Here is a 72,089-nt window from a genome sequence, read left to right as displayed (position 1 = left end):
ATTTGACCAGCCAGTCTCTATCTTCCTGTAATCAAAGGCTCTGCTCCTCGCAATTTACCACCCCACCAATTTTCATATCATCCGCAAAATTACTGATCAACCCTCCTACATTCATGTCAAAATCATTTATATAAACAACAAACAGCAAGGGCCCCAACAATGACCCCAGCGGGACCCCACAGGGCACAGGTTTCCAGTCAGAAAAACACTCCTCGACTATCACCCTCTGCTTTCTGCCACTCAGCTAGTTCTGGATCCAATTTGCCAAATGTCCTTGGGTCCCTTGGGCTCTTACCTTCACTATCCCATGTGGGACCTTGTCAAAAGCCTTGCTGGAGTCCAAGTAGACTACGTCAAATGCATTTCCCTCATGTACACACTTGGTCACCTCTTCGAAAAATTCAATCAAATTGGTCATGACGTCCCCTTAACAAAACCATGCTGTCTGTTCATGATTGATCCCTGCCTCTTCAAGTGCAGATTAATTTTGTCTCACAGAATTGCTTCAAGTAGTTTCTCCACCACTGAGGTTAGACTGACTGGCCTGTAGTTTCCTGGTTTATCCCTTCTTGAATAATGGTACCAGAGTGGCTACCTTCCAGTCCTCTGGCACCTCTCCTAACTGTCATCGAGAAGGGAAAAAGGGCAGAAGGTACCAGGTTTTCTAAACAAAGTCTTCCTTGGGCCAGACCCCAACCCCAGAAAAACAATTTAATTATAATGGTGCATCAAAGAAGGTTATGCGAAATCTGGAGTGGGATTCTCCGTCCCGCTGCACCAGCATTCAATGGGGTTTCCCATTGCGGGCAGCCCCATGCCGTCGGGAAATCCCCGTGCGTGGGTGCGCTGCCGGCGCAACGGAGAATCCCAACAGCGGAGAATCCAGCCCCTGAAATTGAAAAGAAAACAATTGATGCAGACATGCCGGCTGCAGCAGGGTAAGATTGAGGAGTGAATGTTTGAGTAAGAATGTGCGTTTATTCCCCGTTTTTTTGAACAACATTGTAATGCAACATTGGTTGCATTTAATTTTGCCTTGTAGAGAGGTATTGCGAAACTATACTTTATGTCAAAAACATTTCTGTTTACTCGCTGAAAACCGGGTGCAGTCAACATGGTCAGTGTTGGAATGACTGTTATTTCTCGGCCGGAGATCTCCAGTCGTTGAAATTTGCTTTTCCCGCTGGCAGCGCACCCCTGGTGTGGGGCGGTTTCAATGGGAAATCTCATTGGCAAGCCATGGGAAGATAGAATTCCGCCACCAGCAAATGGTGTGCCACCAAGAAACAGGCGGCCGAGAGACCAGAAAATCCCACCCCGCATTTTATTGATGATGTGGACTGAGGAACAAGTAACTTAGTATCAAAGTTTGCAAATATTACCAAACCACAGGGTATGCAACATAAGACAAGAGGATGTTAAAGAACTTGCAGTAGAGTGGGAAGTGAACGTTAGCACTGATAAATGTGATACGGTGCACTACTTGTGGGATAAATAGAAACATTGCCTACATTTTGGAAATTAAGAAACTGAAGCAATGGGATCTGTGGATACAGGTGAACAAAGCTGATATACCATCAATTCACTGCGAGACTATGAGAACGAGTGAACATGAGGCTTTATTACCCAGGAACTTGCCTGCCAGTGTCTGCTGTACAAATGAGTGCCGCCCACAGGTGGCAGGTCTATATATCGCCCCGGGGGGTGGGGGGGAGGAGCCAGAGGCGGGTTACCGTGTTGTGGTGAACGAAGCTCTCCGTCCTCCCAGAGTCGAAAAGACAGGGGGTCTCGTGCCCGTTGACTCGGACGGTCATCATAGAACTTTTCAGGTGCTTTGGCCGCGACTGGGCGAGGGTGACTGCGCCAAGCTGCAGGTAGCCTGCGTGGTCGGCGGTATCGGGGTCACGAAATGGCGTCCCCCACGAGTCGCTCGTGTCGGGCTGAGTCGAAGATGACAACCAAGGTGGCCGCCCTCATCGGTTGCACGTGTCGGTCGGTGTTGAAGCTGGCAGCCAAGATGGCCGCCCCCTCGAGTTGCACGAGGCTGATCACTTGTCTGAAGGGGGCATTCCCGGCAGGCACGCAGCCACATTGCGGGGTCTGTGGGCCTGTGAGTCCGTGGGTCGGGCCTGGTAAGCTTTTGACTTCTGGGCTTTAAGTCGCCCAGACAGACTCTAGCGAAGTGTCCCTTTTTGCCACAGTCGCTGCATGTCGCGATGTGGGCTGGGCCACGCTGCTGGGGGTGTTGACCCTGGCCGCAGAAGTAGCATGGCGGTTCCCCGGTCTGGACCGGCAGCCACGCGGCACAGGCCTGTGCCGTAGTCGGGTCTGGTGGAGGACGCATCGGTGGTGCCCACGAGGGGTTCGCTGGGTCTGCGGGGGAACACGCTGAGGCACTAACGAGGTTTTACCGTGTCCTGCAGGTCAGTGGCCCCATTTTCCAGCTGGCGCTGCCTGACGCAGTTAGACCGGACCCCAGCCATGTAGGTGTCCCGGATCTGCAGGATCTGTGCTCCTCGGCCTTCACATCCTGATAGTTGCAGGCCCTGGTGAGTAGGGTACTCATCCAGCGATTCCCCGGCGCGTTGGCGGCAAGTAGTGAGGAGGTGCCGCGCGAACACCTCATTTACGGGCTTCACGAAATGCGCCTTCAGAGTCGCGACTACTGCCTCATACGTGGCAGCTTTCTCTATCAGTACGGAGATTCGATGGCTCACCCGTGCGTGGAGGAGGCGCAGCTTGAGAGTTTCAGAGGGAGGCATTGCGGAGGAGTCAAGGTAGGCCTCAAAACAGCGAGGCCAGTGGGAGAAGATCGTCTCAGCTTTTGTTGCTCGTGCGTCGAGTTCGAGTTTATCTGGCTTTAGAGCGGCTTCCATAGTGATGTCGCTGGATAATAAATTGATACACCATCAATTCACTGCGCGACTATGAGAACGAGTGAACATAAGGCTTTATTATCCAGGAACTTGCCTGCCAGTGTCTGCTGTACAAATGAGTGCCGCCCACAGGTGGCAGGTCTATATATTGCCCTGGGGGGTGGAGCCAGAGGCGGAGCCCACCGGGGTTCCAGTACAATACCTGGAAGTAGATTGTATTACCATTTCCTGGACATAGGTCACAGTACTATACAGACAGCTCATAGTCAGGTGAATACATTCACCACAAAAGCTTTAAATGCAAAATTGCAGGCCAGCAAAGCTAATAAAGATACTAACAAAGCACTGACAATATTTTTAGGGGTACAGAATACTAAAGAAATAATGTTCTATTAAACGTGTACAAGGACTTGATCAGACCTCACGATAAGTAGTGTGCAAAGTTCTGGGCCGGGATTCTCTAAAAACGCGGCTAAGTGTTGACACCGGCGTAAACACATGGGTGTTTCACGCTGGCGTCAAGGGGCCTCTTGGCCCACCAATTCTGTAGCCCACAGGGGGCCAGCACGGTGCTAGAGTGCTCCGCACTGCTCCAGCTGCCGTACACGGTCCTGCACTGCTCATCAAGGGTCCGCACATGCGCGCGGTGGCCAGCCGCAGGTCCGCACATGTGCGTGGCGGCCGCTTCCACGGCGGTGCCGCGGAACATGGCGGAGCCACAAAGCAGGCTGGTGGGGAAGATGGTAGGCCCCCCCAGATCGCTCGCACCCACCGATCGTTGGCCCCCAATCGGGGGCCTGGCCGTCGTGGAGGCTGATTCCCCCCACCAGGACGGCCATCGCAGCCGCGACGCCATGCCCCCGCCGGGTGGAACCATACGTGAACCATGCCGGTGGGAACTCGGCCGGTCGACCGCGGAGAATCGCCGCGGGGGCCTCTTTCAATGGCCCCTGACCAGCGCCACGTCGACCGCGCGTGCTCAACTGACGACGATTCTCCGGTGACCGGAGAATCGCATCCCGGCGACGGACCCGATCGCGGGTCTGAGGCCCCATTCTCTGTCCCCACGCCGAGCGCCATTTCGACGCTGAGGCTCGGAGAACCCTGGCCCTTGTCTCCATACTATAAAATGGACTTTGGAAAACATGCAAAGATGATGTGCAAAGTCGACACTGGAGCTGAGAGTTTAGAGCTATTGGGTAAGATTGGGCAGATTGCAGCATATTCCTTTAGAAAATAGAGGAATTCACATTCTCCCCATGTCTGCATGGGTCTCAGCCCCACAACCCAAAGATGTGCAGGGTAGGTGAATTGGTCATGCTAAATTGCCCCTCAATTGGGAAAAAAAAAGAATTAGGCACTTTAAATTTAGATTAAAAAGAAGAAAAGAAAAGGGAACAATTAATGGTGGCCTGAGAGAAGCCTTCAAAATTCTGAATAAATTTAATCGGTGTAGATGCAGAGCGAATGCTTCCATTTGTAGGAGAATCCAAAAACAGAGACTAACAATACAAGATGATAACTAATAAATCCAAAATAAAAATGTATCTGAAAAGTGCTAGAATGTGGAACTCACTGCCGCAGGAAGACAAATAGCTTAGATGCTTTCACAAGGAAACTAGACGAGAACATGAGAGAAAGTGGAACCTCAAATATTCTGAAACGCTGAGAAAAACTAGATAGAATGGGAGGGAGGAGAGTCATGTGAAGTACAAACACCAGCGCTGACTAGATGAGAACATGGCTTGTTTCTGTGTTGTGTGTTCTATATAATTTATCAAGTTACATCAAGTGTACAAACACAGGAACACGTCGTTTGGTCCAGCTGGTCTTTGCGGACGTTTATGCTTGACACAAGTTCCCTCCCACCCTATTTCATCTAACCCCATCATAATATCCTTCTATTCCATTCTCTTCCACGTACTTACCTAGCTTTCCCTTAATTCCATACAAGCTCTTTAGCACAACTATTCCATGAGGTAACATATTCAATATTTTTACCACAGTTTGGGTAAAATAAAGTTTCTTCTGAATTCATTATTGACTTGATGTGGAGATGCCGGCGTTGGACTGGGGTGAGCACAGTACGAAGTCTTACAACACCAGGTTAAAGTCCAACAGGTTTGTTTCGATGTCACTAGCTTTCGGAGCGCTGCTCCTTCCTCAGGTGAATGAAGAGGTCTGTTCCAGAAACACATATATAGACAAATTCAAAGATGCCAAACAATGCTAGGAATGCGAGCATTAGCAGGTGATTAAATCTTTACAGATCCAGAGATGGGGTAACCCCAGGTTAAAGAGGTGTGAATTGTCTCAAGCCAGGACAGTTGGTAGGATTTCGCAGGCCAGATGGTGGGGGATGAATGTAATGTGACATGAATCCCAGGTCCCGGTTGAGGCCGCACTCATGTGTGCGGAACTTGGCTATAAGTTTCTGCTCGGCGATTCTGCGTTGTCCTATTGGTATCAGAATGGTGATCCAATCCTACCAACTGTCCTGGCTTGAGACAATTCACACCTCTTTAACCTGGGGTTACCCCATCTCTGGATCTGTAAAGATTTAATCACCTGCTAATGCTCGCATTCCTAGCATTGTTTGGCATCTTTGAATTTGTCTATATATGTGTTTCTGGAACAGACCTCTTCACTCACCTGAGGAAGGAGCAGCGCTCCGAAAGCTAGCGACATCGAAACAAAATTATTGACTTGGTTAGCGACTACCCTGATATTTGTGGCCTTTGACTTTGGACTCCTCACAAAAGAGTTTCCTTACATCTACATTATCAAATCCATTCAGTACCTTGAAAAATTCTATCAGGACATTCATCAAGCTTTTTTCCACGGAAAAGAGCTCCAACCTGGTCTACCTTTGCCAATAAGGATATTGTCTCAGTTATGGTAGCATCCTGTGAATCTTTTGTGTACCTGCTCCAATGCCTTTCTATGTCCTTCATATGGAGACCAGAATTGTGCACCAAGTGTGGTCTAACCAAGATTTGATAGAAGCTTAACATATCTATATTTCAGTTCCATCCCCTCTAGACACCAAGCTTTTAGTTGTTTTTTTTGTGGCCTTTATTAACCTGCATGATCGCTGTCAGTGATTTGTGTATCCCTACTCCTTGATAGGTTTGCTCCTCTACACCATTCTGAATCTAATTAGTCAAGTAGTATGTGGCCTCCTTATTCCTCCGACTAAAATGAACCACCTCACATTTATCGACATTGAAATTCTATGTAATTACTTATGAGAAGATCATAGCGCAGTGAGAATAGTAATTACGGCGATCGACAGCTGAGTGAACTGCGAATCTTTTATTGCTTGTTGACCAATAGGGCAAGAGAACTGTCATTCCACAAATGCAATCAAAAGAGATCAGAGAAGAAAAACAAAGCTAAAAGGCAGGCAATTAAATAGCTATTAGCAAATGATCCACGGATCCTGCAACAACTACTAGTGTGTTTTCTGTACTGTGGTTGCTTCCATGAAGTGGCTGCCAATTTAAAAATACTGACATTGATATCAATCATCCCTCAGTGAATATATAAAGGACAGATCCTTATGGTATGAAACAGGACCGGCCATGAACCCCAATACTAGATTGAAAACTGTAGTTATGCAAATCAGTTCCCAATTCAAGAGTTTTAACCTGATGTCACAGAGAGGCCTCAATTCTAGTGGAAACGGAAAAGGGGCTGTAATTACACTGCATTCTATTTTTTAAACACAAACATCAGGGATACACCCTTGCCACCCAATTGGCTCCTAATAAAATCACCGCTGATTCATCCAAACTGCAGATGGAAAAGTGATGAGAGCAAGATTTCTGACTGTGTTCAGGGGTTTTAAGCCACAAAATTTACAGATAGAGCCCAAAACACTTGTTCCATGTCGATTCTACCAACTACAAATTAATGTCCAATTCCACCACGTTTTTTTCAACTGCACACTGAGGTGAGAATTTGTTTCAGCTCCTTTTCAGACCAGAAACAAGTTCCCAAAGCAGCATAATTGTGGGAACCCCACCGGCTGAAGGGGCGAACCAACCTCTTGTCACCATCACCCAGTTGGCAATAGCAAGGTGGTCAGCATTTCACTGACAGCTGATAACCAGGGAGCCATGAAAAAACCCCACTTCTTTCCCTTCAGGATGCTGATCAACCTGCGAGGCGGGATTCTCCGATTGCCATTTTTACACCAAAATCGGGGGCAGTGATGTTTTTCAGATGCTCCGCCCCCTCAAAAACAGCATCATTGGTGAGTACACCGCACGTCGTTGGGGCGCATCAGAACGTCACCTGAGGCCCTCTCCAGATGCTCCGCCCCCGATAGGCCGACTTCCCGATAGCGTGGGCTGCGTGTGCTTACAGTTTTCGGGGATCTCAATATGTTATTCTCTAAGTCTGAATAATGATTGTAGATTTCCAGTTAACACAAATAGTTTATTCAGTGGGTTTGTTCTGTTTCCAGAGCTTAACTAGATATAATACAGTCAAGAGGTATGACCAGTGAAGCTAAGGTAAACTGCCTATGCTGAGCTGTCTCTGTCTGCTGCTGCTCACTAGTCCTGTGCTTCTGAAAGAGGTGGATCCTCCCTTGGGCTGGACCCTTTATACCCATCTCTGATGCTGCCCTCTAATGATGCTGTGGCTGTTACATCTGTGCTGTGGTCCCTGGTGTATGTGCAGATGTGTGTACAGATGTACAGATCACTACATCCCCCCCCCCCTTTTATTTGACACGTTTTCTAGACTGGCCTCAAGAAAACTGGACATAACAAGTGGTGAGAATATGAAAATCTGCTCGCTGTGAAAATGATAAAAGTAATACAGAAACAATTAACTGTGTTATGAGCCCATCGTGAGAAATATCCATAGTCGTCTTGTGCGTGTGTTAAAGTGCCGTTACAAATCTAGCCGGTCGGGTTCCTTATGGCTTCTGCTGGAGTGTCTTTACGGTGTTAGTAGGGATGATGGTTTGATGTCATCAAGAGTACTGTCTGGCGTTGTGTGGCGAGGAATGTCCTGTGGACAAATGGACTGGGTCAAGTCCAGTGTGGGAAATACTGGCATCATAGATCGAATCTCTAATAGATCCCGGCGGTTACGGCAAAAAGTACTCCTGCTGATGATTTGCCAATGTAGGACAGCAGTGGCTCCTGCCTGATCACCGTGGCTAGCTCAGACAATCCGCCTTCTGGGTCACTGATTCTGACGATGTCACCTATTGTCAGTGGCTAGAGTGGGATCGCATGTTGATCGTAGTATAGTTTTTGTTTGGAGCATAGTGCCCGCATTTGTCGAGAACCAGTGCGTTGCCGGGGTCTCGGAATTACATTGCCGGTAGGGTTGTCCTGATGTCTCTGCCGAAGAGCATTTGCGCTGGTGACAGTCCTGAGCTCAATGGGGTTGCTCGGTACGATAACAGAGCTAGGTTGATGTCGGAACATGACTCGGATTCCTTGCTGATGAGTCGTTTAATGATGTGGACACCTTTTTCCCCTGTTCCATTTGATTGTGGGTAGCGATTCTGTGGGTAGTGATTCTGTGTTGCACCGTTGTCTGACCGCAACTTTTTCCTGTGTTTGTGGTACTGATTTGATATGTCATCATTCGTGAAAGCTGTTTTGCTTGTTTGTTCTGGAGCGGATGCGAATTTGTGAGATTCTATATCATGGCATGGCATGTTTGTAGTCTTGTCATTGTATCGCAGTGTGCTGTGGCATTGTCCTTCATGTGCAGAGTTGTACCGTGTTGTACAGGTTGTTGTCGCTCTTGTTGTTGTTTCTGTCGTTTCTGTCTTGGTTGTTTTCGTTGGCGTTCTTGTTGTTGTTTTTGTCGTTTCTGTCTTGGTTGTTTTCGTTGGCGTTCTTGTTGTTGTTGTTCTTGTTGTTCTTTTTGTCGCACTTGTTGATTCTGTTTTTGTTGTTTTCGCTTTTATTCTTGTCCTTTTACTTGTCGTGCTTGTTGTTTCTGGGATGCTTCTTGGTGCTTTTGACTTTCTTGTTGCGCTGCATGTTGCTTTTGTTGTTGCTGTTGTTGTTCTTGTTTCTGCTGTGCTTCTTGCGGTTTTTGTTGTTCTTGTTGCACTCAATGAGTGTGCCATGTGGATGATTTGAGTCATTGTCACAGTTATTGGTGTCAGTGCCCTTTGTGGTATCTGCTACATTGAGCGTTTCTTCTGGAGAATTGTGAGAATGATCTGATGTTGCATTGAAGTTGGTGACATCAGTCGATTCCTCTTCTTTGCTTCCTTGGTACTCCTCTTCTAGAGTCATTTCTGATTCACTTGAATCATCATTGATTTCTAGGTGCTCCTCTTTTGGAGTCATTTCAGGTTCACTTGAATCATCATTGATCTCTTTGTGCTCCTTTTCTGGAGTCAAAATCTTCACGATTTCATGTTGTTGTGGGTCATGGTTCTCCTTTTCTGGAGTCAAGTTCTTCAGGATTTCTATTGACGGGGTCTTTCTGGAGTCAGGAGTAGTTGTCCTCTGATTATTGAGTGCTTCTGTGCAGACGAGCTGAGATATGTCAGTCTCGCTGTGATCCTGCACATCCTGTATGGGAATTGTGATTTCTTCGTCACTTATCTCACATACAGTGGTTAGACATTCAGTGTCTTCTTGTTGGTTAAATGAGCTGGGTAGACTTTACTAGTCTTCTTCTGGTGGCTCAAATAAGCTTGACAGATCTTCGTGGTCTTGTTCATGCATGGCGTTCGCTATGGAGTGTTTGCTTGCTTCCATTTTTGAGTCTGTCACCAAGCTGTCTGTGGAGGCTTGCGTCACTCTCTTTGTGGAGACTTGCGTCACTCTCTTTGTGAAGTTTTTCATTGATCACTCTGTGGAGTCCGTCAACGCTCTCTCTGTGGAGTCTGTCATCGCTCTCTCTGTGGAGTCTGTCATCGTTCTCTTTCTGGAGTCGTGCAGTGTTCTCGCTGTAGAGTCGATCTGTGCTCTCTCAACGGAGTTGTTCTATGCTCTCTGCGTGGCGTCGTCTTCATTTGGGTATTGCTGTCATCCAATGTATCGATGATCTGCCATGGCACCACGGTATTGGATTCATCTACCATGAGAAGAGTCGTGTTGAGCTTTTCAACCATGTTGCTGATGCTGTGATCAGAATCTCTGAATAACTCAGCCATGTCTGAGCAGTATTGTGTGTATTGTTCGATAGACAAATTATCGCTTTTTGTTTCGGAGTTGTGATCGTTCTCTTCATGTTCAATGAACAAATCATCTTCTTGTGTGGAGGCTGGGACCCTTCGTGGTGCGTGGACCATTCTCTGTTTCTTGGCGCCAGGCCACAGCATAATCCTGCACTCATGAGTCAGGATGTCATATATGCTGGGTTGAAGATTCCCCAATCCGAAGAACTCATCGTCGGGGTCTTCACGGTACAACACCTCTAGTTGCGGTTCGGATTTGGTACTGGGGTAGCCAACTCCCAAGATGAAATCTTCGTCTGAGTCATAGTCTACAAGAAGCATATCATCTTCTAGGGCAGTGCTAACTGCTTGTCCCAGGGTGTTGTGAAAGTTATTTTCAACTGCTGGTGTAAGTGCGGGCATTGTTCTGTCTTTTGAGGCAAGAAAATTGGGTTTTGCAGCTTTAAATTTCTTTTTGTTCATTTTCGTGCATTTCCCTTTTAAGTGGACGTGGTTGTGGTCCTCTGATGTCATGCCGCTCGTGACATCATGCGTAGGACTCGATTGCCCATGAGCACTCCGGGTTTCCTGTACTGTGCGCTCTTTTCGCAACTGCTCATGTGCGGCTCCTTTCTCAAGATGGCTGCCGCTCAGAACCACCGTCTTCCTCCGATTCAACTCTGCCTCCGCCTCGTGGTGAGTGTTCACGCCATTTTTACCAATTTTGTTTTCTAAATGATGATTCTGTGTTTGTAGAGGCTCAAAGCATTGATTTTGTTTTTGTTCATAAGCAAGGCATTTTTGTATAGCGATTTCTAGAGTTAGATGCTTATTTTGTGAAAGTTCTTCCCTCAAATTTTTATCAGATCGTCCAGAAATTAATTGATGCATTATTACAGTGTCTCTGAAATCAGCATAATCGCAGCCTTGTGGTATTAACTTGAGATTTGTAATAAAATCAGAAATGGGCCCTCCGTTTCTCTGACAAGAGTTAAATCTTTCCAGCCTCTAACCAGACTGACTGTTACAGCGTTCATCAAATTTTCTGAGTATAACTTGTATTTTGGGTGTTGTCCTCACCTTCTAAGTAATTAAAGCAATTATAGATTTCTCTAGCTTCATGCCCTCCTGTTGAGAGTAGTAGGGCTATTTTTGTTGCATCAGAGGCAGTGCTTAAATCATTAGCTGTGATAAATATTTGGAACAGCTGTTCAAACATTTTCCAGTTATAACTTAAATTACCGGTTGTTTCCAGCTGCCATGGAGTTCCAACAAGTTCGATCGAATCAGTTAGCCGTTGAGGATCCATTTGCTGCGAAGTCTTCCATAGTCGAATATCCGGTTTAAGCTTTTCTTCTCTTGCTGGTGTCTAGCTAGCTTTCTGAAATCACTTCTGGTACCATATGTTATTCTCTAAGTCTGAATAAAGATTGTAGACTTCCAGTTAACACAAATACTTTATTCAGTGGGTTTGTTCAGTTTCCAGAGCTTAACTAGATCTAATACAGTCAAGTGGTATAACCAGTGAAGCTAAGGTAAACTGCCTATGCTGAGCTGTCTCTGTCTGCTGCTGCTCACTAACCTTGTGCTTCTGAAAGAGGCGGATCCTCCCTTGGGCTGGACCCTTGATACCCGTCTCTGATGCTGCCCTATAGTGATGCTGTGGCTGTTCCATCTGTGCTGTGGTCCCTGGTGTATGTGCAGATGTATGTACAGATGTACAGATCACTACACTCAAGCGACAGCTGCTGATTATGTCCAGCGCCACCACAGTCGGGGGGGGGGGGCTTCCGTTCCGCTGGCTGGGGGCTTCGGCAGGGGCTGGGGGGTTACAGGGGGGCACTACCTGGCAGGCCGGGTCCGCGCGCGGCCAGTGCCATGCTGCACGACGCGACCGCCGCAGGTCGCCGCCGTGAACATGCGTTGCCATGGACCCGGCAATTCTCCATCCGTATCTGCAGGTGAAGCCGGGGGTTTAATGTGGCGCGGCTGCTCGCGGGGGGGCGGCGATGACATTTTAGTCGTAAGACTAGCCACATGTTCCAGACATAGCCTCAAAATCAGAGATTTACTAAGTATTGACACTGGGACTGAATCGGTGGACTTCATGACAGCAAAATTGACGTCATTCCCGGACCAAATCATCAATTCGTCAATGGACTAGCACCGGCGCCACATGGTACACAATTGATTCCAATGAAAAACTGTCGGATTTGCCAGGGTTGGAATTTAAACTTGAGAGGCTGCCAAGCTGCAGCCACATATAAACACTCCACTCACCACACATCCCCCCCACAGACCAAAGCGTCTCTGATCACTGACGGTGAACTCGAGATTCTGTTGGACGCTGTGATAAAGAGACGGACTACACTGTACCTCGGGGTGGTAAGGAGGTTGTCACCCGCCGCCATTCACTGGGCCTGGATGCAGGTAGCAGAGATCATGAGTGCCATGAACACCGCCAGGACCGGCCAGCAGTGCAGGAAAACCTGCACAACCTCCTCAGGTTGGCCAAGGTGAATAGGCAGCACTGTGGCCCTGGCAGCAACCCCCTTCCAACACACCCATAACACAACCCCTCCCCAACCCACCCGGAGGTTAACTGAACCTCCACCATGCACAACCTGCCAGTATCCATGCTGGCCACCATGACCGGATGCCCTGGCCACCAGCTACCCACTCCCATGCAGGATGCATCCGACTGCCTAACACTGCATGTTTTCTGTCTCTCTCCCCCCCCCCCCACCCCACCAGGAGGAGGCCCATAACCTCCGAGCGAGGGAAATGACTGGAGGAGAACCGTGGACCTGCGGCTCCTCACCACAGCAGGGCAGCTTGCACTGGACCTGGCCGATGGACCCAGAGAAAGGGCCGTGACCGAGGCAGAGGTCAGCATCTGGTGAGCAAATGAGACCCTGCTGAGTTGCCGTTTCCTGTGGAATGTGTGTCGCCACCCTCACCACCACACCACCCCCACACCCCCACTCCACCACCCCCACACCCCCGCACCACCACCCCCACACCCCCTCCATCACCACCGCCCCCACGCCCCTCCTCTGCTACCTCCAATCCCACCCCTCCTCCACCAACACCACCCCTTCCACTACTACCGATCCCACACACCCCCTCCACAACCACCAACCCCACCCCTCCCTTCCACCACCAAACCCCCCCCCCCACAACGACCAACCCCACACCCCCCTTCCACCACCAACCCCACACCCCCACTCCACCACCCCCACACCACGCCCCTCCTCTGCTACCTCCAATCCCACCCCTCCTCCACCACCACCACCACCCCTTCCACTACTACCGGTCCCACACCCACCCCTCCACAACCACCAACCCCACACACCCCTCCACAACCACCAACCCCACACCCCCCCTCCACAACCACCAACCCCACACCCCCTCTCCTCCACCATCTGCCACTTCAACCTGTGGTCCAATCATGTGTCATGCCTTGTGCTTTGCAGCATCTCCTGTTGATGAGATGGGCCATTCTGGTGCCCCTGCCATCGACCCCAACCGTAAGTGGACATCAATGAGAAAGAGGGTGGCACGGTGGCACAGTGTTTAGCACTGCTGCCTCACAGTTCCAGGGACCTGGGTTTGATTCTGACCTCGGATGTTTACATGTTTTCCCCGTGTCTGTGTTGGTGTTCTCTGGGTGCTCCCTTTTCCTCCCATAGTCCAAAGATGGCCAAGCTAAATCGCCCCTCAGTGTCTAAAGGTTAGGTGGGGTCACAGGGAAAGGGCGGGGGTTTGGACCGAGAGAGAGTGCTCTGTCGGTGCAGACTCAATGGGCCAAATGGCCTCCTTCAGCACAGTAGGGATTCTATTACACGGGCAGTGACGTGAGCCCTTGACCTGCAGCCCGAGACACCTTGGAGCACCACTCCGGGGATGACACCATCTTCCCAACATACGCTCCACCATCCCAGAGACACTCACCTCAATAGGGTAGGTTAGTGGAGAGGCTCCTACGGCACTATCTGGAGTGCACCACAAATATGCTGCGGTACAGCAGGTGGAGGTAGGAACCCCCGAGCGGGAGGAAAGTTGGAGAGCAGCCTGACCCCAGGGACTAGCTGCGGTCCCATCGATAGTGAAGATGCAGTCACTGAGGCACGGACTGCATGAGAGATGTCAGCAACCATCAGCGCCTGCAGGTGCAGGTGGAGAAGTCCAGCTGCCGGCAGGAGGTAGCGCCGACTATGCATGCCAATGAGGCCAACGCCGCGCGGGTGGTGTCCGCTGTGGAGGCCTTGGGAGCGAAGGTTTTGGCCACGGGTCAAGATGTCCAAGGCCAGGATGGCGTGGTGGTGCAGTGGTTAGCATTGCTGCCTCACGACGCTGAGAACCTGGGTACGATCCCGGTGCTGGGTCACTGTCTGTGTGGGGTTTGCATAGTCTTTCCGTGTTTGCGTGGGTCTCACCCTCACAACCCAAAAAGATGTGCAGGGTAGGTGGATGGCCACGCTAGATTGCCCCTTAATTGGAAAAAAAGAATTGGGCAGTGGCTGAGCTCCAGGACAGGGCTGCTCAGTCACAGGCAGCGGGCCACAGCTCAGGGCATCGGCGGCATTGCCAGGGCGCTGTCTGACGTGGCACAGACCCAGAGGGAGATGGCGCAGTCACTGAGTAATTTGACACAGACCCAAATGTTGGTGGCACAGTCACAGCGTGATGTGGCACCGTCCCAGATGGAGTTGGTCCACCCCCTGTGCTCCATGGCTCAAGCACGGTAGGACCGTGTGATGGAATGTCTAGCCTGTATGCAGGGATTGCCCAGGTGGAGAGTGGAAAGTGTGGAGCATCAGAGCTCATCGCAGAAGCTGGAGCTCATGGAGAGGAGGAAGGCTGATGTTTTGGCCTTCGCCTCTCTGATTGCACGCCGACGAATTTTGCTGGGGTGGCGGTCGGCATCGCCATCGGGGGTAGCAGCTTGGTAGGGTGACCTGTATGACTTCCTGCGGTTAGAGAAGATAAAGTATAGGTTAAGGGGCTCAGCAGGGGAGTTTGAGAAAAGGTGAGGGATGTTTGTGACCGTGTTTGAGGAGCGGTTCATCGCTGGGGGGTGGGTGATGGGGAGGGGTGGTGAAAAGGAGAAAAATCTGGACAAACTGTATAGCTGATTGTTGGGAAGTATGTTTCCCGCCGTGTTTATTTGCTGTAACCTACTTTGATACAGGTTTGTAATAAATTGCATTTTTTTTAAAAATCAGAGCTCATCGCCGAGCGGGTCATCATCATCTTCCATCCCATGGACCAGACCCGCTGTTACTGCCAACCCATAGTGAGGCAGGTAAGAATCACAGAATGGGTTGAAAGGGAGCGGGTGTGGTACAGGGGGTGGGGGGATTCATGGGAGGGGGTTATCAAGTGGGGTGGAGGTGTGGGGGTGGGACAGGGTGTCCATGCCAAAGGCCAGGCCGCCACCTGTTGTGCGGCCTCCTGTGCCTGCCCAGGTCCCACGTCCTGCCCATCCTCCCCCTCCCCCACATTCTCGTTGTCAGCCGAGGCCTGGTGTTCAACCTCCTCCTCCAGCATGCCGCACCTCAGCTGCACAATGTTGTGGAGGGCACAGCAGGCCACCACGATGTTGGAAACTCATCTAGCGCTATACTGGAGGGTCCCTCCAGATTGTTCCAGGCACCTGAACTGCATCTTCAGGAGTCCGAAGCACTGCTCGCTCATGCCCCTAGTCATGGCATGAGCGTCGTCATAGTGGGCCTCGGCACTGATCTATGGCCTCTGGATAGGTATCATCAGCCACGGCCGCAGCGGATAACCCCGGTCACCTGAGAACCAAACCACCAGCCGGTGCTGCCCCTCAATGAGGTCATGAATCGTTGAGTGTGCCAGAGTGAAGGCATCATGCACATTGCCCGGTTATTGGGCGCAGGCGTGCATGTTGTGTATCTCAATGTCACACACCATCTGCACGTTCATTGAGTGGAATACCTTAAGGCCTGTCATGCGCCGGTTCTTGTTGAGGGATATGCATCCCGTCGATCAACTCCTGGACCTGGAGCATCTGCAGGGGTGGTGAGGTGGAGGGTGGTGTTGTGTTCAGTTGCTTACTTTATCATGAAGATACACACTGTGGTAAACCACTGTGTTCCGATATTAAGGGTTGTACGGTAGAACCTGTACTACAGGTTCACCTGAGCCCCTGCATGCTAGCTCCGCCCAGGAGCCGGGTTATAAATATGCGTGGCCTCCAGCTCGCTGCCATTTCATCAGCTGCTGTAGGAGGCCACACATCCGATACTAATAAAGCCTCCGTTTGAATTCAACTTCGTCTCCAGTCAAATTGATCGTGCCTCAATTTATTAGTATCGTATTCAGAAGATGGACCTCCGGATTAAACCAGATCGCCTGCAGCTGGATCCACACGCAAGCGACACCAGAAAGGACTTCCCGCACTGGCTAGCTTGTTTTGAAGCGTATATCAACGCAGCATCGACCCCTGTTCCAGAGGCTCAGAAGATCCAAATATTGTACTCCAGACTCAGCTCCAAAGTCTTCCCGCTGATCCAGGAAGCGCCCAATTAACTCGACTCAAAGAGAATTACGAGCAGAAGACGAACACGCTCTTCGCCAGATGCGCGCTTGCAATGCGTACCCAACTACCTGGTGGGTCAATCGAGGACTTCTGGAGGGCCCTGATCCCACTAGTGCGGGACTGTGACTGCCAGGATGTTACAGCTAAGGCGCACTCAGATCTCCTTATGCGTGACGCTTTTGTAACTGGAATTGGGTCTGATGTTATCAGGCAGCGGCTCCTAGAAGGGGCCACGCGCGACCTCGCAGAGACTAAAACACGAGCGCTTTCCATGACGGTCGCCCTGCGCAATGTCCAGTCCTATGCCCCCAACTGCGCTGCCCACTCCTCCTATGCTTCGGCCTTCATGGGCTCCACAGGCAGCCGCCCCAGCGGGAGCGCTTCCCACCCAATACGCCTGCGCTACGCACCAGCCAGTGATCTCCGGGGGGCCCCAATGCTATTTTTGCGGCCAGCAAAGACAACACCGCCAACGCTGCCCGGCCCGCGCTGCCCTTTGTAAGGCCTGCGGGAAGAAGGGCCACTACGCAGCGGTGTGCCAGGCCCGCACGCTGGTGGATGCGTTGGTCAGAGGGTGTGGTCGGGACTGGTCGATTGCCATGGATGCGAATCGTGGTTGATCGTCGGATAGTGAGGCGGCCGTTGAGTTGGGGTCCTGAAGTGCCGTTGGTCTCCATGTGCTGTGGGGTGGACAGGATGGCGGCGCCCGGAGGTCCTGGGGATCACAAAATGGCGGCGCCCCTGGAACGCCCAAAATGGCTCAGGTGAACCTGTAGTGCAGGTTCTACCGTACCCCTGCATGTTAGCTCCGCCCAGGATCCGGGTTATAAATGTGCGTGGCCTCCAGCTCGCTGCCATTTCGTCAGCTGCTGTAGGAGGCCACATATCCGATACTAATAAAGCCTCAGTTTGAATTCAACTTCGTCTCCAGTCAAATTGATCGTGCCTCACACACAGAACACGAAAATATGATTGCTACAAGTATTTATTCTTGAAGGTTACCATGAATTTCTATGGACAAACGACCCCATCTCCGTTACTGTAAAACCTTGCAGGGAGATGCCTGTCTTCTTGTCCGTCCTACTGCTAAGTGCCCACCTCCTGTCCGTCACCCGATATATATATATATAAGTCTGTGTCAGTGTCTGGTTCCACCTGCTGGTGGGAGGTCACAACTATATATTCTATAGATATGTCAGGAATAAAAGAATGACTAGGGTAAGAGTAGGGCCAGTCAAGGACAGTAGTGGGAAGTTGTGCTTGGAGTCTGAGTAGATAGGAGAGGTGCTAAATGAATATTTTTCGTCAGTATTCACACAGGAAAATACAATGTTGTCGAGGAGAATACTGAGATTCAGGCTACTAGACTAGAAGGCCTTGAGGTTCATAAGGAGGAGGTGTTAGCAATTCTGGAAAGTGTGAAAATAGATAAGTCACCTGGGCCGGATGGGATTTATCCTAGGATTCTCTGGGAAGCTAGGGAGGAGATTGCTGAGCCTTTGTCCTTGATCTTTAAGTCATCTTTTTCTACAGGAATAGTGCCAGAAGACTGGAGGATCGCAAATGTTGTCCCCTTGTTCAAGAAGGGGAGTAGAGATAACCCCGGTAACTATAGACCAGTGAGCCTTACTTCTGTTGTGGGAAAAATCTTGGAAAGGTTTATAGGAGATAGGCTGTATAATCATCTGGAAAGGAATAATTTGATTAGAGATAGTCAACACGGTTTTGTGAAGGGTAGGTCGCGCCTCACAAACCTTATAGAGTTCTTTGAGAAGGTGACCAAACAGGTGGATGAGGGTAAAGCAGTTGATGTGGTGTATATGGATTTCAGTAAAGCATTTGATAAGGATCCCCATGGTAGGCTACTGCAGAAAATATGGAGGCATGGGATTCAGGGTGATTTAGCAGTTTGGATCAGAAATTGGCTAGCTGGAAGAAGACAAAGGGTGGTGGTTGATGAGAAATGTTCAGACTGGAGTCCAGTTACTAGTGGTGTACCACAAGGATCTGTTTCGGGGCCACTGCTGTTTGTCATTTTTATAAATGACCTGGAGGAGGGCGTAGAAGGATGGGTGAGTAAATTTGCCGATGACACTAAAGTAGGTGGAGTTGTGGACAGTGCGGAAGGATGTTACTAGTTACAGAGGGACATAGATAAGCTGCAACGCTGGGCTGAGAGGTGGAAAATGAAGTTTAATGCAGAAAAGTGTGAGGTGATTCATTTTGGAAGGAATAACAGGAAGACTGAGTACTGGGCTAATGGTAAGATTCTTAGCAGTGTGGATGAGCAGAGAGATCTCGGTGTCCATGTACATAGACCCCTGAAAGTTGCCACCCAGGTTGAGAGGGTTGTTAAGAAGGCGTACGGTGTGTTAGCTTTTATTGGTAGAGGGATTGAGTTTAGGAGCCATGAGGTCATGTTGCAGCTATACAACACTCTGTTGCGACCGCATTTGGAGTATTGCGTGCAATTCTGGTCGCCGCATTATAGGAAGGATGTGGAAGCATTGGAAAGGGTGCAGAGGAGATTTACCAGAATGTTGCCTGGTATGGAGGGAAGATCTTATGAGGAAAGGCTGAGGGACTTGAGGCTGTTTTCGTTAGAGAGAAGAAGGTTAAGAGGTGACTTAATTGAGGCATACAAGATAATCAGAGGATTGGATAGGTGGACAGTGAGAGCCTTTTTCCTCGGGTGGTGATGTCTAGCATGAGGGGACATACCTTTAAATTGAGGGGAGATAGATATAAGACAGATGTCAGAGGTAGGTTCTTTACTCAGAGAGTAGTAAGGGCGTGGAATGCCCTGCCTGCAACAGTCGTGGACTCGCCAACACTAAGGACATTCAAATGGTCATTGGATAGACATATGGACAATAAGGGAATAGTGTAGATGGGCTTTAGAGTGGTTTCACAGGTCGGCGCAACATTGAAGGCCGAAGGGCCTGTACTGCGCTGTAATGTTCTATGTTCTAACTGTCCTACATGCATTAGTCAGTGACTATGTGCAGTGGTACTATTATATACAAATGTATACATTGGTACAAGTATGTACAAATTATACATATACACGCCAATATAGTGCAGGGGTGGTGGGGTGGAGGGTGGGGTGTGGAATGCGAGGATGGTGGGGTGAGGGCACCCATATAGCCAGTGTCACTCTGCACAACCAAGGGCCACGGAGAGCAGTCAGTAGAATGCGCAGCAAAATGGCTGCCACACTGATCCCATAGCCCATCCCCTGGTCACCCCCCCCCCCCCCCCCCCCCCCCCGCCCTTGGCTTGGTAGTGCCCGCCCAATCGCTTTCCCTGATTTCGGCGACAGCTGACGGAGATTCCCGCCTGCTGTGTTTTCCAGCACCTTTGTTTGATTACATACTGGTCACAGTATCCTGGTTTTGCACCAACTCAGCCACATTTCAAAGAATTCTAATGAATTTAGTTTGTCACATGGCTTGTCTTTCTAATGTCAAAGTTATGTTTTATTTATTGCCTTTGGTAGCACACGACGCAGTTGATTTGCTTGAGTCATAACAGGCACCAAGACTTTCCTCCGATGGCTATAAAGTTAACAGGAGTATAATTCTTACCTCTTTTTAAGCAAGTTGAAATTGGAGCTCCATGCCCATTAAGAGACTTCAACCAGACCACCCACGGGTGTGATACCAGTGGCATGAATTGTGGAGGAGCTCATAAAGTTAGTGTCAGCAATTTTATTTGCTTAGAAAACCAGAGAAAACTGCAGACTAAGTGGTAATAGTGATGGGTATCAGAGTTAAACAGTAAGAAACAGGAATGCCGTGCAAGCAAATATCAATGCGAGAACACCAACAATTTCACAATAACCCCGTGTGGAAATACATCATTGCAGCTTACTTCTCAACTTTAATTATGCTATTTTCCCATCCTTTCTCCTGATATCTATTCCTGGGTGTCGTCCCGTATGGAATTAATAGCTCTCTCGTATCTTTTTAAAATAACCATTATTCTTCATATGTGAGCTCAGACATTGAGTCCCCCAGGCAGATACTCAATGGTGAATAATGACATAGTGAGCTGAAATTTGTCCTACCCTACAACCACCCATGTGCACTTCGCACCAGGGGACCACATTCAAGAACAAGCAATGATTACTGACTTGCTCCCTTCTTAATAATTGCAGCACTCCAATTGCTGAGAATCAAGCTCGGCATCTTTTGATCTGTAAGGCCTGTGCTCACACTGGCTGGTGTCTTTATTTGCTCAGCATTTGGGAAGATCACATTTTGTTAAATGTTCCTCATCTGCAAATGTGCTGCATATGTATCAACATTAGGGAGTGTACATTTGATGGTATAATTCTGCAACAAGTCAAGATGGACATTTCTTGTCATTAAACTTGTAAGTATTAGACTGAATATATAGCCGCTGAATGAGAAAATACAATTTTTGCTCATGTTTTTCTGGAGTTTTTGCAAACATGGGACTGAATTTAATCGCCCTGGCAGTAACCTCCAGTCAGAAAGCCAGGGTCAATATTCCCATGGCGCTTTTTAGAAGACGTGGTGTGATCGCGTGGCCACAAAAATGTTAACTTTCTGTTGTTGGGGAGGAGGCCCTAGCTCCAAGATCTGCCAGCCAATCAGATAGCTATCAGTCACAGCAGCGCCAATGTGAGCAGTGACCACTGCTAATATTGCAACAGGCCAGGATCAGACACCGTGGAGGAGGCCCTGAAATTAGCATGGTCTTATGGGGCCAATCAAGCAGGCTGTGGTGATGGACAGGCGCATTGTGGAAGGAGGAGGTCTTCCCACAGGGGCAGCCCTGATGCCGGAACAGTTATCCATGCACCTCAGGATACCCAATTGAGGGGAGGCATGGGGGTGCCCAACCCAAATACAGAAAGAGGCCGCCAGATTTTACTGGGCGATCTCCTCAAGTAACACAGTGTCCGCAAAGGTCCTCAATTGGCCTTCGGGCAGGATAGCCAACATTCTGCCTTTTCTGTTCCTAGGGAGGGAGTCAGGAAGGCAACAAACACTCCACGCCCTGTCTTCTATCCCAATTTCATGGTCTTACCATCCCTCCCATCTCCTGGTCCAATCCCAAGGAAAGAATTCCCGCTTTGGGTCACTGTGTGGAGTTTGCACATTTTCCCCATGTCTGCGTGGTTTTCCTCCGGGTACTCCAGTCTCCATCCACAGTCCAAAGATGTGCAGGTTCGGTGGATTGGCCATGTTAAATTGCCCCTTAGTGTCCAAAGATCTGGAGGCTAGGGGGGGTTACGGGACTATGGTGGGGAAGTGGGCATGGGGGGGGGGTCTTTCAGATGGTCGGTGCAGACTCGATGGGCCAAATGGCCTCCTTCTCCACTGTAGGAATTCTATAGTTCCATGGTAAATTAAATTCTGTCATGGTTCTTCATCAAAAGATAATACAGTACTAATTATATATAGAAACAGTGGTGTAATTATTACAAATATTTCAGTCTTGAAGTCAAGAACAAATTAGGACTTATCATAAATGTATCTGGGCAGCGGGGTGGCACTGTGGTAGCACTGCTGCTTCATGGCGCTGGGGACCCGGGTTCGGTCCCAGCCCCGGATCACTGTGGAATTTGCACATTCTCCACATGTCTGATTGGGTCTCACCGCCACAACCTAAAGATGTGCAGGGAAGGTGGATTGGCCATGCTAAATTGCCCCTTAATTGGAAAAGAAATTTTAAATTATGAATGTAGTTCACACTCATTTATTTTAGAACGCTTAATGTGGATGTTGCTTGAATCATTTGGAGTTTTTTTTCCCTTTTGACTCGAAGGTTCATATAAGTCTGGATTTAAGTGCTGGAGAAACATTCAGGTTAATTGACGTCAGAGAATTTCATTGATATGCATCTGCAGGCCACAGTATACAGCATACAGGTGTCAACGTGCTTAAGCCAAGAAAAAAGTTTCTTCTTTCTGCTGCTCCAATTCATGGCTTATCTTCTCCTGAATGCACATAATCATTCCCTGAATGTTATTCAAGCACCAGCCTTGACAATGAATGAACACAGGTTATTTGACTGTGGAGAATATTACACTTCTAGCAGAGGTCGCTGAAGAGGAAATCAACAGATGAGAACCCTGGTTGATTTTCCTTTTGCTATGGTAGAAATGTTGTGACTGGTTTGAGCCTTGTATCAGAATTTGGACAATGGCAAGGCGCATGTGAAGGGACAAGTTGGCACCAAACTGCTCTGGCCAATATATTCCTCCCGCAAATGTATTCAACGTGCTGCTGCTCTTTTCTGAGTATCCAATGCAGACAAAAGCATAAAAAAATTCTTTCATCTTTTTGACTCCCCTATAAATACCTTCCAAGGTAAATCTGTGTGAGCACACATTACAATTGCAGCAGGTCGAGGAACTTGTACTCTGAAACCTGAAACATAAGTAACTACACTTTTCCATCCATTCAGTATCAAATCTTAGGCGATAAAACCAAAATAGGCATTGCAAATGGAATAGAAAATACAGGAAATCAAATTCCATCAAACACACTTCCCATAGATTTTGCTGAATATTAAATCAATGGTGAGGACCGGGCTGATTTTGCTTTTGTTCAGCCAGAAATAGTTTGTTGAATTTATTGCATGTGTCACCAGCACTACATCACCACATTGCTTCACCTCACATTTTCCCATCAATGGAACGGAACGAATGCCAGGCAGCTGGCCACTGCTGTTGCCGTCTCCGCCGATCACCGTGTTGTGGAGGGCAATAATGCGGGCTCCCCATGTGTACTGGACATATACAGAGTGGGCAGATTAGGAGGTCAGACAGTTTTAAATGCTGATCCGATGCCTGCCATATTAGACCTTGCCCCTCCGAGTAATGGCCTCTCTTAAATACACATAGCCGAACATGAGTTAAGTGGTCATTAATTAACCACTCAAGGGACTCAATTGGCCTCCGGGTGGGAAGAGCGGTTTGGAACATCAACACCCCCAACATAATCTGGGTGAGTTGCAATACTGTTGTAGGGTTGGGAATGCTGTCATGCATGTTAGGAGGCTAGATCTGCGGCTGGGGTGAGGGGTGATCCAAGAACCTGGAGATCAGAGTCAGGAGTGAGATCAGGGGCTGGATTCTCCGCCAGCGGGTTACTCCATTTTGCCGGCAGCCCTGGGGTTTCCCGACAGCGTGGGACTGTCCCACAGTGGAAAACTCCATTGACCAGCCGGCGTAATGGGGATCCCGTTGGGGGGGGTGAAACAGAAATGTGGCGTGGCGGGATGGAGAATTCAACCCCAAACTCTCAGCTCTGGAGACAGCAGTAATTATGTCAAGTAGTTTTTTTATTACTGAGGTAATGTTTAGTGTCGGTCTCCCAAAAACAGTCAACACTGGTGCTGGCTGACTCAGGCCAAACCGAGGTTGTACCAAGAACCAAACACAGGTCTGATGTTTTTTATTTGCATATACAGATTGATCATCGTCCATTTCAGATGTGCAAAGGATGTGTCCTGCATATCCTTTAACAAGATACTGTTTGGCCTGATTCATTGCAAAATTATGAGCAGATCAAGCATCATTTTACTCTCAAAACAGCACCTGTCAGGGCAGCACGGTGGCGCAGTGGTTAGCACTGCTGTCTCATGGCGCCGAGGTCCCAGGTTCGATCCCGGCTCTGGTTCACTGTCCGTGTGGAGTTTGTACATTCTCCCCGTGTTTGTGTGGGTTTCGCCCCCACAGCCCAAAGATCTGTAGGGTAGGTGGATTGGCCACGCTAAATTGCCCCTTAATTGGGAAATAATGAATTGGGTACTCTAAAATTTAAAAAGAAAAAAAAAACAGCACCTATCGTCACTGAACAATGGATGGCATCAACTCCCAATTTCACACACTTGATTCTACAGGTACTGGTAGCTCTCTAATTCAAGCCAAATAGTTGCTTCTTTTCAAAGGCAAGGCCTGGGCCATGAGCATCACTAAGAGCGTTAGAGCTGAATTTGATCCTATTTTCATCCGATATCCTCATTCACACTCTTTGCATCTATAGTGAAGTATTCAGAGCTGGTGGTGTTGGTTTGAATGCTCGCCTTGGGAGCGTTGTACAGGAGTCTCACCCAGGCAGTGAATCCTGCTCCTCACCCAAAGCATTCCAACACCTCGAGGAGATACTTCAATTCGACTCTGTCGAAGGCCTTTTCTGCATCCAGGGACACAATCACGTCTGGTGCCCTCTCCCCGGGGAGGGGGGGGGGGGGGGGGGGGGGGGGGGGGGGGTGGTCATTATTACATTCAGCAGCTGCCTGATGTTCGCAGTGAGTTGGCTTCCCTTGACAAAGCCAGTTTGGTCCGCTGTGACCATCTCTGGTACACAGCCTTCCAGCCTTTTGGCCAGGACCTTTGTGAGTACTTTAGCATCAACATTCAAAAGCAAAATGGGTCTATATGATCTGCATTTCATCAGGTTTTTATCCTTTTTGGGTATAAGTGAGATTGTGGCCTGCACTAGCATAGGTGGCAGAGTGTCCCTTGGGCCAGCGAATCCGCGAACATGTCCCTTAGGTGTGGGGCCAGGGTTGTTTTATAGAAGTCCGCCGGGAACCTGCCGGGTCCCAGTGCCTTTCCCGCCTGCATGGAGCTAATGCTCTCCATGGTTTTCCCCAGATCTATTGGTGCTTTGAGCTCCCCCCTTCTCTCCTCCCCCATGACTGGTAGTTCCAGTCCATCGAGGAACTGTTTCATCCCCGTGTCCCTGTCGGGGGGCTCGGAGGTGTACAGTCCCTGGTATAAAATCTCAAATGCCTTATTGACCTCTTTTGGTTCTGTTACCAGTCTGCCTCTTCTGTTCTTTACCTGGGCTATTTCCCTCATGGCTGCCTGCTTTCTCAGCTGGTGAGCCAGTAGGCGGTCAGCCTTGTCCCCGTGTTCGCAGAAGGACCACAGGCTATTGAACTATATAATTCCTTCAATTCTCAACGGAAGATGATAAAAAGAAATTTAATGCAGTTATTGAAAAATGTAACCTACATTGCAAAGTTCAAAGTAATGAAACTTATGAACGATTTGTCTTTAAAACGAGAGTGCAGAAGGATGGAGAATCCGTAGATTGCTTCATTACTGATTAAAGTCACAAACATGCAATTTCTCAATTTTGTCAGACTCAATGATCAGGGATCAAATCGTTTTTACCATCAAAGATGAGAAACTTAGAGAATGTTTATTAAGGCAAAAAAAATTAAAATTGGAAGATGCAATTGAAATGTGTAGAGCGAATGAAATATCCAGAAATCAGCATTCGGATACACTGATGAAGGAAAAGGGCGCGAAAACATACCTCTGCATAGGATCTGTGGCACAGTTCAGAAACAAGCGCATTTTGGATGGCAACCATATTGCGCATGCGCATAGTCGTTCTGCACATGGACACTTCAACAATCTTCGCGATTTGGATGAAGGCCGTTCTGCGCATGAGCGCAACCAATTTGCACATGACGAAAGCACCATCAGGATGTGTGGAAGTTGTGGACACGCCCACCCACATAAAAATGCCCAGCACATAAAAACTTTGCTCCAAATGTGGCAAACTGAATCACTTTGCTGTCCAATGCAGAACTGCATTGAAAGGGACACACTTTAAAACATCAGATTTAATGAAGAAACAAATTAATGTTCAGAGTGTTAATACAAGTACAGAAACCTCAAAGCTGGATAACCCAAATGTTAATATTTATGTTAATGTTAAGCTTGTTGTCTTGAAGATTCTTTCTTTGTGGGTATTGTTGAGAAGTACCAGACAACTGTAAAGAACACTTCCGATCCACAGATACTGCATCCCATACAATCGATTAACACAGAAGTGGAATGGAACACTCCATTACAAGTCAATGGTTCCAAGGGTATGTTCAAACTGGACACGGGAGAATCTGCAAATTTAATCAATACTCTTGATTTATCACAACTTTGTCAAAGTCCTAAGATTCAAAAAACTGACTACCAGTTAGGTGACTACAATGGTAACACGATTACTTCTCTCGAGTCATGCTATCTCTTAGTGACAAACAACGACACTGCAATATCCTTGCGATTCGAGATTGTTGAAGCTGGACATTCCTTGCTATTAGCTGCACAAGCCTGTCAAGACTTGCACCTTGTTAAACAAATCTACAGCACAGACAAAACTCTTCCACTGTGCAGGAAGACATTGAAAGCATCCTAACTAAGTTTCCTCAGGTATTTGAAGGAATGGGTACTCTTCCTTCCCAATACAAAATTCATCTAAAAATAAATGCTAAACCAGTGGTACACCCTCCAGAAGAGTTCCTGCTCTGTTACGTGACCATCTCAAGCAAGAACTGGAACACATGAAGCACCTTGGAATTATTTCTAGGCTCACAGAACCTACAGTTTGGGTCAGCTCGATGGTGTGCGTTAAAAAACCCAATGGTGACCTCAGGATCTGTATTGATCCGAAGGATCTGAATATGAATATCAGCCGTGACTACTATCTAATACCGAAACGCGAGGCATAATCTCCGCATCTGAGATATTCCATCATGCCATGGAACAGATGATGCCGTGGGGAAACCCCCGGGCTGCCGGCAAAATGGAGCATCATGTTGGTGGAGAATCCAGCCCATGGTGTGCAATAAGATCGCTGCCATCCAGATGATATCCATCCCAGAAGATTAAAAAAACTGTTCTGAGATTCCTTGGTGTAGTGAATTTCTTAGGAAAATTCATCCCCAGCCTTGCTTCACGAACAACTGCCTTGCGTAACCACATTAAGAAGAACACATTCTTCTCATGGACTGCAGAGCACACGACAGAATGGTCAGATCTCAAGTCAGCATTGGCTACCGCAACTGTCCTTTCCTTCTTTGACCCTGGGTTAGAAACAAAGATTTCCACAGATGCGAGTCAAAATGAGATTGGGGCAGTCCTCTGATGATACATTTTGGAGACTTATTGCCTATGCATCCAGATCTATGCCCACCACAGAGCAATGGTACACTCAGATCAAGAAAGGGTGTTTAGGCTTGCTTAAGGGAATTCAGAAATTCCATGACTACGTGCATGGACTTCCAATGTTCACGATTGAAACAGATCACTGACCATTAATTCATATAATAAAGAAAGATTTGAATGATATCTCCAAGACTGCAACGAATAATCATGAAACTAAGAAGGTACGACTTTCAGCTGGTCTACACTCCAGGAAAATATCTTACCATTGCCAAAGTATTATCTCGTGCTACAGAAACAGATGAACAGCAACCTGAGATAGTTCAACTTGTAGAAGCTCAAGCGGAACTTGTAACTGAAACTCTTCCTGTCTCTGATGAAAAAATCAAGCTCATCAGAGCAGAGACTGAAAAAGGTGCAATGTTACAACAAGGTTTTTTTAATAGCTTATTGTCACAAGTAGGCTTCAATGAAGTTACTGTGAAAAGCCCCTAGTCGCCACATTCCGGTGCCTGTTCGGGGAGACCAGTACAGGAATTGAACTCGGGCTGCTGCCTTGTTCTGCATTAAAAGCCAGCTGTTTAGCTCAGTGTGCTAAACCAGCCCCTGCCAATTCAATATCAACAATAGCCTTCAACCTTCAACTGCACAGCCAGAGGCCTCGGCAGTCGGTAGGGGTTATGGATGGCCAGTGGGGCAGACGGGCAGGGACAAGGGTAGCCCCTGGAATAGGTACATATGATCCAGGGATTGGCATGGTGGTGCAGGGGTGGTTACCCCCTCAGCGCACCCCCACCCTCCCATGGTGGCTCACCCCTGTGGAGGGTCCTCCAGCCCCAGTCAAGCACAGGGACAGGAAGCCTACCATCCCCGAGATCTTTGCCTGCGAGCAAAGATGGCTACTCACCTCTTCGGCTCCTCACAGAAGCCATCCGCCAGGTTCACGTTGTGGTGATATGCATCACTGTAAATACACAAGGGGTTAATGTAAATACACTACGACTAAGTAAACACTAGAGGGAGCACCAGAGACGTCATGACATGCAGACATACAGCTAATGAACACAATGAATAGGACACGACCAATGGCCAGTGAAGACACCCAAAGGTGGCATTACCACAAGGGGGCACTTCACAACCCATATAAAAGGACAGGGCACACATGCTCTGTCTCTTTCCACAGGCGATACTTAGAGAGTAGGACAGGGGCAGATCAGAAGCATCACACCCACCACGTGGCTTAGAGCAGACTGGTTAGTTAGACTGAGTTACTATAGCAAGATTAGCAGAAGAGTCGAACTCATAGAGAACTGTGCTAATGGTTCAATAAATTACATTGAACTTACTTCAAAGTCTGGAGTATCTTTTGGTCAAAGCTGCATCGAGTTGCAGCCTGTGTTATCCCAGAGTACAAAAACACAACACACGTTTTTAAAAAGGAGCACTAATCGACGCCAGCTTGCGCATTTGCTGGGGAGGCCACTGAATGACGGGAGGCTGTTAGATAAGAGGCAGCTCTCGTTAATTGTATGGAAATGGGACTTAAGTGGTGATAATTGATTTCTCACCACGCTATGGCGAGAGTCCGAATTCGCGTACGAAAGCAGGCCGGTTGCATTGCTAATTGTTTGGCGCCTGCCGCAGTTCCCGTTTTTGGCCTCTCCCACTATTGACTCATTACTTTTGAGCGCAAGTGAAACAAGGCCGCAAGATCGCGCCCCGTGTGTCGGTGTTCACCAGTGAGAGGCCCGATGTGTGTATAGAAATCAGGGAGCAGGACTGTGATAAAATTAAAGAGATTAACAGAGAGAGGAAGTTCTGAGTGGTCTAGCAGGCTCAAAAGTAAATAAATCTCTCGGGCCGGATTAAATGTATCCCAGGCTGTTGAGTGAGGCAAGGGAGGAAATAGCAGGGACACTGGCAATAATTTTCATTTCCTCTCTGGCTACAGTATAGGTGCAAGAAGACTGGAGGATCGCCAATGTGGTACCATTATTCAAAAGGGAGGAAGGGATAAACCAGTTAATCTAACCTCAGTGGTGGGGAAACTATTGGAAACAATTCTGTGGGACCAAATTAATCTGCATTTGGAGAGGCCCTGGCAAAGGGCCCAGATGTTACTAAGAAGGACTTTGCAGGGTCAGCAGGGCTGGGTTTGTCGTTGTCGTTTCCGGTGACTTGTTCGATGCCGCCTGGTCCGTCCGGTTTCATTCCATTTTTCTGTTTTCATAACGGTTGAATACAATTGAGTGGCTTGCTAGGCCATTTCAGAGGGCATTTAAGAGTTAACCACATTGCTGTGGGTCTGGAGTCACATGTAGGCCACACCAGATAAGGATGGCAAATTTCTTTCCCTAAAGGGCATTAGTGAACCAGATGGGTTTTTATGAAATCAACAAGGTTTCATGGTCGTCATTTGACTTTTAATTCCAGATATTTTATTGAGCTTAAATTCCATCGCGGCAGGTAGAAACCCAGCCTTGTCAACTCTGCAAAGTCCTCCTTACTAACATCTGCCGGCTTGTGCCAAAGTTGGGAGAGCTGTCTCACAGAACAGTTGAGCAACAGCCTGACATAGTCATACTCACAGAATCATAGCTTACAGACAATGTCCCAGACACACTATCACCATTCCTGGGTATGTCCTGTCTCACCGGCAGGACAGACCTATTAGAGGTGGCGGCACAGTGATATACAGTTGTGAGTCCTCAACATCGACTCTGGACCCATGAAGTCTCATGGCTTCAGGTGAAACATTGGCAAGGAAACCTCCTGCTGATTATCACGTACCGTCCATCATCAGCTGATGAATCAGTTCTCCTCCATGTTGAACACCATTTGGAGGAAGCACTGAGGGTGGCAAGTGCGCAGAATATGGTCTGAGTGGGGGTCTTAAATGTCCATCACCAAGAATGGCCCCGGAGTACCACCACAGAACGAGCTGGCCAGGTCCTAAAGACATAGCTGCTAGACTGGGTGAGGAAACTAACAAGAGTGAAAAACATACTTGACCTCATCCTCACTAATCTGCCTGCTGCAGATGCATCTGTCCATGACAGTATTGGTAGGAGTGACCACTGCACAGTCCTTGTGGAGACAAAGTCCTGTCTTCACATTGAGGATACCGTCCATCATGTTGTGTGGCTCTACCACCGTGCTAAATGAGATAGACTTCGAACAGATCGAGCAACTCAAGACTGGGCATCCATAAGGTGCTGTGGGCCATAAGCAGCAGCAGAATTGTATTCAACCCCAATCTGCAACCTCATGACCCAGCATATACCCCACTCTACCATTACCACTGAGCCAGGCGATCAAACCTGGTTCAATGAAGAATGCAGGAGAGCATGCCAGGAGCAAAACCAGGCATACCGAAAAATTAGGTGTGAACCTGGTGAAGCTACAACACAGGGCTATTTGAGTGCAAAACAGACAAGCAGCAAGCATCAGATAGAGCTAAGCGATTCCAGAATGAACGCATCAGATCTAAGCTCTGCAGTCCTGCTACATCCAGCCGTGAATGATGGTGGACAATTAAATAACTCACTAAAGTAAGAGGCTCCACAAATATCCCCATCCTTAATGATGGAGGAGCCCAGCACATAAATGCAAAAGACAAGGCTGAGGCATTCGCAACAATCTTCAGCCATAAATGCCGAGTGGATGATCCATCTTGGTCTCCTCCAGAGGCCCCAGCATCACAGATATCAGTCTTCAGCCAATACGATTCACTCCAGATGATACCAAGAAATGGCTGAAGACACCGGATACTGCAAAGACAATGGGCCCTGACAATATTCCGGCAATAGTTCTGAAGACCTCTGCTCCAGAACTTGCCGCAGCCCGAGCCAAGCTGTTCCTGTACAGCTACAACTATGGCATCTATCCTGCAATGTGGAAAATTGCCCAGGTGTGTCCTGTACACAAGAAACAGGACAAATCCAACTCAGCCAATTCCTTCCATTTCAATCTCCTCTCCATCAACAGCGAAGTGATGGAAGGAGTCATCAAGTGCTATCAAGAGGCACTTACTCAGCAATGACCTGCCCTTGGATGCTCAGTTTGGGTTCTGCCAGGGTCACTCAGCTCCTCACCTCATTACAGCATTGGTTCAAACATGGACAAAAGAGCGGAATACCAGAGGTGAGGTGAGAATGACTGCTCTTCACATCAAGGCAGCATTTGACCGAGTATGGCATCATGGAACCCTAGCTAAACTGGAGTCAATGGGAATCAGGGGGGAAACTCTCCATTGGTTGGAGTCATACCTGGTACAAAGGAAGATGGTTGTGGCGGTTGGAGGTCAATCATCTTAGCTCCAGGGCATCACTGCAGGAGTTTCTCAGAGTAGTCGCCTAGGCCCAGCACCTTCAACTGCTTCATCAATGACCTTCCTTCCATCGTAAGATCAGAAGTGGGGGTGTTGGCAGATGACTGCACAATGTTCAGCACCATTCATGACTTCTCAGATAATGAAGAAGTCCATTTCCAAATGCAGTAAGACCAAGACAATATCCAAGCTTAGGCTGACAAGTGGCAAGTTACATTCGTGCCACACATGTAATCCCACACAGGTTTGCTTGTTCTGCACATTGCATGGCAACATCCCAGCCTGCTGCTGTGTTAAAGCCAGTGGTGATTGGATGAGGCCCTTAAGTTGGTCCAGTTTGCCACTAAAGAGCCTCAATTGTGAATGGAGCGGTAAGATCTTCCACAGGCCTTCCCACAACAGACATAATCAGGGTGGAAGTAGAGCCTGATTCATCGCCTCTCCATGGTGGAGGGCACAAGATTCCGCCCATCATTCATGGCAAAATTCTGGAACTGTCAGATATGAGCAATAACCCATTTTCAGACCATGGGCGAGATTTTCCGACCCCCCGCCGGGTCAGAGAATCAGCGGGGAGCGGCATGAATCCCGTCCCGCCGCCCCAATGCCCGCTGCCGAATTCTCTGGCGCCAGGGTTTTGGCGGGGACGAGAATCGCTCCGTGCCGGTCAGGGGCCGTTGGCGGCGTGCCCCCCCCTTGGCGAATCTCCGGCCCACGATGGGCCGAGCGGCCGCCTGTTTCCAGCCCGTCCCATCGGCATAAATCAAACCAGGTCCGTACCGGTGTGACCTGGCTCCGTTGGCAGCCTGCAGAGTCCTCGGGGGGGGGGGGGGGGGATGCCCCCACGGGGCCCACGGATCCACGGGCGGGCCTGTGCCGTGGGGGCACTCTTTCCCTCTGCGCCGGCTGCTGTCAATCTCCGCCATGGCCGGCGCGGAGAAGAACCCCCCTGCGCATGCGCTGGGATGACGCCAGCACACGCTGACGCTCCTGCACATGCGCCAACTCGTGCCGGCCGGTGGAGGCACTTCAGTGCCGGTTGGCGTGGCGCTACGCCCTTCTGCTCCAGCTGGCATGGCACCAACCCCGCTGGCGCCGGCCTAGCCCCTGAAGGTGCGGAGGTTCACGCCACTCCTCGGCGCCGGTACGGCCCGCTCCGCCGGGTAGGGGAGAATCCCGCCCCATGATCTTACTGATAGCTACTCATTTATCATGAAGTTAACCTGAAGGTTCAGTGTGGCTTATAATGCATGGCCATCTACTGTACCTTGTAACCTGGACCATTGGAATATTGCTTGTGTGATGAATGTAAGAAATTGTTCGATTTTATATTTGTTGCAGTAATGTTATTAGAAACCGGGTTTAAGATGCATAAGCCAGCATGTCCGCTAAAGCTGTGATTGAGGGGTTGTAAATGTGACGTCATTATTGGCTTTAATTATTTCCTTGCTTACAGAGAGTCGGCTAATGGAATGTTTTATTGGGTTTTGCAGGCTCCCTGGGATGTAGATAATTTATAAGGGATTGCATTTTTTCCAGGCTAACTATGTCACAGGACATATTGTGGGATGAGACAGTAGAATGCCTTATGCTTAGGGTAGAGAGTATGTAATTGAGGGAGGAGCCAGGTCTGTCTGTAGTTTTAGTTTGCCATAGGATTTTAAATTGAACAGAAGCGTCTTGAGTTGGCTCCTGAAAGGTTCTCTCCAAGATCTCGGTCCAGAGTAAAGCAAATAAACCTTATTGATAAGTGGTCTTTGAACTAGATTGGTTTGATTAATTGCAATACATATTGTTGCAGGTGGAGGGAGTAAGTTAAAGTTTTATCCTTCTTTTTAAGAACTGTTTTCATTGTTAACTGTAAAGCTCTTGCTTTGTTGCCAATCTGATTGATTCTGAATTTAAATTGAAGTTTGCTTTAACACAAATGATACTTATTGGTCAGTGTTATCACTCGGTGGTGCAGTTACCTTTCCTCACAGTTCTACAAATAACAAATTATTGAGTTCTCATCAAAGGTGAGGAAGGTAGAGATAATTAACAGCATTTAATTGTCAGAGACGCAATCTGAATCATTGTAATTAGCTCAGTTCTATTTATAAATGAAACATTTACGACATGATAAAGAAATAATACAGCTTGAATTGGAATTGGAATTAGAAGCAAAGGAAAGGGGACAAGATAAGGAGAGCGCAGCACGGCTTTCTCCTCATAACCTTTTATCCCATTCGCCCCAAGTGCTATATCTAGCCGGCTTTTGAATATGTTCAATGTTTTAGCATCAACTACTTCCTGTGGTAATGAATTCCACAGGCTCACCACTCTTTGGGTGAAGAAATGTCTCCTCATCTCTGTCCAAAATGGTTTACCCTAAATCCTCTTTCTGGACCCACTCACCATCGGGAACATCTTCCCTGCATCTACGCTGTCTAGTTCTGTTAAAATTTTATAAGTCTCTGTGAGATCCCCCCCTCATTCTTCTGAACTCCAGCGAGAACAATCCTAACCTAATCAATCTCTCCTCATATGACAGTCCCACCATCCCTGGACTCAGTCTGGCAAACCTTCTCTGCACTCCATCGAGAACAAGAACATCCTTCCTCAGAAAAGGAGACCAAAACTGCACACAGTATTCTAGGTGTGGCCTCACCAAGGCCCTGTATAATTACAACACATCCCTGCTCCTGTACTCAAAACCTCTCGCAATGAAGGCCAACATACCATTAGCCTTCTTTACCGCCTGCTGCACCTGCATGCTTACCTTCAGCGACTGGTGCACAAGGACCCAGGTTGGAGAGTCCAGTGGTAGGAGTAATAGAAAAATTGCCTTTTTCAGGAGTACAGTTTATCCTGGGTAATGATACAACTGTATCACAGGAGGGTGCAATGCCTACTGTGGTTGAAAAGCCAGTGGAAAGTCAAACAAGTGAGGTGTTGCATGAAGCATATCCTGGGGTGTAACCAGATTGTGTTGTAACAAGATCACAAAGCCACAGGTTGACACAGGAGAAGGAAAAATCAAGGAGTTCAGGTGGAGAGGCTGAGGTTCCATTGTCAGAAAATATCTTTGGCCAGATTGTTGATAAATAACAAGAGAAGTTGGAGGATGAAGCTGATATCTTTGTTTCAGGAAAGTTAATAGAATTACAACAGAATAATTCAGAGATAAAGCAGTTGTATCAGAAAGCATATAGAGGAATATAATCTGAGTATATACCGGTGTGTTATTACATTAGAAATAGTGCCTTAATGAGAAAGTGGAGACCTTGACATATTCACACAAATGGGAAATGGGCAGAAGTTCATCAAGTTGTATTAATGGTGAGTTATAGAAAGGAGGTCTTGTGGTCACGCATGACCTTCCAGTAGGGGGCAGTTAGCAGTTAGGAAACTCAATCAAAAATACGAAAGCATTTTATTGGCCTGGATTGTATAATGATGTAATTGAATTTTGTCGTACATGTCAGACATGTGAGGGAATAGGAAAACCTCAAATGGCAATCAATCCAGCACCCTTAATACGCATTCTGGCATTTGAGGAGCCTTTTACTATTGTCCTAATTGATTGCGTGGGACTCCTTCCTAAGTGGGAAAAGTGGGAATTAGTTTATTGACTATATTGTTGCGTCTATGAGATTTCCAGAGGACATTCCATGAAGTATAACAGCTAAGTAATTAAGCTAATTAGTTAACTAATTTTTTTATACCAGATACGGACTACCAAAAGAAATCCAATCAGATCAAGGGTCCAATTTATGGACAGCTGAGGAGTAAAGCAATTTAAATCAACCCGCGTATCATCCAGAATCACAGGGAGTGTTAGAAAGGCAACAACAAACTTTAAAAACTATGTTAAGGGCCTATAGTCAGGATTATCCAGTGGATTGGGATAAAGGAATTCCATTTGTACTATTTGCAATTAGGGATGCACCTACTGAATCAACTAAATTCAGTCTGTTCAAATTAATTTTTGGTCATGAGGTAAGAAGACCACTTAAATTGATTAAGGAGAAATTGGTGACTCAGCATTCTGTGACTAATATACATTAACAATTTGAAAGAAGGAACTGAAGGACTGTTGCTAAGTTTGCAGATGATGCAAAGATATGTAGAGAGCCAGGTAGTATTGAGGACTTGGACAGGCTAGGAGAGTGGGCAAAGAAGTGGCAGATGGAATACAATGTGGAAAAGTGTAAGGTTATGCACTTTGAAAGGAGGAATGGAGGCATACACAATTTTCTAAATGGAGAAATGCTTAGGAAATCAGAAGCACAAAGGGACTTGGGAGTCCTTGTTCAAGGTTCCTTAAGGTCAACGTGCGTGCAGGTTCAGCCTGTAGTTAGAAAGACAAATGCCATGTTCACATTCATGTCGAGAGGGCTAGCATACAAGAGCAGGACGTACTTCTGAGGCCGTATAAGGCTCTGGTCAGATGCCATTTGGCATATTGTGAGGAGTTGTGGGCCCCGTATCTAAGGAAGGATGTGCTGGCCTTGGAAAGGGTTCAGAGGAGGGTCACAAGAATGATCCCTGGAATGAAGAGCTTGTCGTCTGAGGAACAGGGGAGGACTCTGGGTCTGTACTCGTTGGAGTTAGAAGGATGAGGGAGAATTTTATTGAAACATTTATGATATTATGAGGCCTGGATAGAGTGGACATGGAGAGGATGTTTCCACTGGTAGGAAAAACTAGGATCGGAGGGCACAATCTCAGACTAAAAGGATGATTAAAACAGAGATGAGGAGGAATTTCTTCAGCCAGAGGGTGGTGAATCTGTGGAACTCTTTGCCGCAGAAAGCTGTGGAGGCCAAATCACTGAGTGTTTTTAAGACAGAGATAGATCGGTTCTTGATTAAAAGGGGATCAGGCGTCATGGGCAGAAGGCAGGAGAATGGGGATGAGAAAAATATCAGCCATGATTGAATGGCAGAGTGGACTCGACGGATTGAGTAGCCTAATTCTGCTTCTATGTCTTATGGTCTCATGGTCTTATGGACTACGTGTGAAACATTCGAGAGAGATTAAATAGGGCTGGTAAGTCGGCTAGAAAACATTTAAAGTAGTCACCGCGTGTGATGAAGAAAGAGGTGGACAAGAAATCAAAAACTCAAAGTTTTGTTTGTGATAAGTGAACCATTAAAAGCAAGATTTTGGGCCGCACAGTGGACAGTGGTTAGCCCTGTTGTCTCATGGCACCGAGGGCCCATCTTCGATCCTGGTCTGGGTCACTGTACGTGTGGAGTTTGCACATCCTCCCCGTGTCCACGTGGGTCTCATCCACACAACTCAAAAGACGTGAAGGGTAGATGAATTGGCCATGCTAAATTGCCCCTTAATTGGAAAAATTAAAATAGTTTTTAGAAAAACAAGATTTGTGGGCCTTATCAAATTGAAAGAAAATTGAGCGTGGTGAATTATTTGCTAAGAATGTCAGATAAAACTCATGTTAATATGCTCAAAAGGAATTTTGATAGGGAAGGAAAGCAGAAGGATGTGTTCGTAGTTGTAACTCAGGGAGAAGATATAAATCCAGATGATTCTGAATTTGACATTCCTCAAATTAGATTGGACAATGAGGAAGTAATAAGAAATTTATATAAATTACTGAATGACCTTCCGGAGGAAAATCAGAGTGACCTTAAAGAGTTATGACAGACATATAAAATTATGCATGGGAACAAACTAGGAAGTGCAAAGATGATTATACATAATGTAGATGTAGGATGTTGTGTTCCAATTAAGCAACATCCATGTAGACTTAATGCATTCATGTCAGCATAGGTTCAAACGGAACTTGAAAGCATGCCTAAGAATCATATAATTGAAGTGAGTTGCAGTGATTGCTGCTCACCTACTGTGAAGGTACCAAAATCAAATGGAATTTAATGATTGTGTGCAACTATAGGAAAGTCAATGCAGTAATAAAGTCAGATTCATATCCTATTTGTCGTTTGGAAGACTATTAAAAAGTTGGGACAAGCAAATTTCATTTCCAAAATTGACTTACTTAAAGGATATGGGCAAGTAACTTTATCAGAAAGGGTAGAGGAAGTTTTGGCTTTTGTAACGCCAAATGGTTGGCACCAGTTTAAAGTTATGTCATTTGGAAAGAAGAATGCACCAGCATTTCTGGATTAAAGGATGGTGCAATGTACATTGATGATCTGGTGGCATTCAGTCAAATGTGGAAGGGGCATTTGGAACATTTGAAGGAATTGTTTGATCAATTACAAGAGACTGGCTTAGTGATCATAGAATTTACAGTGCAGAAGGAGGCCATTCGGCCCATCGAGTCTGCACCAGCTCTTGGAAAGAGCACCCCACCCAAGGTCAACACCTCCACCCCATCCCCATAACCCAGTAACCCCACCCAACACTAAGGGCAATTTTCGACACTAAGGGCAATTTACCATGGCCAATTCACCTAACCTGCACACCTTTGGACTGTGGGAGAAAACCGGAGCACCCGGAGGAAACCCACGCACACACGGGGAGGATGTGCGGACTCCGCACAGACAGTGACCCAAGCCGGAATTGAACCTGGGACCCTGGAGCTGTGAAGCAATTGTGCTATCCACAAGGCTACCGTGCTGCCCACACGTGATTAAGTGATAAACGTAACTGAAAGTGAGTTTGCGAAAGGTCAAGTGACGTTCTTAGGCCATACTGTTGGACATGGTCAGAAGGCCCCATGGAACGTGAAAATGAAAGCTATTGTGGAATTTCCAATACCGTCATTGAGAATAGAATTTTGAAGGTTTCTGGGCGCGAGTGGTTTCTACAGGAAATTCATGCTGAATTTGAGCAGTGTGGTTGCTCCACTGACTGAACTTTTGAAAAACTACAGGAAATTTAATCGGGCATCAGAATGTTGGAAAGTATTTAATAATCTGAAAACTGCGTGGACCGCAGCACCAGTTTTGGCGACACTCAATTATGATAAGCAATTTAAGGTGGCCATTGATGCAAGTGATGTGGGCGTTGGTGATGTACTATTACAACAAGGAGATGAAGGAATACAAAGACCTGCTTGTTAGTTTTCCACAAACTAAATGTTCATCAACCACCAAAAAGGAAACATTGAGGTTGGTATTCGTGTTGCAACGTTTTAACATTTATGTTGCTAGCAGTTCATCAGAGACAATTGTTTATACAGACCATAATCCATTGAGATGTCTGGAGAAGTTCAAAGATTGCAATGCAAGACTGTTTAAATGGAGTTTTTTGCTATAACCATTTAAACTGAAAATTATATATCTAGCAGGAAGAGAAAACATGATTGCAGATGCTGAATCACGACTTTGAGATGTTGGAAGAATAGAACATTCAAAGTTGGGAAAGAAAGACTGAAATTAACTGTACTGATCATTAAATTTGCGTGCATGATGTGACGAGACAGCGTAATAGTAGTGTGTAGTAATGAGTAGTATTTAAAGTTGAAAAAGCTCTGGAAAATGAAGCCGACTTTTCATATTGCTGGTTCTTTTTTTAAAAATGTTTTTATTCAAGGTTTTTCAATAATTTTTACAAAACACTCCAAAAAGGAAAATAATACAAAGAAAACAGGGCAATATGCCAACAAAACAACTTAACCCTCCAAACAATTAGCAACTTAACACCCATCTCAAAGCAAAATGGGGCATGCGCCACTTACAAAAAGAAAAAGTAATCAGCCAGCCGCCCCCCCCCCCCCCACCCGGGTTGCTGCTGCTGCTGACCTCCACCTAACGTTCCGCGAGAAAGTCAAGGAACGGTTGCCACCGCCCGGAGAACCCCTGCAAGGACCCTTGCGAGGCAAACTTTATCTTTTCCAACCTCAGAAACCCCGCCATGTCGTTGACGCAAGCCTCTACGCTTGGGGGCTTCGTGTCCCTCCACATTAACAAGAGCCTTCTCCGGGCTACCAAGGAGGCAAAAGCCAGAACTCCGGCCTCTTTCGACTCCTGCACTCCCGGATCATCCGATACCCCAAATATCACTATCCCCCAGTCCGGTTGTACCCGAGTATCCAAGACCTTGGACATAGCCTTTGCGAAGCCCTTCCAAAATTCCATAAGCGCCAGGCATGTCCAAAACATATGGGCATGGTTGGTTGGGCTCCCCGAACACCTCACACACCTGTCCTCCACCCCAAATAACTTACTCATCCTCGCCCGTGTCATATGCGCCCTGTGCACCAATTTAAACTGGATCAGGCTGAGCCTGGCTCAAGATGAGGAGGAATTGACCCTGCCTAGGGCGTCAGCCCACAGGCCCTCATCCAGCTCCTCACCCAGCTCCTCCTCCCACTTGCCCTTCAGCTCCTCCACCGACGCTTCCTCCGCCTCCTGCAGCTCCTGGTATATCTCCGATATCTTACCCTCCCCGACCCACACGCCCAAAACCACCCTGTCCTGTATCCTTCGGGCAGGCAGCAGCGGGAATTCCCCTACCTGCTTTCTCACAAACACCCGAACCGGCATATACCTAAAGGCATTTCCCGAAGGTAACCCAAATTTCTCCTCCAGCGCCCCCAGACTGGCAAAAGTCCCATCGATGAATAAATCCCCCATCCTTTTAATTCCTGCCCGGTGCCAGCTTAGGAACCCACCATCTATCCTACCTGGAACAAACCTATGGTTGTCCCGTATCGGAGCCCAGACTGAGGCCCCTGCCTCCCCCCTATGCCATCTCCACTGCCCCCAAATCCTCAATGTCACCGCCACCACTGGGCTTGTGGTATTCCGCGTCGGCGGAAGCGGCAATGGTGCCGTCACAAGTGCCCCCAGGCTAGTACCTATACAGGACGCCGCCTCTAACCTTTTCCAACTCCAGCTCCACCCAGTGCGGGGCGTGATCCAAAATCGCAATGGCCGAATACTCCACCCCCTCCACTCTTGGGATCAGTGCCCTGCTTACCACAAAAAAGTCTATTTGCGAGTAGGCCTTGTGCACATGGGAGAGGAAGGAGAACTCCCTCGCCCTTGGCCTGGCAAACCTCCACGGATCCACTCCCCCACATCTGATCCATAAACCCCCTCAGGACCTTGGCCACTGCCGGCCTCTTACCCGACCTCGACCTAGGCCAATCTAGTGCCGGGTCCAGTACCGTGTTGAAGTCCCCCCCCCCCCCCCCCATTATCAGATTACCTGCCTCCAGATTCGGGATCTGACTCAACATCCGCTTCATGAACCCTGCATCGTCCCAGTTTGAGGCATATACATTCACTAGCACCACCCAGGCCTCCTGCAGCCTGCCACTCACCATCACATATCGACTCCCTTTATCCGCCACAATATCCACCGCCTCAAATGCCACCCGCTTACTCATTAAGATTGCCACCCCCCCTGTTTTTCACATCCAGCCCAGAGTGAAAAACTTGCCCCACCCATCCCTTCCTCAGCCTGGTCTGATGTGCGATCTTCAGGTGCGTCTCCTGTAACATGGCTATGTCTGCACTTAGCCCCTTTAAGTGCGCAAACACCCAGGCCCTCTTGACCGGCCCATTCAAGCCTCTCACGTTCCACGTGATCAGCCGGATCGGGGGACTACCCACCCACCCTGCCGACTAGCCATCTCCGTTTTTAGGCCAGCCACGTGCTCGCGCCTCCTGCACTCTCCAGCCCCCCAGGCGGAGGCTCACAGCCCGATTCTCCCTCTTACCTTCAACTCCCCCTCAGTCAGCACAGCAGCAACCCAATTTCCCCCCCCCAACCCCCCCTCCCCTGGCCAAGCAACTGCTTAACCCCCCTGCCCCCCCATTGCACTCCCGTAAGTCAGCTGACTCCTGCTGACCCCAGCCGCTCCAGCCTCTGTCTCTGATCCCCCTATTGGATTCCCTCTCGAAGTCTCCAGTCCTCCTCCCACTAAAGTGGGGTTGCCAAAGTCGCCCCCATACCCCCCCTATGCACCAATGTGGACTCCAAGCCAGTACCGCCCCCCGCCTCGGGCCCCCCCCTTTTCGCGGGAAAAAGCCCGCGCTCCCTGCCTGGGCCGACCCCGCCCAATGTGGCGCAGCTCCTTCCACCTGCAGCCTCACCCCAATCCCTGAAGGCCCAGGACCACAGGCCCACACAACCCCAAGAAAACGCAGGGGACAACCCCCCCCAAACAAGCCCACATAAAGAAAAAGCATCACCCCCTCCCACTCCCCAGCATCCCCCACAACATACTACAAACCATTAATTTGAGTCCAACTTCTCATTTTTGATAAAGGTCCACGCCTCATCTGGCATATCAAAATAGTGGTGACGGTCCTGATACGTGACCCACAGCCGCACCGGCTGTAACAGCCCGAACCTCACCCCCTTTCCGTGAGAACCACCTTGGCCCGGTTGAACCCTGCCCGCTTCTTGGCCAGCTCTGCACTCCAATCCAGATAGATGCGGATTTTGGCATTCTCCCACCTACTGCTCCACTCCTTCTTTGCCCATCGCAGGACACACTCCCTGTCGGTGAAGCGGTGGAACTTCACCACCACGGCCCTCGACGGCTCATTCACCCTCGGCCTCCTCGGCAGCTCCAGGGGCCTCGGGAAGGCTCCCGTGCCCATCAGCATACTCAGTATCGTAGCCACATATGCCCCATCATCCGACCCCTCCACGCCCTCAGAGACACCCAGAATCCGCAGGTTCTTCCTCCTCTGCCTATTCTCCAGGTCCTCGAACGTCTCCTGCCATTTTTTATGCAGCGCCGCGTGCGCTTCCACTTTGACAGCCAGGCCCAGGATCTCATCCTCATTATCAGAGGCCTTCTGCTGCACCTCCTTTATCGCCGTCTCCTGCATCTTCTGGGTCTCCACCAGCCTTTCAATCGATGCCTTCATAGGGGTCAACATCTCCGCCTTCAGTTCCGCAAAGCAGCTTCTCAAAATCTCCTGCTTCTCCCGAGACCACTGAGCCCATGCTGCCTGGTCCCCGCCTGCCGCCATCTTGCTTTTTCACGCCCGTTCTCCTCTCTTCTCGAGTGCCACTTTTTTGACCGCTCCGCTCCTGGTCCACTCCATACAGTGCTGGGAGAACCTCACTGCTTCCTTCCCACACCGAGAATCATCATCCAAGTGCCGCTGGAGCCCCTTAAAAGGGCCCAAAAGTCCGTTCTCGGCGGGAGCTGCCGATCGAGCGACCTACCCAGGCATAGCCGCAACCGGAAGTCACTGGTTCTTTTTTTCAAGGGGGAGTTGTGATGAATGTAAGAAATTTTTATATTTGATATTTATTTATTAAAAAATGGGTTTAGGATGCATGCATCCAGTATGTTTGCTAAAGCTGTGATTAAGGAGTTGTAAAAGTGAGGCATTCATTGATTTTACCCATTTATCTGTTTACAGATAGTGGGCTAATGGAATATTCTTTTGGGATATGGAGGATCCCGGGGTGTAAATAATTTATGAGGGATGTTTTGGTCCTGGCTAACCATGTCATGCAACAGCTTGTGGAAGGAGACAATAGAATGCCTATTGTGTAAGGTAGAGATTATGTAATTAAGGGGAGGAGCCGGGTCTGTCTCAGTTTCAGTGCGCCATAGTTTTTTAAGTTGAGCAGATGATTCTTCAGTTGGCTCCTGCAAAGTTTCTCCAAGGTCTTGGCACAGAGAAAAGCAAGTAAACCCAATTGTAAACTGTATTTGTAAGTGGTCTTTGAACTATATAGGTTTGCTGATTGGAATATATATAGTTGCAGATGTAGGGAGTAAGTTAAAGATTATCCTTTTATTTAAGATGTGTGTTAATTGCTAACTGTAAAGCTCTTACTTTATTGATAATGTGATTGATTCTGTGTTTAAATTAAAGTTTATTTTAATACAAAAGATACTTATTGGTCAGTGTTATCACTCCTGTGGTGCAGTCACCTTTCCTCACAGTTTTACTAATTGCAAATAGTGGGGTTCTCATCTGGGATCCTAATACATGTAAATACGGAGAACAGTTCATCTCTTGCAGGATTTGCACTCTGGTATAATATTGATCATGAGTTTTCTTCGCAGCAGGCATCACATTCAGGCCCAGATGCATTCATTTTTGTCAAGACCTATCAGTAGAAGATATTTTTGATACAGATATTGCAAATTTATTCTCTTTCTTCAAAAAATTCAACGTTACCCTTTAATACTGTCCAATCATACCGTGTGACGGGAATTATTCTCTTTATCCAAAACTATATATTTTTAAACATTTATACAAACTTATCATTACAGAGGGTGTACCTTGACTCTCCCTGTCTAGAATTCTGTTTTTTTAAAAACACACCACCCAGTCCAATCTAAAGTTGTTCTCATTTTCACTCCTCTGAAATGCAATCTGAATGATTGTATTATTGGTTGAATATTGGTGGTGGACCTTTCTGTGTCTTGTATCACTGGGTGGAATGTAGTGGAGCCTGCTAGAGTGGGCGTGTGGGCCTTGAGAATCGCACGAGAGGTCACAAAGTCACACTCTGATTCTTGGTGGCGGGAAAACTGTTCAGCATGAAGAGAGCAATGGGAAGGGGACCAATGTGGGAACTCGTTGCTGTCGACTGGATGTCAGTCAGGCTTGTTAATGAACGACTTAAAACCTATTATCACTGCGCCCACCAAGATTTGCTAGTGGTTCAGTGATTAAGTGAGATTTGCACAATTCTCCTGTGTGTGAGGCTAAACAGTGGATGTCGATCAGCTATTTACTACATGGGGTTTCACACTGGAGGTCTTATGGAATATCCGGGAGTTTCCTGGAATCAACGTTAAATCTCACGTCTTGCATGGCAGCTGCTGACCATCAGCAATTGTCAGCTACAGGGAACCAACCTTTGCAAGGTAAATATGAGGACATTTGCAAACTGCTGCAAACACCATGTGGTCTGATGCTACATGATTAGCCATCCTTTGATCAAACCTCCAGGAATACTTTCAACTAGTGTTGGCAATCCTGCTGTGTACTTGGAACATAATTAGTACAGATTGATACACAAACTGAGTGAAAGGCGAACTATTTAAAGTAGAAAATTGGTAGTTCACTAGGGCTTGAGCCATTGTGCAATTTAGCTATAGTCATGTGACTGCAAGATCACAGCTATATTAGAATCTGAGTCGACATATCACGATGTACCCTTATACTATGAGGCCTGTAAATTCGGACTACAAAGAGCCTTTGACAAAGCCCTAAGAAACATTGGAATGTAGGAACAGAAGAAGGCCATTCAGCCCCTTGAGTTTTCCCTCCATTTAATAAGATCATGGCCTGATCTGTGGCCTAACTCCACATACCTGCCTTTGGCCCATATCCCTTAATATCTTTGCTTAATAAAATTCTATGCACCTCAGATTAAAAATGAACAACTATTTAGCTTCAACTGCTGCTTGTGGGAGAGAGTTCCAAACCTTTACCATCCTTTGAGTGAAAAAGTGCTTCATCAAATCTCTCCTGAATGGTCTAGTCCTAATATTTAGACTATGCTTCCTAGTTTTCGAATCTCCAACCAGTGGAAATAGTTTATCTTTATCGACTCAATCTTTCACTGTTAATATCTTGAATGCTTTGATCATATTGATAAATATTGGTCCTTTAGAGAATGAGAAGGGAGATTTAATAATGGAAGATGAGGAAATGGCTGAGGAACTGAACAGGTTTTTTGGGTCGGTCTTCACAGTGGAAGACAAAAATAACATGCCAGTGACTGATGGAAATGAGGCCATAACAGGTGAGGACCTTGAGAGGATTATTATCACCAAGGAGGTAGTGATGGGCAAGCTAATGGGGCTAAAGGTAGACAAGTCTCCTGGCCCTGATGGAATGCATCCCAGAGTGCTAAAAGAGATGGCTAGGGAAATTGCAAATGCACTTGTGATAATTTGCCAAAATTCACTAGACTCTGGGGTGGTCCCAGCCCATTGGAAATTAGCAAACGTGACACCACTGTTTAAAAAAGGAGGTAGGCAGAAAGTGGGTAATTATAGGCCAGTGAGCTTAACTTTGATAGTAGGGAAGATGCTGGAATCTATCATCAAGGAAGAAATAGCGAGGCATCTGGATGGAAATTGTCCCATTGGGCAGACGCAGCATGGGTTCATAAAGGGCAGGTCGTGCCTAACTAATTTAGTGGAATTTTTTGAGGACATTACCAGCTCGGTAGATAACGGAGAGCCAATGGATGTGGTATATCTGGATTTCCAGAAAGCCTTTGACAAGGTGCCACACAAAAGGTTGCTGCATAAGAGAAAGATGCATGGCATTAAGGGGAAAGTAGTAGCATGGATAGAGGATTGGTTAATTAATAGAAAGCAAAGAGTGGGGATTAATTGGTGTTTCTCCGGTTGGCAATCAGTAGCTAGTGGTGTCCCTCAGGGATCAGTGTTGGGCCCACAACTGTTCACAATTTACATCGATGATTTGGAGTTGGGGACCAAGGGCAATGTGTCCAAGTTTGCAGACGACACTAAGATGAGTGGTAAAGCAAAAAGTGCAGAGGATACTGTAAGTCTGCAGAGGGATTTGGAAGGCTAAGTGAATGGGCTAGTGTCTGGCAGATGGAATACAATGTTGACAAATGTGAGGTTATCCATTTTGGTAGGAATAACAGCAAATGGGATTATTATTTAAATGATAAAATATTAAAACATGCTGCTGTGCAGAGAGACCTGGGTGTGCTAGGGCATGAGTCGCAAAAAGTTGGTTTACAGGTGCAACAGGTGATTAAGAAGGCAAATGGAATTTTGTCCTTCATTGCTAGAGGGATGGAGTTTAAGACTAGGGAGGTTCTGCTGCAATTGTATAAGGTGTTAATGAGGCCACACCTGGAGTATTGTGTTCAGTTTTGGTCTCCTTACTTGAGAAAGGACGTACTGGGACTGGAGGGTGTGCAGAGGAGATTTACTAGGTTAATCCCAGAGCTGAAGGGGTTGGATTACGAGGAGAGGTTCAGTAGACTGGGACGGTACTGGTTGGAATTTAGAAGGATGAGGGGGGATCTTATAGAAACATATAAAATTATGAAGGGAATAGATAGGATAGATGCGGGCAGGTTGTTTCCACTGGCGGGTGAAAGCAGAACTAGGGGGCATAGCCTCAAAATCAGGGGAAGTAGATTTAGGACTGAGTTTAGGAGGAACTTCTTCACCTGAAGGGTTGTGAATCTATGGAATTCCTTGCCCAGTGAAGCAGTAGAGGCTCCTTCATTAAATGTTTTTAAGATAAAGATAGATAGTTTTTTGAAGAATAAAGGGATTAAGGGTTATGGTGTTCGGGCCGGAAAGTGGAGCTGTGTCCACAAAAGATCAGCCATGATCTCATTGAATGGCGGAGCCATCGAGGGGCCAGATGGCCTACTCCTGCTCCTAGTTCTTATGTTCTTATCAGATCACCCTTAACCTTCTAAATTCTAATGAAAATAGGTCTAATTTGTGTAATCTCTCCTTGTAATTTAACTCCAGTAGTCCAGGTATTATTTCTGTAAACGTACGTTACACTCTGGCCAAGGCCAAAATATCCTTCCTCACGTGTGGTGCCCAGAACTGCTTGCAGTACTCCAAGTGGGATCTAACCAGGATAACGTCTGTGTATAACGTCTGTGTCTTTATACTCCGAGCCCCTAGATATGAAAGCTAACATTCCATTAGCACTATTGATTATTTTCTGCACTTTTTATGGCATCTTAAGGATCTATGCACCTGAACCTCCAAATCTCTTTGGACATCCACTGTACCTAACCTCTTTCCTTTTAGAAAGTACCCTGCTCTATCCTTTTTTGGTCCAAAATGGGTAACCTCACACTTGCTTACATTGAATTCTATCTGCCACAATTTTTCCTACTCACCTAGTCTGTCACTATCTCCTCACAATTGTTTTTATTTAATAAATGTAGAGTTTCCAATTAAGGGCCAATTTAGCATGGCCAATCTACCTAGTCTGCACATCTTTGGGTTGTGGGGGCGAGACTCATGCAAACACAGGGATAATGTGCAAACTCCACACGGACAGTGACCCAAAGCTGGGATTGAACCTGGGACCTCGGTGCCGTGAGGCAGCAGGGATAATCCATGGGGCCACCGTGCTGCCCTTCTCCTCGCAATTTTATGCCATTGTTCACAGAACCACCTAACTTTGTATCATCAGCAAATTTGGATATATTACTTTCTATGCCATCATCCAAGTCATCAATGAATAATGTGAGTAATTGAAGCCCCAACACAGATTCCTGTGGTACACCACTAGTCACATCCTGCCAATTAGAGTAATTACCCATGATCCCCACTCTTTGTCACCTGCCACTCAACTAATTTCCTAACCCATATCAACAGTTTTCTCTCAACTCCATGGGCTTCCACCTTAGTCAACAGTCTCTTACGTGGGATCTAATCAAATGCCTTCTGGAAATCATTCTAAGTGTACATAAAATAAAAAGATTGATGTCTGCTCCATATTTGTTGCTGCCACAAAGAGAAAAAGTAGAGGTGCCACACTATATATTCTTAAAAATCATAGTGCAAGGTTTATTAAGAGATGTTCGACAGGGTAAGATGCTGAACTCCCCATAAAGCCCACGGAATGCTCAGCTAACATCACTGGATGAGACGTGACATTTCACCAGGCAATAGTATTACTTAATATATAACACCCCTCCCCCTTTACTCCTTTAGTGACAATGACGTTTCTTTTAAACACGTAAACAACAGATCCAACACAATATTCATTACATTACATCGTTGTGTTATTTATATATATATAAATCAGTGAGGCAGTCTCTTTGGGGGATGTCTGTCTCAGTTAGGTAATATCTGATGTGGGCAGCATGGCAGCACAAGTGGCTAGGACTGCGGCTTCACAGCGCCAGGGTCCCAGGTTCGATTCCCCACTGGGTCACTGTCTGTGCAGAGTCTGTACATTCTCCCTGTGTCTGCGTGGGTTTCCTTTGGGTGCTCCGGTTTCCTCCCACAGTCCAAAGACATGCAGGTTAGGTGGATTTGCCTTAGTGGCCAAAAAGATTAGAAGGGGTTATTGGGTTACGGGGATAGGGTGGAAGTGAGGGCTTAAGTGGGTCGGTGCAGACTCGATGGGCCGAATGGCCTCCTTCTGCACTGTATGTTCTATGTTCAGGAACTTGGCTCTTTGAGATCACGGGGAGTGTCTTCCTATTCACTTCTCAGTAATTTCTGCAGTAGTAGATCACAATTCTGTTGCATCATTGTTCATACATTCTATTATGAATATTTCTGGTGCCAAATCTATACATTTACTTTGTGAAGCTAACAATTGGTCAGCATACAGATGCTAAACTCGTTCATCATCTGTTTAAATTGTGTAAGACTGTCTTGGCTAGAATGATGGCTGCTGACCACTTTTCACCAGTGGTAAAGTTTCTATCCAGAACACGTTCTCCATGATTAAAGGCTTCAGGTTTCGCTCTCTTCTAACCATTTGTGTTTGATGCTGTTGATTGACAATTTCCGAAGTTGTTGGTGGTGTCAACAGGCCAAATTGCATACTCAATTTCCTCTTTAAAAGTAGCATCGTCGGTGAGCTTCGCATTATCGAACATGTGGATTTTCTATATGACATTAGTAAGATGTTAAAACATCTGAGTAAGAACCTGGATCTCTGAATGCCTTTATTGCATGTTCGAGTGATTGCACAAAGTGTTCAGCCAACCCGTTATTTGCTGGGTGACAAAGTGCAGATTTGATATGGCGCATACCAATCCCCTTCATGTAATCTTCGAATTCTATTGATGTAAATTGACTCCCATAATAACCAATAAGTAATTCCAGCCTCCAAAGCTTTGTGATTACTTTATCTAGTCTCTCAATTGCCTGTTCGGTTGCTGTGGACTTCATGATTGTGACTACTGGCCATTTTGATTGTGCATCAACCATCATTAGGAACACAAGCTCTTCAATTTTAACAGTGCAGTCAATATGAATTCTTTATGATTGGCTGTGTAGGCCATTTCTACGACGCCAAGGTTGTAGGGGTGGAGTGCTCCTTAATGTACCAAAGGATTGGCATAGACCCACCTTCTCCTCAAATTGGACAGATAATTTCAGCCACCAGAAGTATCTGTGTGCCAGCTTCTTCATTCTAACCACACCAGGATGTCCTTCATGTAGCTGTTTGAGGATTCTGTTACACAGAAACAATGGAATGATCATTTGACTACCCCACGATAGATCCACTCTGAACTGTCCACTCAAGTCGCCTCGGCTTGAGGTCTGGATTCTTTTGGTGCACATTTGTTAAAGTCCATTCTGGATTATATCCATTACCTTCCCCATAAGTGGATCGGTTCTTGTACACCTTTGTACTTGAGATGAAGTTACCCGTATGTTTTCAACATCTCCGAGCCTCCGCGCCGGAATCGCACTCGGCACGGGGGCGGAGAATGGGCGCCAAACCCTCGATCGGGTCCGACGACGCTCACACGACCGGAGAAGCGCCGCAAATCGGGCGCGCACAGTCGACGCGGCACCGGTCGGGGGCCATGAAAAAGGCCCGCACGGCGATTCTCCAAAGTCAACTGGCCAAGTTCCCGCCAGCATGGTTCACTCATGGTTCCACCCGGCGGGCACTCGGCGTGGCGGCTGCGGATACAGTCCGCGGCCGCCCTGGTGGGGGCGGGGGGGATCCTTCGCCTGGGGGGGGGGCCTTCAGGATGGCCAGCGTTCCGATCGGGGTGGGGCCATCGATCAGCGGGCACGTGCGATCTGGGGTGGGGCCTATGTTGTCGGTGCCGGTCCGCTGTGTGGGTCGGCCATGTCGCGCGGGACCGCTGACCAAGGTCTCCGCCGTGTGCATGCGTGGACCACTGACTGGTAGTGCAGGGTGCCTTATCAGCAGCCGGCACTGCGAGGAGCACTCCGGGATCCTACTAGCCCCCTGAAAATCGCAGAATCACCCTGGACTTACTCCAGTCATGTTGGAGATGTGTAGAACTTTGGTGAGGCCACAGCTGGAGTGCTGTGTGAAATTCTGGTCGTCACATGAAAAGGAGGGTGTGATTGCACTGGAGGGGGTGCAGAGGTGATTCACCAGGGTGTTATCTGGGATGGAATATTTAAATTATGAAGAGAGATGGGTCGGGTTGGATTGTTTTCGCTGGAGCAGAGAAGGCTGAGGGACGATCTGATCGAGATGTACAAGATTATGAGGAGCATAGACAGGGTGCAAAGGGAGCAACTGTTTCCCTTAGTTAAAGAGTCAGTTATGAGAGGACACAAGTTCAAGGTGAGGGGCAGGAATGCACTGCCTGGCAGGGTGGTAGAGGCGGGTTGCTAAAAAGTACCTGGATGAGCACTTGACCATAACATTCAAGGGTATGGGCCAAGTGCTGGCAAATGGGATTAGGCAGGCAGGTCAGGTGTTTCTCATGCATCGGTGCAGAATCGATAGGCCGAAGGGCCTCTTCTGCACTGTATTATTCTATGATTCTATGAAAATTGCCATAATTCCAGAGGATCGTAGGCTTTGACGGAGAGAGCTGACTGGTGGTGATTTAGCCTGAGGATCACCACACCTTAGGCGAGGGGCAAGGTTGAGATGGCGGAGCTTTCGTAAATAACCTCAGCCCAGTACGGGAATTGAAACCACATTGTTGACCTTGCTCTATATCACGAATTAGCTGTCTTGCCAACTGAGCTAAACTGGCTTGCACAACATGGGCTCCCCCAAATATGCTAAGAATATGTAAGCATTAGTAAATATTCCAAATCACTATCTGAGGGTTACTGTAAACAACTTACCATTGTTCATACTGTCATTCTGGCTGGACATGTAAAGCCATAGAGGATTTTTTAAAAAAAGTATGCATCTATCATGGACAAAATCTAAACAGTCAGAGTACCGGTGTCTGCAATCAGCAAGTGAGAATAAAAATGACTGACACCCTTTGCCCCAGGTAAGTACATTTTCTGAAACAGCCTTTCTCCATGGGTTTGCTTCATGGAAGTAACATGCATTTTTCCTATATTCTATATCTCATACCACATTAGCTATTTTATAAACTTAATGGGCTGTAATAACCCAGTCCTTTCAGTGATCTCTTGGGCAAATGTTTTTTGATGGACTGACAAAAGTGACCTCTGTGTGAACCTCTCCTGCAATCACCATTTCAGCACTTATCCCACAGCAACATTAGCCATGTCCAATTATGGAGGTCGATTGCCATCATTCTGGCTGTTTGGGCGATCATTTTGAACAATTGTACTTGAGCACGTGGCAGGTCAGAAAATATTTATTTTTGGTTTGACAGTAACGAAGGAATTTTTCTGCCAGATTAAATCACTGAGATTGTATGCATTGCCAAACCACCCCATCATCTGATAAGCTGAAATGTTTTGAAAATGGTTTGCGTAAGCTTCTTCAGGGACATAAAGCGGCGAGAAGCTTTTTATTTCCATACAGCAAATGACAACATTTTGGAAAGCACAGCTATCTTACAGAGATTTATTTCCACACAGTTTGCTGGAAGTGTGGTAATGCTGTGTAATTCACCTGGAAAAATCAAAGCGAGGAAGGGGGAAATATTTCTACTCACATTTGGGGTGGAAATTCAATTTGGTTTTGAGTGGTATTTTGACTTTAAAATTGATGTTCGGCTGATCAATTTCAGGGCTCGGGTTCCTGCTCGCGATCTGCCTCAAAGGTGCAGCGGCCACCATGTTCGCTTGGGTGATTCTTACTGGTTCTGCTGGCTGTCTGACAGCAGTGATAGGGTGGGGGTCATTGAAATACGAGCCTTGAGCACATCGAAGCAACCTTTTCCCAAATTGAACTAATTCTTAAGCCTGCTGTTGGGGAGCAGGTTGCAGCCGTGTTGTTTAAAAGGTCATAAAAAACAGAAAATGAGAGGGTCTGGCAGTATCTGTGGAGGGAGAAACTAAAGTTGATGAGCTGGATTTTCTCAGGGACTCTCGGGAGTCCGACATCGGGTCCATATTAGGGCACTGTTCCAATCATGTTAATTTGCCGCCCCTGCACTCACCATCCTATTAAGGATGGCAGACGGACTCCCAAGGCTGCAGGCACAGTCAGCACCCATGTCAGGACAGCAGCCCTAACAGGAGACACTTGCTCCACTGAGGCAGGTGCGGCAACCTCAACATGGAGATGTCCTCGGATGACTGCAAAGAATTACTCAGATCTTGCAGCTTTTGTTGCAGATACGGGGCCCCGCAGGGCTATTGGGGATGAGGAAAAAGCTGTCTGAGGCCTGGGGCCTTCATCACGCAACCTTCTGTCATTGGGACATAAATTGTCCAGCTCTGAAGGCAACCTAGCCTGCTGCCGAGAGCAAGCCTCCATCCACCTGTCTATGCTCCTCATAATCTTGTACATCTCGATCAGATCGCCCCTCAGCCTTCTCTGCTCCAGCGAAAACAATCCAACCCGACCCAACTCTCTTCATAATTTAAATATTCCATCCCAGATAACACCCTGGTGAATCACCTCTGCACCCCCTCCGGTGCAATCACACCCTCCTTTTCATGTGGCGACCAGAATTTCACACAGCACTCCAGCTGTGGCCTCACCGAAGTTCTACACATCTCCAACATGACTTCTCTGTGAAGATGTGGGGCTTCTCTAATGGTGGGAAAATTCTACCACCTTTGTCAAATGGATCTGTAGACCGAATGGTCACATGATGACGCAATTACTGAAGAAGTCACGTGCCACAAGCGTGTGTGTTTTCCCTCGGGTGCGGGCAGAGTACAAGCATGTAATAACTGGTCAGACTAGTGAATAAAATATTGTTTGTTATAAGTCCTTGGTCACTGGTTTTTGGAACCCAGCACTTCTCCATGGTGTCAGGTGTTGGCGGTATGGCACAAGCACTTTGCCACATCGACCCATTCGTATTCGATGTAAACATTGCAGACAACTGGGCCAAGTTTGAAAAGTGGTAGCATATACATTGCGGTGCTGGACAATCGGATAAATCAAAAAAGGTACAAACTTACACCTAGTGGGCCCCGAGGGCATTGAGAAGTTTGAATTGTTTGGTTTTCAAATGGAGGAGGAGGAAGAGGGCCCAATATAATTTTAAAAACGATTGAGAACATTTGCCTGCCAGTGCAGAATATAATGCTCGACAGGCACACGTTCAACTTTACAAACCAAACACCTGATGAATCGATGCAACCACACACGGTAATTTTGAAAGTCTGAGCAAAAGAATGTGGGCTGGATTCTCACCACCCCGATGCCAAAATTGTGGATGGCGCGGGGGCGGAGAATCTATCTTCCTGCAAGAAATCGGGACCGGCGCCGGTTCCCCGATTCTGAAGGACCCGAAAGGCGGCGTACTCAGGGAGTACACCTCACCGCCTGGGACCTACCTGGACACATGCCAGAGGCCCACTCCGCCATTCTCCGCCCACGACCGGCCAAAGTCCCGACGGCGTGGAACCAACGTTCTCCAGCCGGTCGGGATACTCACATGGCGGCTGCGGACTGAATACGCGGCAGCCCTGTTCAGGGGCGGGCCGATCGGAAGGCGGGGTGGGCCTTATAGGTGGCTGGTAAATGCTTGTGCGGGTGTTGAGGGTTGGGCACGCGGCCGATCGGGGGGATACCTTTTTGGGTCCAACTCCACGGTCCGAGTCCGCCATGGAGCATTGCTCGGCCGCTAAAGGCCGCCGCCGTGCGATTGCGCGGCCTCCGACCTGGAAGTGCGGGGGCCCGTATCTGCAGCAACAGCTGCGAGATCTACTCCGGGTCCCTGCCAGCTACTGCAGGGCTACGAATTTGTGTCCTTTTGATGCCAGTTTTTATGGCGTGAAACTTGACCGTTTTGACACCGGTGTGGGGGCGTAGTCTGAATAATGGAGAATCAAGCCCTGTGTATTTGGCACCCTTACCAATGAGTAAGTCAGGGATCGAATAATCTGTGGGGTCCACAGCAATATAGTCCGCAAGCAGCTGCTGTGAGACAAAGATTTAACTCTACAAACAACCGTTAGCATCCGCAAGCTAAGCAAAGTCTGAAAAAACACAAGGAGTTTCAGCAGGAAATGGCCATTTTTGGTAGTACAGGACATGCTCTGCCCTAATGTGATGGCCATCACCCTCAGAATAGAGCAGCATGTTTGGCATATGGCAAATGTTGCAACAAATGTGGAAAGTGGAATCAATTTGCAAAATGCTGCAGATCAAAATAACAGCAGCTATCCTTTGACAAGAGCGACATTCCAACCGGTCAGCCCTCCAAGGTTAGGAGCATCAGCAAACTAAATGAACTGGAGCAACCAAACCGCCAACAATTATGAGACTGTCGACATCATCACAGAAAGGAGTGAGATCTTCACCACCCTGAACGTTATTTGCAACAACTTAAAACCAAAGATAAAGATTGACACTGGAGCAAAGTGTCCAGCCGGATGCCAGAGCAACTCACCCCATGTGCAGCACCGGGCCCCAATACACAGGTGGACCTCGTGGCTTAAGGCAGTCAAACTATCTGCATGGAAGGTGTAGCTGCTCTCCATTGCACACAGGGCAGTTTCAAGTTTCATGTTAGGTCTTTGGGACAGTATCACACTGGGGCTCATCCGATTTGCTCCAAAGGTACATTCTTTGCAACACCAGGGACCAGAAATTATAGATTACAAAGACCTCTTCAACTGTGATGTCATTAGTAATGTCATGTGAGAGTACCTTTAAGAAATGGATGTTTAAGCAATGTACCTTTAAGAAATGGAGCTGATCATATTACTGAAGTGATGTCAGAGGGTGGGGGGGAGCTGAGCTCACTTCTGCTTTTTTGAGTTTCAGTTTGAGAAGGCAGCTGGGAGTGACTGTGTGTTTTGCTGAGAACTGCAGGAAAAAACACAGAGCGGGTCTGTTGACGTCTGCAATCCAAAGAGTATAAATATATTGAATGTAACCTAATGTGTTATTATTTTGAAGGTTTGAAGTCTTTTGGATGTTTAAAGGAACAGTTTGAAGGATTATTTAGTGTTGTAGTCTTTTGGGGTTATCTTTGAAGTAATGGGTGTTAAGATATTCAATGTTTGTTTTTAAAAGATTAACTTGAGTTCATAGAATAAACATTGTTTTGTTTTAAAAACCATTTGTCCATAATTGCTGTATCACACCTGGAGAGTACGCCGTGTGCTTCCCACACCACAATCTATTAAAAGTATGTGTCGGTTGAACTCCATGAAACACTTTGGGGTTCTGTAAACCCGGACCCATAACAGTAAGCTACCAGTAATATGCCACATGAGACTGGATGATTCGATACCACCAACAGTTTGTACTCTGAGAAGAGCGGCAATAGATATTAAGCAGAAAGTAGTCAATAAACTGAATCAAATGATGACACAAGTTGTCACATCGCCTGTCAATGAGGTCACAGAATGGGTTTCAGCAATGGTGGCTGCAGTAAAGAAAGATGGCAGAGGCAGGATTTGCATCGACCCACTGCCATCGAACAAGGCGCTCCTCAGACCTCATCACCCAATGAACACAGTGGAACAGGGTGTTCGAAACATGCCCAATGCCAAGAGTTTCTGTATCCTGGATGTGAAATGTGGGTTTTCGCAGATCCCGCTATATGAAGAATCTTCGAAACTTACCATATTCATGTCTCTGATAGGCAGATATCATTTTCCTCATATTCCCTATGGGATCTCCACTGGCAGCGAGGTCTTCCAGTGGTGTATGGAGCAACTCTTTGCAGGCCGACCATGCAAAATCATCGTCAATGATATCCTGGTTTGGGGTCGTATTATGCAAGAACATGACGCATGTCTTTGTTTCATCCTCAACAGAATCAGGAACATACAGCTGAAGATTAACCCTGTTAAATGCAGATTAAGGTTCAACCAGGTCCCCTATATGGGTCACTTACTCACAACTGATGGTGTGAAGCCAAATCCAGACAAGACAACGGCTATACGACAGTATAGGCAAGCACCATGGGCAAGCACGCTTTACAATGCTTCCTTGGAATGATAAATTATTTTTCTATGTTTATTCCTTGTTACAGTGAGATCACTGGACCTCTTCACTAACTCCTCCACCAGGATGTTGAATGGTGTTGGCAAGAGAACCACACAGTGGTCTTCAACAGACCCAAACAAGCACGATCAGTTCTGATGGTGCTACAATACTTTGACATTCAAGCACCCATACTGCTATCAGCAGATGCCTCCCAGCATAGACTTGGCACAGTCTGTATCCATAATGGCAGATTAATAACCTTTGCAACAAGGGCCCTCACTGACACTGAGACATGTTATGCTCAGATCAAAAAGGAACTCCTCGCTCTAGTATTTGTCTGTCCTGCAACTGTTGAAACCAATCATCAGCCACTCACAACTATCTTTTTTAAAATAAATTTAGAGTACCAAATTCATTTTTTCCAATTAAGGGCCAATTTTAGCATGGCCAATCCACCTAACCTACACATCTTTGGGTTGTGGGTGTGATGGATATCACGTTCATCGCAGAATTCGGATTAAAAATAAGGCAGTAATACACACAGCATTCTAATTCAAGATGGAATAAAACCACTCCAGCTAAAGGTCAGATAGAGGTTACCACCTGATGGGAAAGACTCCAAGCTGGTTACAAGGACTCATTAGTATCAAACAATTAGAAGCTCTTCTTTGACAGACATAAAATTCTTTGGGATCACTCCCTGCACCTTTAAGTATTCAAAATATAAGGACAGGGAATTCTCCAGATAAATAGATACACAAATCTTTCCCTAACTATACCTCTTGACACTTAGGATAACACCCTCACAGAAGTGTCTGTTTTGATATCTGGAAAGGATGTCACCCTGACAAGAGGCAGGCACCAACCAGTGCCTCCCTTGCCAATATATCTTAGAACCCTGGACAATTATACATACACTACAACCATTAAAAGATCTATCAGTGATAGTACATCCAATTAGCCATTTGGCTATAGGTAATTAACCAACAATGAATGCCATGATAACAAATGCCTTCCTGAACCGATAAGCAAGTTTAATGTATATAAAGAGAAGGCATTTTAGCAAAAGTATTCTCTCTGTGATCCTGACCCCCCTCTTAGGGCGAGAGTCAGTTCTGTTCTCAGGAAGCTTGTCTCGTCGGACAAAACCTGTTGTAAGTATGGTTTTGCAGTAACTTCTTCGAAATGTACCAAGAAACTGATAGAGATGGTTTGTGGATTTTTCCATGTTTAGATATCTCATTCGATTGAGAGAAGTTAGTGTGTTAGTAGATAACTAGAAGGACTGTTTAGTCCACTTATACTTTAACTCTGCAATTCAGTATGTATCTATTGGTAGTATTTTCACAATAAAGATACTTTAATTAAAATCATACTGTGTGAAAATTAATCTCGAGGTTGATCTCCTAGACACTCATTTAGGAAGCCTAAGTCGGCGATAGGACCCACGACCTCAAGAGGTATCGATTTAGTTATGAGTGACGAATCTGAACTCTCCCTATAGAAAGTAAATGAAATCCTGTTTAACTGTCTGAGACCCGGAAAAGCATTCTCCCTTCGTGAGAACTATTCTGAGTCTTAGCACGAAAACAGGTTTCCCTCTTTTAATAGGTTAACCTAGGGCATAGGTTAGTAATAGAGTATTATCAGGCCCGGAATAACCTAAATCCACGACATGGGGGGTGAAACCCACACAAACACGGGGAGAATGTGCAAACTCCATGCGGACAGTGACCCAGAGCCGGGATCGAACCTAGGACCTCGGCGCCATGAGGCAGCAGTGCTAACCACTGCGCACTCATAACTATCTTTAACAAGTCTCTCCACACTGCATCTGCACATGATGCTAAAGCTAAAACACTACAACCTCTGTTGTCTACAAGTGTGGTAAGGAGCTGTACTGGCTGATGCCCTTTGGTGACCGTAGCTACTACAGGTAGATGGACATGACATCATGACAATAAAGGTACTACCCAGGAACTCAAGAATGCGTTTCAGACTGACATCACAGGCAGATAACTGCCTGGCATCATTACAAGGAACTTGCCTGAGTCCTCAAAGCAGCTTCCCCATGTGTTCTGCACAGCCTTCTCCATCAGAGATGAACTAACCATACAGGACAGACTGATATTGTGTTGCCAGCAATTTGTCATCTCTATTTCTCTTCAAAGGTACTACACCCAACAACACACCAGGGACAAGCATCCTGTGTTGGGAGCAACTGGATACAATTGGCCCTGTATCTAGGGAGGTTTTTAGATGTGCACCATGCAATGCACTCAAGCCGCATCAAATGAAAACCGCTGCACTTACATGAGATCCCAAACGTCCCATTCACAGCAGCTGACATTTTTGAATCGAATGGTAAGCAACATTTAGTCTTGGTCGCTTTGTGTTCAGGGTGGTTTGAGTTTGACTACCTGCCAAACATGACAAGTAGCACAGCCATCATCAAGCTCAGGAGGCACTTCGCCACAAACGACATCCCGCAAAGTCTAATGACAGACAACACTCGCCGCTTTGTCTCCACTGAATTTAGAAAGTTTGCACACACATGGGACTTTGAGCATATCACGAGAAGCCCCCTATCCCCACAGTCCAATGGGCTGGTGGAATGAGCAGTACGCTCATCTAAGCATCTTCGAGATAAATGTGCCCGTGATCACACATCCTACATTCCTCAGCCTGCGGAACATGGCATGACAGGGACTCCCCACATCAGCACACCAACTGTTTCCCAGATGCTCCTGGTGTACAATTCCGACTGCCAAGGCTCTTTTGCAGCCCAAACCTGAAACCAATGTGTTGTGGTCAAAGATTGACACCACTCAAGTCTGTAATTTGCAGTAACTGAGACTTTATTCAGAAACATGGGCAGGATTCTCCGAAAACTGGCGCGATGTCCGGGACCTGGCGCCAAAAACGGCACAGATCACTCCGGCGTCGGGCCCCCCCAAATGACGAAAATTCTCCGGCCCCGAATGGGCTAGCAGCGACGTGACGCCATTCGCAATGGTGTCACCCGACGTGGATGGTGACACCGTGCGGCGTCACTGACGCCGCATGGCGTGACGGCTCAAAAGACTCGCCCCCCCGCACCCCGGAAGACCCGACAAGATGGCTGCCCGCCACACAGCCCCGAGGTTCCAGGAACGAGACATCGAGGCGCTCCTGGACGCTGTGGGGGAAAAGAGGGAGTCCCTGTACCCCGGGCACGGCCGCAGGGTCGCCCTATGCCTCAGCCGGCATCTGTGGAGGGAGGTGGCAGAGGCCGTCAGCGCTGTGTCTCTGACACCACGGACAGGCACCCAGTGCCACAAGAAGGTGGATGACCTCATCAGGGCAGCCAGGGTGAGTACCCCCCCCTCCCTGCCCTGTGTGCGGCACACCCACAGGTGAAACCAACCCTAACCCTAACCTCTGCACTATACGCGCAACCGATGGCATGCATTCATATACCTGTCTAACACTGTTACCTTTTACCCCAGCCACCCACCCGCCCCACACAGGAGTAGCCGCACACAACAATAGGGAGCATGAGAGGACTGGAGGGGGCCCAGCTGATGAGAGGCCACTCACCGTACATGAGGAAAGGGCCCTGGAAACTGGCTGGCGGACCTGGGGACCGGGAGATTGCCGATGCAGAGGTCGGGGTCCCACCAGCAAGTGAGCCACCGACAGCCTGTCCCCATATCCCCTCTCCCCCATAACCCCCCTCCCCCATATCCCCCTCCCCCATACCCCCATATCCCCCCTCCCCATATCCCCCCTCCCCCATATCCCCCATATCCCACTCCCACATATCCCCCCTCCCCCATATCCCCCCTCCCCCATATCACCTGATCACCGCCTGCGTGTCTAACCATGCATGGCTCATTGTGTATCGCAGGAGCAAACGTCGCGGCATCCATCCCCGCAGATGCCGACCGCCCGCAGGATGCCCCAGGGCGACCACGGGAGACGGAGAAACCTGGAGCAATAGGGAGACAACGCCCCCGTGTCGTGCGGGTGCAGCGACGCAGGCGTGTGCCACCCAGCGACGCGGGGGGCAGCCACAGGCCCCCATCGCAGCTGAGCCACAAAACCACTACCCAGGACAGCCCTACCCAGGACAGCCCTACCCACGACACCACTACCCAGGACACCCCTACCCACGACACCACTACCCAGGACACCCCTACATAGGACACCCCTACCCAGGACACCCCTACGTAGGACACCCCTACCCAGGACACCCCTACCCAGAAGACCCCTACCCAGGACACCCCTACCCAGGAGACCCCTACCCAGGAACCCCTACCCAGGAGACCCCTACCCAGGAAACCGAAATACAGGACAGTGACACAGAGTGGATGGGTGGAGACGAACCGCCACCCCAAAATACCATGGACTCAGAGTGGGACGAAGAGCACGACGCAATGCCACTGCTGTCTCGAACACCCTCCACCAGCGCAGAGACACTCACCTCGGTTGGGCACTTTAGTGATGAGGCGTCTGGTACACTCACTGGTGCGCACAACACAGCTGTACAGGTACAGCAGGTGGAGGTAGGAGCAGCAGAGGGGCCGGGAGGTCGGAGGGCATCCTGGCGCAAGCAAACATCTGCCGCCCAGATGGATCCCGGGTTCCTGGAGTTACCACACCCACCCATAGCCCCGATGCAACCACCGAACCTGGGATGAGCGAAGAGGGTGACGGCCGTCTTGCAGCGGCTGCAGTCGCAGGTGGAGGAGTGCACCCGCGTCCAGGAGTTGGGAGTGGTGCCGGTCATGCGTGCCACCCAGGCCGACACCGCACGGGTGGCGTCCGCGGTGGAGGCAATGGGTGCAACAGTGTCAGACATGGGGAGCAGTATGCGAGGCCTGGGGCTTTCCATGCAGGAGGCGCCTGTGGCCCAGGACATGGCTGCCCTCTCACAGGAGGCCATGAGCCAGCGCCAGCGGCAAATGGCAGAAGCGCTCAACGCCATGGCCCTGTCTCAGCAGGCAATGGCCCAATCCCTGCAGGCCATAGCCCAGTATCAGCAGGCCATCGCTGAGGGCATCGGCGCCATTGCCTATGTGCTAGCCGGCGTCGCACAGTCACAGACAGGGATGGCCAACACCCTGAGCTCCATGGCTGCAAACCTGCAGACCCTTGTCGATACCAGCACGGGCCTCCAGGATTGGCAGCGGCAGATGTCGGGGGGGGCGTCAGATGGCCGATCCGTTCGCACCCCCGACCCATGTAGAGGCCTGGGTGCCATTGTGCACCCCGAGGGAGGAGGAGTTGCTTGCGTCTGTCCCTGGTCCCTCTGTAGGGGAGGTCCAGCAACACTGCAGCACCTCGGACTCCCCCCCCCCCTTCCGTCCCAGGTGCATTGGGTGGCCAACTGCAGTTTGTAAAGCCTGCAGTATAAAGGGCCACTCCGCGGCTGTGTGCCAGGCCTGCACAGTCGCTGCGATCGTGCCCGCTATCGCCCCGTCCCCCACGCCAGACGCACAATGGGAGCTGCCATCTTCTCTCCCGGGTCCATGTATGACCAATGGGCGCCACCATCTTGTCCCCCTTCGGCCACGTGCGCCCCATGGGCGCCGCCATCTTGTCCCGACCCCGCAATGTGCGCACCATGGGCACCGCCATCTGGTCCAGACCCCGCAATGTGCGCACCATGGGCGCCGCCATCTTGTCCCCCACAGGGTCTCCGGACATCCCGACATCGGAACCGCACACTCTCGCCACCCGAAGCATCCGATGGCTACCCGCAGCTCGCTTCGATGACGCTGGACCAATCTCGCCCGCACAACTTGGCCACCGCGTTGCCGACAGTTAAAATCAACGGCCAGGCGACCTCGTGCCTGCTGGACTCCGGGAGCACCGAAAGCTTCGTTCACCCAGATACGGTAAGGCACTGCTCCCTCGCGGTCCACCCTGCCAATCAAAGAATCTCCCTAGCCTCCGGATCCCACTCCGTCCCGATCCGAGGGTTTTGTACAGTCACCCTCACAGTCCAGCGCGTAGAATTTAGTAACTTCCGCCTCTATGTCCTTCCTAATCTCTGCGATGCACTCCTGTTGGGCCTGGACTTCCAGTGCAACCTCCAGAGCCTCACCCACAAATTCGGCAGGCGCCTACCCACCCCCCCTTTACCGTTTGCGGCCTCGTGACCCTCACGGTCGATCCCCCCTCCCTTTTTGCCGATCTAACTGCGGATTGCAAGCCCGTTGCCACTAGAAGCAGACGGTACAGCACCCAGGACAAGACCTTCATCAGGTCCGAAGTCCAGCAGCTGCTTAAGGAGGGTATTATCGAGGCCAGCAACAGCCCCTGGAGAACCCAAGTGGTAGTGGTTAAAACTGGGGAGAAACACAGAATGGTGGTGGACTACAGCCAGAGCATCAATCGGTACACGCAGCTCGACGCGTACCCCCTCCCATATCTGATATGGTCAATCAGATTGCGCAGCACCGGGTCTTCTCAACAATTGACCTGAAATCCGCCTACCACCAGCTCCCCATCCGGAAGTTGGACTGGCTATAAACTGCCTTCGAGGCGGACGGTCGTCTCTACCACTTCCTTAGGGTCCCTTTCGATGTCACAAATGGGGTCTCGGTCTTCCAAAGAGAGATGGACCGAATGGTCGACCAGTACGGTTTGCGGGCCACCTTTCCGTACTTAGATAATGTCACCATATGCATGACCTCCAGTGCCCTGCCATTTCGTCAGCTGCAGCAGGAGGCCACGCATCTGACTGTAATAAAGCCACAGTTGTACCCAACTTTAGTCTTTGTGCAATTGATCGTGCATCACGATCTACCTTTTAGATAATAGCACACAAATCCTAATAGATTACAGAGGCAAATTCTAAGGATTGATCTCAGCCATGTAGTAAGCTCCACAATTTTTTTTATTGCCTGGGTGACAGGCCTCAGTCCTTAATGCAAGGTTACAAAGAGTAGGAAAACAAAGACAAAATACATCGTAGTTTTAGATTGTACTGTGTGGCGCACAAAGACTCCGTGAGACAAACAGAGTGAAGTCGATGAGGCTTTATTAAGCGTGTCTGTTCCCCAGCAGCCCGATAGTAAACTGGCATGCGGGGGAAGGCACCGGCTTCTTATACTTCGCCTTCAGGGCGGAGTATGAGGTCAACGGCCAACCAGGACCCGGGATCTGTCAGCCAATGACATTAGGGCTTCCAGTCCCACATGACCCCCAATACATACTACCACATTCACCCCTTGTCAAAATGAACCCGGCGGGGTGATGCTTCGTATGGTGGTAAGGGTTTACAGTACTGGTCCTGGGAGGAGAGAACAGTTACATGGTAGGACCGTATTGGACAGTATCGTCCTGTTACAACTATTTACAGAGGATATATGAAAACAAAATGTTCATTGGACAGTCCATCTTTGTTTTACATCGACGCCACGAGTCGGTCGGGCGGTCTGGTCGTCCGTGTCGATCGCCTCGGCCCCGGCGGTGGTGGTAGTGCTTGTACCAGCGTTGTCGCCTCCGGGAACCGCACGGTTTTAGCTGTTGGTGCAAAGGGGAGGGGGGCTGATCCTCCTGGGAAGGGGGCGGTCGCGGGGTGCGGCGGTGGCAGGAAGGGGGGCGGTTGGGTTGATGGTGCCGGGGGGGTGTGCGTGGTGCCGGCGGGCGCCAGATCCCGCAGGGAGACCGTGTCCTGTCGGCCGTCGGGGTACTCCACGTAGGCGTACTGGGGGTTTGCGTGGAGGAGGTGAACCCTTTCGACCAACGGGTCCGCCTTATGTGCCCGCACGTGCTTTCGGAGCAGGATGGGTCCTGGGGCCGCCAGCCAGGTCGGCAGCGACGTTCCAGAGGAGGACCTCCTAGGGAAGACAAGGAGACGCTCGTGAGGCGTTTGATTAGTGCTCGTACAGAATAACGACCGGATGGAATGGAGAGCGTCCGGGAGGACCTCCTGCCACCGTGAAACTGGGAGATCCCTGGACCGTAGAGCCAGTAGGACGGCCTTCCAGACCGTGCCGTTCTCCCTTTCTACTTGCCCGTTCCCCCGGGGGTTGTAGCTGGTCGTCCTGCTTGAAGCTATACCCTTGCTGAGCAGGAACTGGCGCAGCTCGTCACTCATGAAAGAGGACCCCCTGTCGCTGTGGACGTATGCGGGGTAACCGAACAGTGTGAATATGCTGTTCAGGGCTTTAATGACTGTGGCCGCGGTCATGTCGGAGCAGGGAATGGCAAAAGGGAAGCGGGAGTATTCGTCCACTACATTAAGGAAATACGCGTTGCGGTCGGTGGAGGGGAGGGGCCCTTTGAAATCGAGACTGAGGCGTTCAAAGGGACGGGAAGCCTTAATCAGGTGCGCTCCATCTGGCCTGAAAAAATGCGGTTTGCATTCTGCGCAGATGTGGCAGTCTCTTGTGACTGTACGGACCTCCTCTAAGGAGTAGGGGAGATTGCGGGACTTGATGAAGTGGTAAAACCGAGTGACCCCCGGGTGGCAGAGGTCCTCGTGGAGGGCTTGGAGGCGGTCAATTTGTGCGTTGGCACATGTCCCGCGGGATAGGGCATCAGACGGCTCGTTCAGCTTTCCGGGCCGGTACAAGATCTCATAGTTGAAGGTGGAGAGTTCGATCCTCCACCGCAAGATCTTGTCGTTCTTGATCTTGCCCCGCTGTGCATTATCGAACATGAAGGCAACCGACCGTTGGTCAGTGAGGAGAGTGAATCTCCTGCCGGCCAGGTAATGCCTCCAATGTCGCACAGCCTCCACTATGGCTTGGGCTTCCTTTTCCACTGAGGAGTGGCGGATTTCTGAGGCGTGGAGGGTTCGGGAGAAAAAGGCCACGGGTCTGCCCGCTTGGTTAAGGGTAGCCGCGAGAGCTACGTCAGAGGCGTCGCTCTCGACCTGGAAGGGGAGGGACTCGTCGATGGCGCGCATCGTGGCCTTTGCGATGTCCGCTTTGATGCGGCTGAAAGCCTGGCAAGCCTCTGTCGACAGCGGGAAAGCCGTGGTCTGTATTAGGGGGCGGGCCTTGTCTGCGTACTGGGGGACCCACTGGGCGTAGTATGAAAAGAACCCCAGGCAGCGTTTCAGGGCTTTTGGGCAGTGCGGGAGGGGAAATTCCATGAGTGCGCGCATACGTTCGGGGTCGGGGCCTATTATCCCATTGCGCACTATGTAGCCCAGAATGGCTAGCCGATCGGTGCTAAAAACGCACTTGTCCTCATTGTACGTGAGGTTCAAGGCTTTGGCAGTCTGGAGGAATTTTTGGAGGTTGGCGTCGTGGTCCTGCTGATCGTGGCCGCAGATGGTTACGTTGTCGAGATACGGGAACGTGGCCTGCAACCCGTGTTGATCAACCATTCGGTCCATCTCCCGTTGGAAGACCGAGACCCCGTTTGTGACGCCAAATGGGACCCTTAGGAAGTGGTATAGTCGCCCGTCTGCCTCGAAGGCTGTGTACTTGCGGTCACTTGGGCGGATGGGGAGCTGATGGTAGGCGGACTTGAGGTCCACGGTGGAGAAGACTTTATACTGGGCAATCCGATTGACCATGTCGGATATGCGGGGGAGAGGGTACGCGTCTAGTTGTGTGTACCTGTTGATGGTCTGGCTATAGTCAATGACCATCCTTTGTTTCTCCCCTGTCTTCACTACTACCACCTGCGCTCTCCAGGGACTATTGCTGGCCTGGATTATGCCCTCCTTTAGTAGCCGCTGGACTTCGGAGCGAATGAAGGTCCGGTCCTGGGCGCTGTACCGTCTGCTCCTAGTGGCGACGGGTTTGCAATCCGGGGTGAGGTTCGCAAACAAGGACGGGGGTTGCACCTTGAGGGTGGCGAGGCCGCAGATAGTGAGTGGGGGTATGGGGCCGCCGAATTTAAACGTAAGGCTCTGTAGGTTACATTGAAAATCTAAGCCCAGCAAGGTGGGGGCACAGAGTTGGGGAAGGACGTTAAGTTTGTAGTTTTTGAATTCCCTCCCCTGTACCGTTAGGGTAACTATGCAGAATCCCTGGATCTGTACGGAGTGGGATCCTGCGGCTAGGCAAATCTTTTGTGCGCTGGGGTAGGTAGTTAAGGAACAGCGTCTTACCGTGTCGGGATGTATAAAACTTTCCGTGCTCCCGGAGTCGACTAGGCATGGCGTCTCGTGGCCGTTAATTAGGACCGTTGTCGTCGTCGTCTGGAGAGTCCGGGGCCGAGCCTGATCGAGCGTAACCGAAGCGAGCCGTGGTTGTAGTTGTGGGGTGGGGTCCGTTGTTGCCGTCCAAGAGGACGTCGGGGATGGATAAAATGGCCGCCCCATACCTCGCCCGTAGATGAGGGGTCACAAGATGGCGTCGGGGGTGGACAAAATGGCCGCCCCCATGCGTCGTACAGGTCGGGGGCGGTCCAAGATGGCGGGGCCCCTCCTCCCCTCGTGGTGGTCGGGACCCAAAATGGCGGCGTCTGCGGGTCGCACATTGAGTGCTGGGGGGTCTGGGGGGCGCTAGGACCGCGCGGAGTTCCCGGGCCGCGGGCGCTAGGACCGCGCGGAGTTCCTTTGGTGCGAGCTCCAGGGCCGCGGGCGCTAGGACCGCGCGGAGCTCCCTCGCTGGGGACCGGCAGGTCAGTAGTGCGAGCGCTGGGACAGTGAGGAGGTCCCTCGCCGGGGACGGAGGTCGGGGTCCAGGTGAGTTGTATTGCCGGCGGGTCAGGCGTGGGGCGCGGGACGGGGGTGAGGGCCCAGGTCGGCGGCGTTGGCGGGTCAGGCGTGGGGCGCGGGACGGGGGCGAGGGCCCAGGTCGGCGGCTCCGGCGTGGGGCGCGGGACGGGGGCGAGGGCCCAGGTCGGCGGCTCCGGCGGGTCAGGCGTGGGGCGCGGGACGGGGGCGAGGGCCCAGGTCGGCGGGTCAGTCGTGGGGCCGCGAGCGCTGGCACCGCGCGGAGCTCCCTCGCCGGGGACAGCGGTGGTCGGGGTCAAGGTAGGTGGCGCCGGCGGGTCAGGCGTGGGGCGCGGGACGGGGGTGAGGGTGGCGTTCGGGATACGGAAAACCCCTTCCTCTCCGTGGAGAGTGTTGGCTGGCACCCAAATCGGGAGCGCCGGCGGCGGGTCATACATGGGCTGCGGGGAGGGGGGTTGGGGAGCGTAGGCGGCGTGCAGGGCTCCCAGTTCTCCCGGGGCCGCGGTGGTCGGGACCCAAAATGGCGGCGCCAGGGGGTCGCACATGGCGTGCTGGGGGGGTTGGGAGGCATAGACTGCCTGTAGGGCTCCCTGTTCTCCCGGGACGGCGGCGACCACGCGGGACCGGCACACCACCGCATAGTGGCCCTTTTTCCCGCAGCTTTTGCAGATGGCTGCGCGGGCCGGACAGCGTTGTCGGGGGTGCTTCGCCTGGCCGCAGAAATAACAGCGGGCGCCCCCGGTGCGACTCGGCGTTTGGACTGCGCAAGCCTGTGGGGTGTCCGGGGGGGGGGGGGGGGGTAGGGGGTTTGCCGCGGCGGGTACGTACGGGGCCCAATGGCCTGCCGCGCGGTCGGGGCCGTAGGCGCGGGTATTACGCGCGGCTACGTCCAGCGAGGCTGCCAGGGCCCGTGCCTCTGAGAGTCCTAGCGACTCTTTTTCTAGAAGTCTTTGGCGGATTTGGGAGGATTGTATACCTGCAACAAAAGCATCGCGCATTAACATGTCCGTGTGTTCGTTTGCATTCACCGACGGGCAGCTGCAGGCTCGTCCCAAAATCAGCAGCGCGGCGTAGAACTCGTCCATCGATTCTCCGGGAGCTTGCCGTCTCGTCGCGAGCTGGTAGCGAGCGTAGATTTGGTTAACTGGGCGAACGTAGAGACTTCTCAGTGCTGCGAACGCCGTCTGGAAATCGCGGGTGTCTTCAATGAGGGTGAAAATCTCCGTGCTCACCCTCGAGTGCAGGACCTGCAGTTTTTGTTCATCTGAGACTCGGCCTGTGGTCGATGTGATGTAGGCCTCAAAGCAAGTCTGCCAGTGTTTGAAGGCTGCTGCTGCATTCACTGCGTGGGGGCTGATCCTCAGGCATTCTGGAATGATCCTAAGCTCCATAGTCCTTTTTAGGCACGCTTAATAAATTGTGGCGCACAAAGACTCCGTGAGACAAACATAGTGAAGTCGATGAGGCTTTATTAAGCGTGTCTGTTCCCCAGCAGCCCGATAGTAAACTGGCCTGCGGGGGAAGGCACCGGCTTCTTATACTTCGCCTTCAGGGCGGAGTATGAGGTCAACGGCCAACCAGGACCCGGGATCTGTCAGCCAATGACATTAGGGCTTCCAGTCCCACATGACCCCCAATACATACTACCACATACTGTTTCATGACGTATTATTTAATGCATCTGGAGGTAATGGCAAAAGATGCTGGGCAGCCTGTGTATCTTCTGCAAGGGATGATTCAGAATGATTTGTTATAATTCTGCATGCTAACCTAAACTCAGCAGAAAATAAATGTGAAGATTTGGTTCAGGAGGGACTTAGTTGGCTTGTGGAAACTGCTATTGAACCAAGAACATGAGAAGCTTGGGAGAAGCAAAGATTGTAATACCAAGATTGTAATAGTCACTGTCTACCAAGCCAATGATACCGTCCATTTTTTAACTGTGTTGGTTTATTTTAAATGAAAGTTTCATTAAATTGAATTGCATTGCTTGGGGCTCCTTGGAATATGAGTTGAAGCATTGGTATAATAACAATTTTAATGTACCTTTGCCTCAATAAGGGTAACAACACTTGAATAATTACCAAATATTTCACATCTGACTGGAGAACCATTTAGTATCAACACAACTGTGGGATGTTTCAGCACCTGTGTAAAATTGTTTTGATCATGAGGAAATGTAAAACACCGTTTAATAGCAAAACGCTATCAATTATATTTTGTTAACAAAAATAAGAAAGAATCACGGATATAAAAAGGCCAATGTGGTATCTGAAAACGCATCCCTTGTAACCTTGCTGTTCTATTATAGCATTCAGCTACACTTTGAACATCCCAGTAACAACGCCTGCCAACAGACTACTCTAAGCATTTATCACTCACTTAAATCTATGCTCTTTGACTCATGTTGCCTGTCTTAGGTTGAAATAATATTGAGTTCACCTAATCTTTACTAATTCATTTTGGGCTGGATTTTCCGTCGGCGGGATCCTCCGTTTTGCCAGCAGCGCACTCACGCCCGTGGATTTCCCGACAGCATGGGGGTTCCCATAATGGGAAACCCCATTGGCCGGCTGGTGGGATGGAGAATCCCACTGCTGGCTGGGGTACGCTGCATCAGAAAATGGATGCGGTGGGACAGAGAATCCCGCCCCTTGTATTTCCTTCCATGGTGCCCTTCTTAACTTCCTTCTTCCCAGAACAGAGTAAAATTTGAACCTTAATTTTTTTTCATAATCCCGGATATTTGGAGACATTCCAAAATCAAATCAAGCATAATGTGCAATTATTCTTTCAGTTCTTGGCTCCCATACAGGTTTTATGTGCTTTTCTTTTAATTTTGGAGTTTGCTTCATTGTGAAGAAGATATGTGTTGAATTAGAAACATGCCAACTTTAGTTTGTCAGAAAGACATTTAAAATTAATCTCTCTTTATCCCCCCCAGAACTTTCCTTCTGAACGAAATACTATGCATATATATCTGGCAATGAAAGTAGTTATGAAGCTGAATGGAAACATGATGAATGAGCTGTAATGCCATAATTTCCTTTCATACTCACACAAGATAGCATGCAACCAACACTGAAGTACAGTTAAGACAGCTATGAGGATTGTATTTATTAAAATGATTATGCCTAAACTGTTGTTGGTTTCATTGTCTCACTTGAACAGTTCCTTTTATCATGGCACTCTGTATCTAAATTAAACAGTGTCGGTTATCTAAAATCCAGGTTTGAAAATGAATCCTGCTATTTAAATAGGATTTGGAAAGGTTTTGCATCGCATATTATATATTATTGACAATCCTATATTTGAATAATTCATCCCATATGGCATATGTGCTTGAACGTTAAGAGCTATACTCACCATTTTTTCCCCATCAGTTGAAAAATGCCATTGCAGCCTGGTAATTTCGCCAGTTGTTATGTTTGGTACACATTCTAGTTGTCCGTAAAAAATAAGGGAATTCCAGAAATGCATTTTAATGTTATGTTTCCTGCTTTTATTGAAGATCCCAGGAATGTTTCCCCATGTTGAATCTCTGTGCATATAATAATATTGATTATTATTATAATCAATATGGCTATTGGGCAATTACAAATACATTTTTTCCGTTATTCCTTACCTCACATTTCATATCACACATTTTGTGAAGCTAACTGGCTCTTACAGGTAGCAGAGGGGTGACTGAACTTCTGGGGGAGCAGCGTTTGTTTGACAGAAATTGATGTGCATGTTTGCTTGGTTGAATCAGACCTCTGTGGGTCTCAGGAAGTGGGGTGGCACAATACATGCAACCAGTAGTTCACTGAATGACCCTGCTGCATAGACGTTCAGTGTTCAACTCTATGATACATGCAGCAAGAAGATACTGCAGCAACCAAATGACACAAGTGACAGAAAAAAACAGTCTGAACCCTGGTCATTCCAGTCAACTGCCAGCTACCTATGTCACGTCACTCAGTTTGCCAGTCCAAGATATCACTCAGGTCACAGATATCTTATACGTCATGTAGGCACATAGTACCAGTTCAGTACGGACCCACAACATCAGGGAACGATATTTACACTGCTATCTTTCTGAGGAATTATTGATTGCAACCATATTGCCATTCCCACCCCTGTGCTTATTGCCACGACATTCATAAACAGAAAATAATTTTACTCCATTTATGGCCATCTGACATGTGATCACTGGCTGAGGACAATACTATTTGCTGCAGTAATGCTGTGAACTACAGCAATACAGCTATTCAGAATCTCTTTGCCAGCATATGGTAATTTGAGGCAATTCTGATCACCACTGATATTTCTGACAACCAGGACTATTTTAAAAGCAGACTTATGAAAGCATGGCAAGAACTGGACATTTGCTTTGAAATGTTGGGGGCAGGTGGGGGGAGGTATCGTTTTTTGGCCCTCAGCTAGCGTATTTACAGGTGGAGGAGCTGACACATAAAATAGGATCGGTGACTAGCTCACCACCTTCCTGCTCACCCGCGAGCTGTCCCCCATAATGAAAGTCACCATGGACCCAGATGACCATAATCTGCTCTCCCCTTTTTTGGGAGAGAGCTGACCGGTGGTGATTTAACCTGAGGGCCACTAGACCTCAGGTGAGAAGCAAGATTGAGAAGGCGGGATCACCTCAGCCAGTGCTGGATTTGAACCCACACTGTAGGCTTTGCTCCACCTTATGA

The sequence above is a fragment of the Scyliorhinus torazame genome, chromosome 5 (genome assembly GCF_047496885.1).
Source record: "Scyliorhinus torazame isolate Kashiwa2021f chromosome 5, sScyTor2.1, whole genome shotgun sequence".
Lineage (NCBI taxonomy): Eukaryota > Metazoa > Chordata > Chondrichthyes > Carcharhiniformes > Scyliorhinidae > Scyliorhinus > Scyliorhinus torazame.
The sequence above is the reverse complement of the archived record's forward strand: the minus strand, read 5'-3'. Positions refer to the sequence as shown.